Source organism: Leiobunum rupestre, chromosome 5, assembly GCF_980474605.1.
Source record: "Leiobunum rupestre chromosome 5, qqLeiRupe1.1.hap1, whole genome shotgun sequence".
Classification (NCBI taxonomy): domain Eukaryota; kingdom Metazoa; phylum Arthropoda; class Arachnida; order Opiliones; family Sclerosomatidae; genus Leiobunum; species Leiobunum rupestre.
This window is the reverse complement of record NC_143388.1, coordinates 32075435-32147523: the sequence shown is the minus strand read 5'-3', so window position 1 is coordinate 32147523 and position 72089 is coordinate 32075435. Positions and strand designations below refer to the sequence as shown.

Below are 72089 nucleotides of genomic sequence, written 5' to 3'. Positions count from 1 at the left end.
GATTCTGAAATATATTATCGCCAAATACATGTATAAAAGAGTGCGCGCTCTTGATATATTAGTAGATTGAGGCTCGCGCGATTTTAAAAATCATTCAATCTATTTATTTCAAATTGCAGTATTTAAGAAGGATAGAGACTAATAGACTTTAAACTAAATTAGTCAACAGAAAATGGTAACCGGAAAGGTAAAAGACAAGATGTTTACACACAATCTCAATGGAGATTGGTATGTATTAGTATTGCGTATTGCGTAGGCGATGCGGTCGCCGCCTCCGCCGTTCTTGGGGTTACTCTCAAACAGTTTGTGGTAAAATGGTAAATGTAATACCAATCGACAGACAGTATCAAACCCTCGGTTGTAAAATTGAATTTTTGTAAATCGGAGCCTAAGAAGTGGGGCATTTGTCTATTTTAGTGCTTTTTGGCGATTTTTCAACTAAAAGTCTACGTAAATTTCTTAAATTAAGTTCGGCTTGGATTAATACAATATTTTTACTTAACCCTCGTCATTTCCTCACTACAATTATGATTGCATCAAGCAATTGTAATTTTTAGCTATAATTTGTGGGACCCCACAACTCGTTTACGCATTATTATGATATTTGAATTTAGTAGCTTTTTTTTTTAGATACACACACATCGGTGTCGACCCGAGACCTTAGACACCAGCACACACACAATAACTGATTAATCAGGGCGAGATGTGTGTAACGGCCACGCCAACGGGGGGGTACGTGGGGACAGGGGTGGGGACACCCTTGGCGGAAGTATTCCGACCACCCGTTAGGGGATTGGTGGTCGTCCTCACACGGCCATCCACAAACTCTGCCTCCCGGACGCCTGGGATTACAGGAGTGAGCCACTAATCCCGGCTTGAATTTAGTAGCAATTGAAGATTAAAAAAACGCTCCATAAATCTCCAAATATTTGACCCCCGACTTTAAAGTCGTCAACGAAGACATCTACAATCAACGGCGAGGTTGCAGAAGAAGTAATTAGAAAAAAAAAACAGATACACCACTCAATAGGTTATACAGTGCTGTCGCTGTTGTGTTATCAATTGAGCGCTCGGTGGCTCAGAATAATTATTAAAATATAATTATATAATAATTGGCCCTCATACCGTTAGGGATAGGAAGAGAAATGAACATCAATCGAAAGGTGATAAAGTGCCTTAGCGGTCCCTGTCTTCTTTTTGGGCCCATGGACCCAGACATTGGACATTTCCTCTTCTTTATGCTCGTACAGTGTATGTTGGGAAGTTAATTAATTCCTAGATATCAGCATTGGTAGTTTGTGTATTTCCAAATGTCCTTGACATCTTGTTGAAACTCAAATCAAGTTCTTCTCCATCGTACGTTCCTTAAAATTTTCATATTTACAAGATACGTCGTGTGACTTTACGTTCCTAATTTTCATTTCTTAAAACATTTCTAGTAACTCAAAGTAATTTTTGAAAACGAAAAGACCTTAATATTCATATAATTTAACCTAACCTTAACCTAACCTAAACCTAAAAGAGGCTAAGTCTAACCTAAACCAAAGTCTAACCTAAACCTAAATCTATACCCAACCTAACCTAATCTTACCCTAAACCTTAACCTAAGCCTAATTTAAAAATAACCCAAAATTAATCTAAACCGAACCTTAGCCTAAACTTAAGCTAACTTAGCTCAAATGAATCAAAACAGAACGAAACTTTTTGTAAGTAGGCCTATAGTTTATACCAGTCCTAGATTTTCCTAGAGCCCCGGAAAAGAAATAAGATTACCTGACGTAATCTGTCGCAACGTTTAGTCGCATCTCATAAGTTTCGCTAATTTCTTTGCATTAATTACCAAATTAATTTATCCCTTCCTAAAACACCCGTGTCGATACACACTCTCGAACCATTAAATTATTTGAAATCAATTTATATTGATTGACACGTATCACCTGCAAATAATCTAAAAGGGCCATTCGAGTTCAAAATTTATTTTCCAAAATGACGAGACTTTGGTTTTGACAATGGGGCGTTCAAAATTAATTGGGGCTTAAAGGTCTTCGATTGGAGGGTCGCGAAGGCGATTTCTTCCAGATAAACGAGCGAAAGCGATAGCTTATCAAAGACCCCAAATCCGAGATGTGTTCGCGGGGATAAACCTGTGGAATAGTTGCCTCTAACGCTTCTGGTTAGCATCGTCTGGGGTTATAAAGGTCTTTCTACCATTAGATACAGCCATCACCGCCGCGCGGCGCTCGCTTTATTGATTTACTCTTTCGCATCAAAAGCCCTTAAAAGCCATCCTTTCTAACACTCGCCCCCAACCAATCCCTTAGTTCCCTAATTCCCTGAGGAATACATCGTCAAGTTTAAGCTCCCTTTCAGAGAGACTTGTATTAAAATATTAAGCTCTTAAAATAAATAAAGTCTGGTCTTAGAGATAATATTGTGCCTTAAAGCAAGTGTCGGCTCCTATTTTAAGGTTAGTATCATTGGCGAGCGAAAGATGTCACTAACGTAGAGTTTAGTGGAAATTGAAACAAGTTGAGCAAGCAAATTATTCCCTCAAAAGTAGGTGCCTCGACGTACCTCTTCCTTTAATTGGCTTTGGGTAATCACGTGCGCAGTTAACTTAGCTTGGATTGGCTTTTCCACAACCACGTGTTTCAATCACGTAATCTTCGACTTTCAAATAAATGACAAAAAGTTTTTGAAAGTCGATAATAGATGGAAGCACCTTCCCGGCGATCTAAGCAATCATAGCCATCTTCGTTACATAGACCCAATCAAAAATACAGAGGGCAACGATAGAGCCGACACTTGCTTTAAATAGGCGATACTATGAAGTAAATTTGGTCTAAGCCAACTTGTTAAAATGGGAAAACCAAATCACGTGACTACCTTTTCACAGCCAACTTCGATTCGGTAACTCGTGTAAATAGTTGGCCGTGTGTCGTTACTGAAAAAAAATTATTCCTTCCAGATACTACAGACCGCTAATTAACTTCCACTTTTCTATTACAATTTCAAAGTGTTTTAAATAATAATAATAAATAGATAATTTAGACGGATCGATCAAAATTTAAACCTCCATTAGCAAAATAAAATGAATAATAGTTCGTATTTCTTGCGATAGATGGCGCTGCGGTTCTCCAAAAAGTCACGTGACTACCATCTTTTCGGGCCCCCTGGACTTTATAGTTTCGCCTATTGTACAGGGTGTCCACTAAAAAACGAAAAATAATAAATAACTAAAAAACGTTTTTTTTTTAAATTTCAAATTTCAATGGAACATTCCTAGTGCAGGGGGACATTTACTAGTATAAAATTGAATGAACTTGAACCATGTCTTCAAGGTCATTCAAAAACTATCTCGAGAACCGTTGGGTTTACGGATTTGGTTATTAGTTATTGCTCGCCATATTATTAGTTCAAATAACTTTGATTTGACTAAATTTCACCAATCAGAAGCTGATAAATGGGAGGTCTTTGGGACACATGGTTCAAGGTCATTCAATGTCCCCCTGCACGAGGAATATTCCATAGAAATTTGAAAAAAAAAAAAGTTTTCAATTATTTATCATTTTTCGTTTTTTAGTGGACACTCTGTATATTATTACTAAAAACAAAGATTGAAATACCAGCTCAAAAGGGTATCTTCCCATTGCGCCGAATCCCATTTAACCGAATTCCCATTAGACCGAATTCCGCCAATGTTTTTGATGAAATTAGTCCAAAGGCGGGTTTTGAATTTTTCTATTCGACCGACGCAATATTCTTACTACTCCTTTTGATTTTTTATGGAAGCCTTTTAATATATTTTAAGTCTGTTAGGTGAGGTTAGGTTAGGTAACACTGCATGCTGTTCTGACAGATGCTGAAACGGATAAAACCGAATCCTAAACCCGGAGAAGTGCGGCTTTTTCGGTCGAATGGGACAATCCCATCCGACCGAATCCTAAATCCGCCAATGTGCGGCTTTTTCGGTCGAATAGGATTGGGTTCGGTCGAATGGGATTCGGCGCAATGGAACAAAATTCCTTAAAATAATCTGTAAACTAATAAATAAACATTATTATTATTATCTCTTTTTTCCTCCCCCCTTTCGTGGTGGGGTAAAATTTGATAATGATTATCCCCATAGAAGCGCATGAAACATTAATCCTAACGGGCCAACTTGTTTTCGAGGCGTGAATAAAGCGTCACCGCTAAAACAAAACCACGTAACTTGAGATACGTGGTTTTGTAAAAATTGACATATTCAGATTCTACACCCCAATTTACTCTCTTAAAAACATTAATAGGTTGCAATTGAATTTCTTTTTTTAAATCGAGAAAACATTTAAACGTATCTTTGATATTCACAAACTTATTTCGCGCAAAAGCACGTATGATGACGTATCTTGCTTATTGTCAGCTCCTATCTCACTACATGACGCAAGACCTTTAGCAAAATATTTTTAAATTAAAATCCTCATAAATTGAATATTGAAACGAAATTATTTAACTATAAAATTAACTCACATGTAAAAACCGAATACGTGATTTCACCAGTCCCTGCAAAATTAAAAATCCATTTTTCTCAAAAATGCCACCGAAAAGATACGTGGTTTTGTTTTAACGGCGACGAAATATAGTCCGAAGAGCGATGCTGTTGTTTTTACATTTATTAGAGTATAAACTAACGTTTTTATCAAGATATTGTATATTATCTTTAGTCCAACTTGTTTATTTCACGCCTCGAAAACAAGACGTACGAAAAGTGTTAACAAGTCTTCCACTCTATGTTAGTGGGTTACGCTATGATTATCCCTAAGTATAAACATAAGTGTATAATATTGTTACATAAGTGTGACACTTGCTATTCTTCACATGCAAAAGTTTTACTGAAAGCTATTCACGAGACAGACTGCATTACGGGCTTCGTCGCCGTTTTGCGTCCGCTCGCTACCGCGTCACACGTAGCCTTTCACAGCGCCTCGCTAGGGGGATATTTTCTTCTGGTGATGACGTCACTCCGTTACTAGCTCTCAGTAAAATATCGTCCACAGTGACAAACTTATGGAACAATATTATAGACTTATGGTATAAATAAATACATTTTTGTACTAGCAAAATTTATTTCAGGGTAAAATAGAAAACGAATTATCGAAAATAGGAACCTCAAAGGAACCGATGTAAGACCAAATATTATCTTTCTTTAAACTAAAGTATCTAAAAAATACTTAGTATATATTTATCCTTTTCCACCCGATTCTTAAGCCATTTTCTTCCTGAAATTTCTTGTTACAAAAACGCGTATCATATTTCCCATTGTGAAAAAGAAACTTGTAATATTTATGATAAGACTTTTGTTTTGGGAATTTTTGACATAAAATTCAAATTACAAATTCTTCTCCGAAATTTTAACTCTTTAACGGTAGATCCTTCTTTTCATCACTAAAGGGTTTAAATTTACCTCGATCAATAAAATAAAATCACACGATATTGCGTAAACTGGAATAAGACAATTTTCTTATATCCCAATCTTAATCAAATCAGTGATTTCAAAAAAAAAGTTGGTGCTTTTTTTTCCGTTTCGAAATTTCACATCAAAAGAACCTTTCAAAAGATGGAAGAGGGAGCAACCCGTCAATTAGTTTCCTTCGCAGTCGGGAGCCTTGACGCTCGGAGAGCCAAAAGGCATCTTCATTTATAAACGTTATCCTCTTCACCATCCCGGTATCCCTTTCCTTAGCTGCCGTCGTCACGGCAACGGTTATCAGCGGAAATAGATTGATATATAAAAAAGAGATTGAACCGGCCATGGATCAAGGTGACGCCCGAAGATTGACGCATTTCTTTCCTTTATTATATCACTCTCGGAAACCGAACAGAGTAGGAGGGAATTTTCCCCTCGCTGTCTCCATCTGTGGATAAAATATATCTCTATCCTTTCATCTCTCCGTCTCTGCTTCCGAAGAGAGATGTAACTCCGATTGGTCCTTGTCTCTGTCCGATTGAAATTATTGTATTCGACAAGGACGATAAGTTTTAGTCATTCTCTTTGAACGTAACTTAGTACTTTTTTATAATGATATTGAGTCCCAATTTGTTCTCAATGGAAAAATTTAACCCCATTTTGAACATTTAATCAAATATTTGGAATACTTGCTGTAGCTTTCAGATTTTAATTATTTATTTAATATCACGCGGGATGAGGCTTAGCCACAAAACAATGAAGTTAGTTAAATATTCATTTTGAAAGTAGGCCTTAAATTAAATTAAAATAAATACTGAGCATAAAGAATTTCAATAATCTTAAAGGGTATATTACAACAAATTTAATTACTGTTAAATACACTATTCATTTATTCGTGGGAACAAATACCTTTAAAAAGAGTAATCATTAATTTATTATTTATGATATTAATTTGTTATTATTATTTTTCACTGAAAATCGCTCTTATTATAGAGCGTTCTATAAAATCGGCCCAATACCTGCCAAACTTTTCATACAGACTATAGAGCTAGTTCAGCAGGACTAACATTTTTGTTATTCTTTGGTTTAAGAGAATTCGGCTTATGTCCTGTCTTTATATGAATACTTTAGAGATGTACCTTGTTTTAGACGTTGTAGGACAGAAGGAGGAACCCTAAGAATATTTTCAGGATCTAAGTTTCTTTTTAAACCGTGGATTTGGGACAAGTATTTTGCTTATTGGCCATCATACATTTATTACAAAAATAATTTAAAATAAGAAAAACGGCGCGGAAAGCCGGAAATGAGTGTAGCCTAGGCTAGCAACTACGCTACTCCTAAAAATCGACTGCTCTCAATTTCTTACGGGTTTGCCAGATAAATATTTAACTCTCACTCGAAAAACCGGCCAAACCATCACCTCCTCCGAGCACACCGATTTTATAGAACGCTCTATTGCTTATTTGACATTCGCTATATCAGCTAAATATAAAATTCCAATAATATTTTTTATAGTCCAAAATTTCTAGTGATTCTCTTAGGTTTAGTTTTACATAGTTGTCAATTTTACAAATTATTTTACATTGGTCAAACAGTATAGAATGGCTAGAGTTGTTTTTATATCATTTTTATCGAGGGGCTAACCACTCTTAGAAAGTCTGTACACCGGACTACGCTTAGATTACCATTGCCAAAGGCATAGACTTCAAAGATTACGCGTAGTCCCATTAGTACAGTCAAAGGTACAGCTCTGTACACCGATTACGCGGAGTGATCAGCCCCTCGATTTTTATGTTCATTTATGCGGAATTTAAAATTCGTTTTGTTTGGCCAATATAGATACCTTTACATGTACATGGAATTTTATATACACCATAGCTTTCAGATATGGGAATTTTGTCTTTTATAGAGGCTAAATTGCTAATTATTTTACTACAAGGTTTGAAATCAGGTTTGACATTGCAATTACGTAATATATTACCAGCTTTTATGACTGTATACATTTTTTTTTTTAATCGTATGGAATAATGGTATTACTGTTTATCAGAAGTAAATGAACTGAAGTTATCGAAATAGCACTCAGAATCGGAGGGCGTTTTCATCATGAAAATCGAGTCAAATAAAAGCTAATTTTCATCCCCGTCTTTTGACGCGATAAATTGCACTTGAGAATTGTATAAAAAACGGTTTCATAAAAACCAAAACGTTTTTTTTTCCGGCCTAGTAAGCGCGCAAAATTTCAAATTCGAGGTCAAAATGTAACTTCATAAGGAAAACGCCTCCAACATGGGGAGTATAGCAGTCTAATAACTTCGGTTCATTTACTTCTGTGTTTATTACATTTAGGATTGAAATTGTCGTCAAGTAATCTTTTCTACAATAACTACTACTTTGATGGGAACCTTAGTTCTTTTTCTATTTTTAAATTCTGAAGGTTTGATATCAGTTCAGGAGAGTTCTTGATGGTACATTGGTTGTTACTTGTGAGATGAGATAGTTTTTTGACGATATATTTTGAATTTATATTTTCAACTATAGGACGGAATTTAAGGGTATATTGATGTATTTTTAGAAGAATAATAGAATATACATTCTTGGAGTGGCATAGCTCATTTCGGGTGAGTTTTTTTTATTATTTCAGGTGTTAGGGTTACTAACCTCTGAACAACTTACAGGAAGTTATAATGTAGAGTTTGTAGACGCTCTCTCAAGTAGCAACGTTTACGATTCTCTAATGGATCTGCTCTCGGTGGCCCAAGTAATCAGGTGTACACACTGGACTACAAGGTCATCCAACCATGGGTCAGCCTATATTATTAAAATTTTAACCCGTAAACTATGAACAAATAATGTACAAATCTTCTAATTTTAGCGGTTTTGAAAGGAAAGCATTTTCATCATAGGTCACATTTTAAAGGGGCCAAGGGCTTATTTGCCTCTGGGCCGGAAAATATGAGTTCCGGGCCCCGAGAGAGTCGTTACTACTGGAAAATGCTATACTTTTTCGGAGAGAAACATCGGTAGAAAAGTTTCCTCCTCCACGGGCCCCTTGGTTGCACGGGCCCCTTGGCTGCACGGGCCCCTTGGCTACACGGGCCCCTTGGCTGAACGGACCCCTTGACTGCACGGACCGCTTGGCTGCAATAATTTTATAACCATTTCATTGTTAAAAACAATTATCTAGAAATTATTTTGTGGTCTCGTTTTGTGGCAAACTTAGATTTGCAAATTTAGGAAATTCCTGAATAGCTTTTAAGCTAGAAGGTTTAATTTGAAGTAGAACATAATCTTCCCAAAGTGATTTGAAGATTTATATTTACGTGAATTTTATTTAACCCAACAATTTCAAGAATAGTTTTCTTAAAAAACGAATGGTTCATTTAAAAATTTTAAATATTTTTTTTAATCTACGCCATGTATTAGCCCAAGAATTATACTTTTAACAATGTATTATATTTTCTGTAAAATGTTTATAATTTCTATACATAAAATTTGTTTAATAGCGTTAAAGCTAGGAGCAACACACACAGCACCTCCACACAAGGAGAACGCAACCCGTCAAAAGTCGTGCATTTTCTTGCGTACAATTTTCATTGGTTAGACGCCTTAGCGCCTGCTGCCGTCGGAAGGGGAAAATTCCGAAATTGTCTTCCCCCTTTCCGTAAAACGTTCAGCGTAAGGCTCGTCCAATGAAATTTGTTCACAACACTGCGTTAGCGTGTTTAAAGGCTAGCTGCATTCTCCTTGTGTTTGTTGCTCCTAGGTTAAAGTAATTTCAAAAATGAAGCGACTCATCATAATAGTAAATTATACATTTTCTCATTAATGAATTTTTCATTATTTCGCCGAAGTAATCTTTATTTTTAAAGGCATTATAAGTCGCTAGATGACTTGGGCCTAAGGTGGTGCCTTGGGTATTAGCCTAGCTGATTATTATAATAGGCCTAGACCTTGAGCGAAATTAAGCTGTCGAAGGAGATTTGTTACCATCCTTACCTTGATACAGCGCCAAATTCTTTCTCGACGTATGTGTGAACTGCATAATTAGGTTTAAGTTGGTTAACCGTTCTTAGAGACGTAAATACGTTCTTGATGATATACATGCCAAAACGTTTTGCTTTAAACTCGAATAAATCTATCAGTTTATGTGTTAATTAATTTATTCTCAGGCTTCCCTTTCCTCCGCTTTTCAAATCGAAGCTTCATCAATCTCTGGCAAAAGTGAACATAACGAATCTATTTTTAAGTTGTTGCATATTTCCGAAAGTAGATGGCGTCCCCTACCCGTGGGTGAACCATCGCTTCTTTAGCAAGTAAAATGTCTGTCTGCCAAGGCGAAAGCTTGAAAGGATGAAAGGTCTGGGGTGGTGAGCGCCTGGAGAGCCACGAATGTATCCCATCCATTTTTCAGGCTGTCAAAAGTGCAACAGATTCTCTTGCCGGCTCGACGAGTTGACAAAAATTAATTACTTTTCGCCATACTGCCTTCCCTCCTTAGACTGTCTTCCTGTTTTTCATATCGACGAATAATCAATCACTAAATACATTAAAATTTTCCACCCCCCCCCCCCCCCGACCTAAATTTAATTTTTTTTTTGAAAATTCGACTTTATTAGCGGAAGTGACCGATTACATGAAGATCCTGGGATTTGCAGCTTCTATGCTATGGTGTTAACATGAATTTATTCATTTTACCCATGAATATAGAACCGCTCTAGATATGTTTCTATCTAACTATAAGCTCCGCCCCTCTTACACGTGACGGATGTACTGTAGTTACAACCTCGTCCAGTGAGTTGCGACGTCATTTCCTCTAGCTTTTAATTGGCGAAACAATTTGACGTAGTAGCGGCATAGCCTTCGTAAGCCCTGCCTTCTACCGGATCGGGATAGCACCATACAGGTAAGGTTCAGTTCTATATTCATGGGTAAAATGAATAAATTCATGGTGTTAATTATAACGACGCACATCCCCATTTCAAGCTCCATCTTGATATTAGGTCTAGCGCGCCATCTCTTGAAAGGAACACGAAACATTTTTCATAAGTATTATTATATTAATTTATTAATTAATTAATTAATTAATAAATAAATAAATTATTTTCAAAATACGTTATATCTTGTAATATTACTATTTAGCATATTAATTACATTTCATTCATATTATTTTTAATTTTTATTCTTAATGTAATTTTAATAATTAATAATTAATGGTATAAATCAATTTCCTTTATTTTATTTTTTTTGAAGCTCGTTACGAGCGATTGTGACGGGTGGGACAATTCAGTGCGCTCGTCCATCTGATTAATCAGGTGCTACGGCCACGCCAACGGGGGCATACTTTTGGATAGGGACGGAACACCCGTGGCGGAAGTATGACAACCAACCGTTAAGGGATTAGTGGTCGTCCTCACACGGCCATCCACAAACTCTGCCTCCCAGACGCTTGGGCTTACAAAAGTACGCCCAGCAAAAGTTCAAATCTGCAAGGATCATCTTCAAAATGGTAGACCTAAGACCGTCGAATGAATAATAAAGCATTGAGCATCGTGACGTCATCAGTTGTTGAACGGGACGCTCCAGCTCCGACGCGAAATCTCTAAATCAGGCAAGAAATCCAGAAATCCGACGCGAAATCTTGAAATCCAGCGAGAAAACAATCAGTCTGACGAGAAATCGAGAAATCCGACGTGAAATCTTGAAATCCAGGATTATCCAGTGATAAATCGTGAAATCCCGTGAGAAATCGGACGAGAATTCGAGAAATCCGACGTGAAATAATGATCAATAAATAAACTTTTCCAAAAAGGGAAGAAAAAAAGAAGTAATTAATTGAAGTTATTTCTTTCACGCGAGGAATCATTTCACGTCTAAAGAATACTTGGAGTGTGTCTCGGGGCAGCCCTAGACGAGATCGGGCTCTCGCAAACAAATTGCTCTTTCAATAAAGTAACGTCGCCTTCTCTTTTAAAGGTGACTCTTACGTCACAGTCTCTTACCATTGAATTGGGAATAATATTGCTAGAATTACAATTACGATTTCGGTTGCCATATGGTTACGCGGGACCTATTCGGAGAAGACTGTACGAAATTCATCTTTATAATTAGGCGGTAGCGCCATCTATATTTTGTAAAGATATATGGCTAAAAATAAATAATTATTAGCTAACTCACCGTAACTTGTGTTAAATAGGATCGTGTTGACAGATTAAAATTATTTTTAAACATTTTCAAAGGTTTGTTTGTTACGAGAAGTCATACATTTCAATTTCGCGTCAGATTCGCTCAAAAATTCAATTGCCATATAGTGGCCACCACCAGAGACAGATGCCGCCACGGTAGAACGATAAAGTTGATAAAGTTTCCTTATTGAAAGAAATTGGTTCCGCGCCAGCCAGATTTAGTTGTACCTCTATTTATTCCCAACTCAATGTCTCTTACTTTTACCTAAGATAATATAAACCTCGTACCCTAAATTTGAAATAACAGCCTACCGGAACTCCGAAAACATTCGCTCCATACCTACTATGGTAACCAACGATAGATAAGACCACTGCCAACTTTGATAACGCGTTGGCAACCGCTCGTAATCAAAGTGGGCTGTGAATAATCAGTGACGGCGATCCCGTGGGGGCTCTGGGGCTCGAGCCCCCATAGGGAAAAACAGACGAGGGCAGAGCCACCACAGAAATAAAATTGAGGAAAAATAGCAATCAGAGAAACATTTCTAATCTCACTGCCTTTATTTGGGTCCGAATTCAGTCTTTTAACAGAAGTTATTTTGAGATTGCAGATGCGAGTAGCATTTAGATAATATAGCCGTAAAATTGATTTCGATAGATTCGTCCAAACAGAAAATCAACCCTTCGTGTACCCTATTTTACCTAAGATAACTTCGTTAAGTATGTGGCCAAGAAGCGCCTAATTATCTAGCCATGTACACAGATATTTTTCTAAAGATATCGACTTAACTTTTATTATCAATGTATTCATTGACGGATGAGATATAAGAAAGAACGCTTTTAAAAAAATATATCTAGTAATAAACATTTAGAGCTGTAGATTTTCTTGCTTAAGTTTTAAGTATATGAATTTTTGGATGAAAAAATAATGGTCCGTGCCCCCTCAGAAAAAGTTTCCGATCGCCGCCGATGGCTCAGTCAGAAAGCTCTCAGAATTCGAATCTAGGGTACGGAGTTCTATATTATCTTTGCTTCTACGAGTGCGCGCTATAGTCGCGAGGAATTACTTAATCGAAATTAAAATATGATAAGTAAGTCGTTTTTATTTCACGTGTTTTTTCAATCGTTGGTAAGTCTGTAAGTGTAAAAGTCAAAGACCAATGATACCTTAACCTTTTTTTAACGCTAATCCTACAGGTAAGAGTTTCATGAAGCATGGACTCCAGCTGATCGGAATCTCTTACCATTGAAACTGGATCGTTAACAGTTTCATGTTGCTCTACGACTGTTTAGAATGGATAAATTACTGTGTTAAAGAGCATTAAAAGTGGAGTTTGGTTGAAGGGAAAACCTTTGCAAAATATAGGTCAAAAGAAAATTAAGAAATCCATAGTAGCGAAGGCGTTGAGAAAGTCAAGCCAATTCCGGTGGCTCATGAGCTTCTCAAGTTGGCCGCTACGTGACTCAATGTAAAAGTTTAGGCTTTCAGAACTGAAAGCCTAATAGTGAACTTTTTTTTGTTGATACACACAAATCGGTGTCGACCTAAGGCCTTAGACACCAGCACGCAATAACTGATTAATCAGGGTGAGATAAGCGTAACGGCCACGCCAATGGGGGGATACGTGGTGACAGGGGTGGGGACACCCGTGGCGGAAGTATTCCGACCACCCGTTGGGGGATTGGTGGTCTTCCTCACACGGCCATCCACAAACTCCGCCTCCCAGACGCAACGGATTACAGGAGTACGCCACTACTCCCGGTACTAACCTCGGAACTAACACTTCGTAGCTTTGGCTCTGTACGCCATGTTGGGTACAATTTTTTTTCAATAGGAAAAAGCATGGGTGACGTCGTGTGACGTAGAACTGTTAGCTCCCTATGAGGTAAATCGACGTCAAAAGGCTACACTAGCTTATCTACCTCAAAATTCCTCAACATAGACCTAGATCGTATAGTGCTTTTACTGCTTATACGAACCTTGACCTAGAACAACTTTTTCTTTGCTCAGAATAAACAGCTCAAATTTACCACGCGTGTCACTACGCCTAATTACGTTAAATCAAAAAATCGTCTGCTAAAATGCGCTACGTCTTTTTTTTAACGTAATTAGCGCCAATTATCCCTACCTTCTGTTCAACCTGGTGTCAGAATGTGAAATATGTGATCCAGCATAAATATGGAAGTTCATACTACATAAAAATCAATAAAATATAAACCGGATATGATAAAAAAAAGCAATTAAATTTTTTTTGTAATCATCCTACGGTCATTGCCCCCTGGATTAAGAGAAGGCCTAGAAATGGGCAGGTGTTGAGTTTTTGAAACTGGCAAAATCAAAGTTTTAGTTTTATGCCTCTGTTGACCGAAAGATGGCCCTAGATCTTGCCATTTTGACGTCAGCAAGTCAGGCTGACAGCGAAAGATCGGCTGCTATTGCTTAAGGGCATTGGCTTCTGCTATAATATTTAAAATTCCCGCCTTGATCGTCTCGATCATAGACATAGGAAACGTATATAAAGGTCTAGATAAAATATTTCAAAGGGAGTGAATACGGAGGTGACAGCTAGCAGAAACGCGTAATTTCTGCAGGCTATCCTTATAAAGCGCTATCTATCGGTAAGAAAGCTCATGCTATCGTCGCGAGAGCCATTGTCTCCTGCTTAAAAATGATACTAAAGGTCACCAACAGATGGTGTCTAAAGACTACGGCCTGCGGAAAGGTCAAGCACTTAGTACTAAAATGCTAAGAGAGCTCGCGCTCTTGGTCACGTGCCTTCCTCGGTGTCTGCTAGGTGTTAACTCCGTATTTTATGTTAGGCTTAGACGCCCCGAAATTTATCTAGACCTTTATATACATTTCTTATATCTATGGTCTCGATATAAAGGTTGGAAATCGCGCCATCTACTGAGTGTTTCGCGAGCGTGTAAAAAATGTTTGCCGCCCCCTGTAGAAAAACGATTTCTAGGCCTTCTCTTAATCCAGGGGGCAATGCTACGGTGATAGAGGAATTTAAGTGAAAAATTACACTCAGCAGACAAATAAACCATACTTTTCCAATGAATAATAATAACGATTATCAGGAACCCATAACACTTTTTGGATTCTTGCAATTATCCACAATGCCATGTTATAGATTCCTGTAATTATCCACGCACTTATTTAACTAGTATTTAGAAAAATCAGCGCTAGTCTGCAAATGTACATGTTAGAAGTGAATAACATATTGGTGTAAAAAATGAATTGATGATTCTGCTGATGCTATAATTAAAATAGATATTTTGGTACCAAATTTGTCAAGATATTTATATACAAAAACAAAATATGCAACTATTTTCACAATAAAATAAACTTATATTTTTTAAATGAATGTGTAAAGTTAATACAAATTTTAAAAAGCTTTTAGATTAATTAATAATCGTCATCTGTATCTGGTCTAGTATCTGTCTGTCCGATGTTTTGTTGTAGTTGTTGTTCTTCTACTTGCTTCTGCATTTCAAGCCAATGTTGTTGTTCGAGTTCCGCTTGCTGTTGTTTGGCCTTAATAAATGTATCGCGGGTTAGCTTAATAATTAGGCCAATACGCTATTATGGTAAATACCTTGGCAAATAACTCTTGTTGCTGTCTTAAAAGTTCTTCCTCTGGGATTCCTAAGTTTTCTAGTCTTGTACTTTGCCTTCTACGTTTAGCAGCTACGGCTTTGCAGTCTTTCAATACAGCTTCAGCTTCTTGTTTATACGCTCCGAAACCAAGTGTATCTAATGCTATATTACGCAAATATAACCATATAACTCAACAACAGCCAATATTAAATGTTGCACTACAATCAATACCTCCTAATACATGCTCTGCGGATATAGTTTTTTTCTGTTGTTTATTGCATATGTCATTCGCCTCGGAAGATATATGATGAATAAATTCTGTACAACAATTTAGAATTAGTTCTCTAGCATCATTCGCAACTCTAATATGAGGTAAGATCTCTTTGATCATTTTATTCATCGCTGCGCGTGGAATTGTAAGATCTTCCTCGTCTGCCATATTAAGATACGCTAAAAATAAAAATTATTAATATAAAATACTTAAATTTAATTAAATAACAAATTAAACCTTGGTTCAGACTGGAAACACTATTAAGGGTAGCAGACGATAAATCAACGGACATTACACGATTCAGTTGCGCCATCTGTACGTATTTGTAGGAAATATAAATGTTGTTGGAGTACTACTGCCATCTACTTTGTTTGAAATTATGGCGGCAAATTTAAAAAATAAATTACCTTAGACGTGGGTTTCAGAAATAAAACAAGCGTTGGCCGCTACGTTTCTCTATGTAAACTGAAAAGGCTAATTATCCATCGATGGTCAGTAGCCTACTTCGTGCAAAGAGAATCGGGCATTAAATGCATATGGTCATCGATTGTTTCAAACGTTTTTCAAAAGTTACTACGCCCTAAAATAAATTACATTTAATTTTAAATATTTGTAAGGATGATAATGGTTAACGTATTCGAACACTATAAAAATATTGGTAGAAAATTCAAGATTTAAAATTAACAAGTTCCAGATTGGCGAGTACCATTTTTAAATCGTGTATGCCCGCCATCTAGGAGCACCAAACACAAGGAGAACGCAGCTATAGCCTTTAAACACGCTAACGCAGTGTTGTGTACAAATTTCATTGGACGAGCCTTTACGCTGAACGTTTTACGGAAAGGGGGAAGACAATTTGAAAAATTTTCCCTTCTAACCAATGAAAAATGTACACAAACAGACTTTTGACGGGTTGCGTTCTCCTTGCGTGGGTTGCTGCGTTTGTTGCTCGTAGCCGCCATCTACTATCGGAAAAGATAAATGCTTGGAATATAATTTTCTTTTCTCCCATTTCTACAAAACTGAAATAGTATCTGCTTTTAAAAAAACTACCATAGTACAGAAGTGTCGTATTAGACTTGATACAACGTGACCAAGATGAGCGTTGAAAATGGGAAAGGTATCTATGAAAACCTTAATCTGTACCTTCCTCGAACCATAAATACTTGCGAATCGTGGTAAAAGCAATTCTGATAATACAATATCAAAGGCTCAATTTCTAGAAAAAAAACCATAAATCAATATAACGCTCTAAATTGCCGTTCTCTATCTAATGGCTTATAAGAAAATCGGAAGAAAAAATCCATCTTTCCTATTTCTCGATGGAAGATTTCCAAGAATCTTTCATTTGAGTCTCAAACATTCAATCGCGAAACCCAACTCTTAAGTTTGAGGGCGAGCCAAACTTGGCCAGTGGCTAATTCGAAGTGAGGTGGCTGGTCAGTTAAGTCCAGCCGCGCCGAGAACCAGCGTCGTGTTCTTTGATCTTCCGCGAAAAAGAACTCCTAATCGATGGGGACTGTAAAAGTCTCCTCTTCCATCTTCGTCTCTCTTCTTGGAAGTAATTGGCTAATATATAGAACTCGGGAAAAACTGCGCTTATAAGGAAAGAACGCAATGGCTGATATTTTCGAGTTTTCTATCAAGTCATAGAAAAGACGCCAACATTACGCTTCCCTAGTGAAGAAATCAGGTATCTCAAATATTTTAGTTTTCTAAAATCTGGATAGATTTTGTGGGTAAAGGCGTAGACTAGAGGACACCGTACTTCTTTTATGGGAAACAAGCCCGTAACCAGCTGCCAAAACTCGGGGGCTCTCAAATTTTTTTGGGGGGTGCCAATGCCATGATACTAAAAATCGTAATTTTTAACTCCCACTCCTGAAATTAGTAAATATACCGAAATAGTTGATTTTATAAAATAAAAAGTGGTCTTGCCCAACTTGTTAAAATGTTGCTCTTACGTAACAAGACGCGGCTTTATTAGTGTATTCTTCGCACGAGCGATTTGCACGCGCTCTAGAAAAAGCTATATTCCTCGCGACTGTAGCGCGCGCTCGTAGGTTTGTCAAAGTAAGAGACTGTGACGTAAGAGCAACATTTCAACAAGAAGGCCACGTTAGTTTATAAAAAGAACTATTGGCTTTATTTTTTAAATTGAAATATTTAAACTCTTGGTGCAGTAAAACGCGCGAAACCAAATATTTTCAAAACTGTAGTAAAAACGTTTTCAATATTTACTGAAATTAAATTATGATGTAGCTCTCCTTTTTGATTAATATACAAATATTTTGGATAGGTGGTTGAGCAATCCATTATATTTTGGGTCGGTCGGGTTGAGGACGCTTTTCTAGGGGCGCCAAAACTCTGACAAAGCCCCACGGTCCATGTACTTGGCTTGCCCTACTCAAAATAACGCCGAAAAGGTTTGGGAAACTAAAATATATTTATTTATTTATTATAAACTGATACGCCCCTCCTTAGCTGACCAATGCCAAGGGGCGCCAAATTTTTATGTGCCCAAAGGCGCCGAAAGGATTAATCCGCCCCTGGTTGAGGATGCTCAAGTATTCTTTTGGGGCTCAGAGCACACCCCCCCCCCCCCCAAATACGGTCCTGAGATTGGGAAATGGCTTTCTACGGATTTATTTCAAATTTCAATATGTTTTTAAGCCTGATCAGAGGACCGAAATTGTCCCTTGCCAATTTTCCCTAGCTCCTATGGTTTGTACAATATCAATGGTCAAATTTGGACAAAACTTGTATAGTCTTTTTGTTAACGTCGCGGGTTCAGGTTGACTGAAATATTATTATCTTCTCCATATTTAAAATTCAAACTACGTTACTTATTTTTAATTCATTTCAACTAAAAGGGGAACGGTCAAGCTTTAACCAGTTAGATAGCCCTATAGCCCAATAAAAACTAAAATTTATGGCGAAAACCGCATAAAAAAATATTGAGTGGTTAATTTTTAATAAAATAAAGAAATTTCGGGAAATCGAAAAACGCGCGTCCGCCGCGACACCTGGTTAGAAGTCGGTGAGACAGGAAAACAACGTAAAAGCACGCGCTGCTGAAGACGCAAAAAAATATGTTTCGCACGCGCGGCGCGTTCCAGTTATAAGAGACCTAAGCCTAAATTGCGCGATTTTAAAAGTTAGGATAGTTCTCAAATCGGTCATACGGGGTTATGGGCGCTGGCGGCAGCTCCTAAGATGGCAGCGAAAATTCAAACCCAAACACATGGCGTTATTTTTCGTTTCAACTTTTTGGGCCAAAAGCATTTTTTTTTCAAGACAAAAAAAGGTACGTGTTCGTATATTGAACGTCTTCTTAATCTTTTGATACAGAAATAAGGCAATATTTGGAAAAGCTTGCCCGTTCCCCTTTAATATTCGATTAATTATTTGGAATTATTTGTAAATATTTTAAATGAGAAATGGTTTAGTAAAGCAAATAACCGGCAAATATAATAAGGAAGAAATGATAAATGAATCAAAATATGTGTGATAAATGGAAAACAGTCGGTTTCCGAAACGGTGTCCATTTATCGTAAACGATTTACACCTTTTGTTCCAGAACAAGCTAAAAGTATCGACCTAGTTAGGTGAGCGCTCGAAGACACCTATGTCGTCAGTTTAGGCTTCCGAGCAAATAGTTATTTTTCAAGCCGATAGATGGCGCTGAGGTTATTAAAACTCCCAAAGAAAAAAGGAACGTTATTTTGCAAACATATAATTACAAACTGGATATTTTTGGCATCTGGAAGAATAATTGAAGATTTTTATTATGCACAATGCGAAATTAAAATTAAAGCAATTTAGTTTATATATTAAATTGAAAATAAAACAGATCTATAAGTTTTCTGAACTTAACCACAATAAACCTCTATCTCAAATTTTACAAAAAACCAAGTTATAATATTATTGCACCGAGGTGGCTGGTAGCAATTTATTACCAAGAACTCTATAAAAAAGTCTTCAATCAATTCGTTTTGCGACTGAAAGTGTTTTTCTTTTCTTCTGGGGGAAAAAGTTTGAGCCCCTGGAAGTGGGCGCGTCTGTAATACACCGGAGTGAGACGTGTGGAACACTTTTACAGGCGTTTTGGTCTATAATTGGTCTACTGCAGAAATAAATTTTATTTTTCAATATTATTTACCACGAATTAACCTTTAGCATTTAGAAGAAGGTTAGAGCCATACTTTTAGCAAGTTAATATTAAATTAAGACTCATTTTAACTGAGATTAATACGGAATTAATTGAACAAAACCTAAGACGTAATTTCGAAGCAAATTCAAAAAGTCACGCGAATTATCAGACTTAAAATTGGGCGAAGCAACCTACGCCTATCCGGAACAAGTCCGTAATAATAATATAGTCTAACAATAGCAACGGTCGGACCAGAGCGATAAAAGATGATCTAGATAATAACGGTTATTAGCGGAGAAGGGGAGCGAATTCCAGGGAGATTTCACCAGTCTAGGGATCGAGTCAACCCTTTACCGGGTAGTTACGGTATAGGCGTGGAGACGGTACAGTCTAGATACACCGTCAACTTAAACGTCGACGGTTGACTGAAAAAGGGGATGTCGAGCCGCCTGTTAGACCAAAAGAATAGAGTTCGAATTAACACGAAAAATACCGCTTCGGTTGGCAGAGTTGGCGAGGCGTAAACGGACCCTTACACAGTATTGAAGACGCGAACGGGCAAATTTCGCGTCCCAGGAGCTCCAATGATGGAGGCTCGGATACACATAGAGGTAAATATGGCGCATGCGCGGACGGGTCCCCTTTCCCACCAAGTATTCGTAGTAGCCAGTTAGAATGGGAAACTCCGTTTTCATTACCGCAATTATCGTCACTTAATATCCGTATTTGCGCGCTTTCCAAAACACATTCTTAAAAATCACGGATATATAAACGATATTGATGATAATAATTTAGCCACGTACGACACGAAACGCGTAATTACGAAAAGGAAAATGTCAACGGAGAAGACCATTCTCAACAGCGTCTACATAAAGATAGTTGCGAATCCAGCTGGAGTGTGGAGAGGGAGCAGTTCGGGCTGGGGTGTTGCGGCTCTACATTGAACGCTCGCACGTTGAACGGGGATGCCACTGAGGTCCCGCACTCGAAGGAAACCCAAAATACATCCTTTTTAAATACCAAATAGAAACGATCATAAATCGGAACGGAATACATTCTTGGATGGCGGATTCGAACTTTGCGAGATTTGAAAACACGTTCGAGCAAGGAATGCAGAGATATTCGTCAATTCACGTCGCTTCCACAGTATCCATTTCAAATTACGTAAGTTTCATTTTTATTATTTAAATTTCAAATTAAATAATTAAATTATTACGGGGGGGGTTGATAATAATAGGTCTAGGTCGAAAAGATGGAGACGCGATATCTTCGGATGGCCGGGCTGCCGGGGGGGGGGGGGATAAGCAAAGGGGGTTGATGCTAAGGCGGCCATTTTTGATAGCTACAGATGAGAAGTTGATCGAAGCGCGGGGGGGGGGTGGATTGTTTATTTTTGATCCCCCCGTTCTCTCCTGGCGTGTGCGTTCTTTTTTGACCCAATTTCGTTACTTTCATCCGCGTTTGAAACTCGAGTGGCTTATCGAACCCCGCATCCTTCGCAATCAGTCGACAAAATGCAAACAGGGTGGCGCAGGGTTCGGGGGATTTAAAAGAAACCTTATTTATTCATGAATTCTACGAGAGAAAAATTTCCAGGGCTTCACTTAGATAACATCCGATTATTAATATTTATATTTTTAGTTTTCGGAAAAGTTCGAAGGGTTCGACTCCGTGACAAAACCTAATTAAGGTATTCTACAAATAGGTCAACCATCGTCATAACCAAATAAGTCCGTCGTTGACTAGACACAATGACACTTTGTTGAGATTGAATTATGTCTGAATTAACCAGCTAGCATTGCGTATAGTCTAAAGTATATAATATATATCTCTAGCTGGAGAAGTGACCATGACATTAAAAGTCGCTCGATGACTTGGGACAAGGGGTGGTTTAATCTAACAGATTATTATTATTATTTATTACCATCGTTCTAAACGGTTAATAACGTACGAAAATAACTTCATTCAAAGCCCAAATTTGGGTCCAATTGGAATCGAGTTTGACTCCAATTCGGTTTAAACCAAATAATTTGGATCAAATCGTCCAAATTTGGATCCCATTGGAATCGAGTATGACTCCAATTCTGTTTGAACCAAATAATTTTGATCAAATCGTCCAAATTTGGATCCAATTGGAATCGAGTTTGACTCCAATTCGGTTTAAACCAAATCATTTGGATCAAATCGTCCAAATTTGGATCCCATTGGAATCGAGTATGACTCCAATTCTGTTTGAACCAAATAATTTTGATCAAATCGTCCAAATTTGGATCCAATTGGAATCGAGTATGACTCCAATTCTGTTTGAACCAAATAATTTTGATCAAATCGTCCAAATTTGGATCCAATTGGAATCGAGTTTGACTCCAATTCTGTTTGAGCCAAATAATTTGGATCAAATCAAAATAAAGTTGAATGTTACATATTGAAAATCAATCAAATATAATAATTTGGATTGTAATTTTTTTTTTCAAATAACCTTGGACGACTCCCTTGGTGTGATTGTTTTACAGGGGCTAAAAACCAGGCTTTTTACCGATCCTCTAAAATCTACTATCCATGATTAAATTATTCCAAAAAAATTACTACATTTAAAAAAATTGGTTCCCAAAAACTAAGACTTTAGTACCATAAGTTTATAATTATTTATAATTAGAAGTAAGTAAGTTATCTACCTTCGGCATGTTAATGTTTTACTGAGAGCCATATTGCCTAGAATGACCACACATTTTTGTTTTTAAGTTGCTTCTAATTCTCACTAGAGGCGCTTATTTTTTGGATATGACGTCAATTCTACTTCACTCCACCAAAAGCTATCAGAAATTATTTGAACTAACTGACACAATATATAAAATAGTTATAGACTTATACTAGTACCACGCATGATATCGTATTTATTTTATTTATGTTGGTAATATTTTAGGATGATTAAGGGAACTTTGAAAAAATATTAAAGATTTGTAGGTATTCTAGGGACTAGATAAATTATCATAGTGACATTACAATTTTAACCCCGGGGAAAAAAATATAAATTATTACTCAGATTAATTTTTATATATTTAAATTTTGATGAAAAACGTTTCACCTTAAACAAATAAACTGCTGGACCTAAATTGTAAAAACAAATCCCAACTCTTCAAATTGCTGTCAATTGCCAGCGCTCCTACCGGGAGAATTGGGAAACTTTCCCACCCAAATACAAAATATGCGCGTAAAAACGTTACCTATTTGGAGCTAAAAATGTAAGCCTTATTTTACTCATCGGTTTAATATTTGGGCGGTAATCATTCCAATATCGGACACCACGGCGCTACAATCGTAGCTGCTTAAAATAACCAAGTGCGCAATCAAGATTCGGGTCCAATAATTTATTGGCCAACGTTTCACTTCAACGACTCAGATGGTGGACACTTTTTTCGTAAGATACGCATTCGCTTGACCATTTTCGTTAAAGCAAGTGGCGACCCTATCATTGGCACCTGCATTATGAAAAGGCCCCTGTTATTAGAGATGGCTATGAATCTAGCCGATTCCTCAAAAACGCGACTTTAGTGGAGAACTTGGCGCCATCTATTTATGGCAAAGGAAGCTAAAATTCAAAATAGCCAAATGATAACGTCATCAGAGAGCCATTGTAGAGTATTATATTTAAACAATTTATACTCAATTTAGTGGGCTTTAATCTAAATTATATATCACATGTAAAAATATTGTTTATAATTGTTGTAATTTAAGTTATTAACCAATTTACAAACGATCCAATCAACGTGAGGGGTACCTATAAGTACCGCCTTTTTGATTTCGACGCTAGCGACATCTATTGAAAAAAGAGCTACTTTATTCACGTCGAGCCGCCACTTGCTTTAAATTGCACGGTTCGTGAGTGAATCCCGTAAAGGATCCTAATCAAGGACGGCTAACGCGATTGAATAATTTTTCTAGAGTTAACGTTAAGGGCTAATTTGTCTAAATTATTGAATCGTGTATTGAATGGGCCACCCATCAAGAGTACTCTTACAGTAATGGCTATTCGAAAACGCATTAGATATTCTAATGGAGCTCGTATCCCGAGATAATAATCAGTACTTTCGTATCGAATTATTAACCCGGAAAGAAAAATCAGATGTAATTCGTTCGATTATTTTTGGTCGTTTATAAAATACCAAAACATTTATAGAAATTATATTTTCAGATAAATCGTTCTGTATCGATAAATTTTGGGCGTAACAAATTTAACATTTGCAAGGCAGTACTAGCGTACTGCGTAGATAAAAAATATAACCGTTCGTTTAGTGACATAAGTAACGTAATAAACCAAAAGTATGGCGGCTGTAGCTTTACCCGTACATTTATTCTTAAAACCATTTTCTTCGCAGTGAAAATATAATGAATCAATCCCACGTGACACGACGTCACTATAACGCTTTATTTCCAAAATGGCCGTCAGGGTCAAAGATACTCTATTCATAGACTTCGTTAATTGTGCGAATTTTAAGAAAATGATGAGTCAGTTTTAAGCCTTGTCTTGACTAGCTGAAAACTAGATCGGGATGCCCCCTCGGTCATCTCAACGTAATCATTCTCCCTAAGAGTAAATAAATATATTCCCACTGGTGTTTCCCGGATTTCCCACTGGTATTTACCTGATTTCCCACTAGTATTTAGCTAATTTCCCACTAGTATTTACCTGATTTCCCACTAGTATTTAGCTAATTTCCCACTAGTATTTACCTGATTTCCCACTAGTATTTACCTGATATTTCCGTGATTTCCCAATAGTATTTACCTGATATTTCCATGATTTCCAAATGGTATTTACCTGATTTCCCACTAGTATTTACCTGATATTTACATGATTTCCCAATAGTATTTACCTGATTTCCCAATAGTATTTACCTGATTTCCCAATAGTATTTACCTGATTTCCCAATAGTATTTACCTGATTTCCCAATAGTATTTACCTGATTTCCCAATAGTATTTACCTGATATTTACATGATTTTCCACTGGTATTTCCCTAGTTTTTTCAGGATTTTTATTAAAAAAAAGTAATTTCCCTGACGTTTCTGTCAACAATTTAATTCCCTGGAGTTTTCTGTCATCGATCTAATTCCCTGATATTTCGCCGAGTTTTCTGTCATCGATCTAATTCCCTGATATTTCCCCGAGTTTTCTGTCAACGATCTAATTCCCTGATATTTCCCCGAGTTTTCTGTCATCGATCTAATTCCCTCGACTGTTCTGTCAACGATCTAATTCCCTCGACTGTTCTGTCAACGATCTAATTCCCTCGAGTTTTCTGTCATCGATCTAATTCCCTGATATTTCCCCGAGTTTTCTGTCAACGATCTAATTCCCTCGACTGTTCTGTCAACGATCTAATTCCCTCGAGTTTTCTGTCATCGATCTAATTCCCTGATATTTCCCCGAGTTTTCTGTCAACGATCTAATTCCCTCGACTTTTCTGTCAACGATCTAATTCCCTCGACTTTTCTGTCAACGATCTAATTCCCTCGAGTTTTCTGTCATCGATCTAATTCCCTGATATTTCCCCGAGTTTTCTGTCAACGATCTAATTCCCTCGACTTTTCTGTCAACGATCTAATTCCCTCGAGTTTTCTGTCATCGATCTAATTCCCTGATATTTCCCTCGAGTTTTCTGTCATCGATCTAATTCCCTGATATTTCCCAGAGTTTTCTGTCAACGATCTAATTCTATCGACTTTTCTGTCAACGATCTAATTCCCTCGAGTTTTCTGTCATCGATCTAATTTCCTGATATTTCCCCGAGTTTTCTGTCAACGATCTAATTCCCTCGACTTTTCTGTCTACGATCTAATTCCCTCGAGTTTTCTGTCATCGATCTAATTCCCTGATATTTCCCCGAGTTTTCTGTCAACGATCTAATTCTATCGACTTTTCTGTCAACGATCTAATTCCCTCGAGTTTTCTGTCATCGATCTAATTCCCTGATATTTCCCCGAGTTTTCTGTCAACGATCTAATTCCCTCGACTTTTCTGTCTACGATCTAATTCCCTCGAGTTTTCTGTCATCGATCTAATTCCCTGATATTTCCCCGAGTTTTCTGTCAACGATCTAATTCCCTCGAGTTTTCTGTCATCGATCTAATTCCCTGATATTTCCCCGAGTTTTCTGTCAACGATCTAATTCCCTCGACTTTTCTGTCAACGATCTAATTCCCTCGAGTTTTCTGTCATCGATCTAATTCCCTGATATTTCCATCGAGTTTTCTGTCATCGATCTAATTCCCTGATATTTCCCCGAGTTTTCTGTCAACGATCTAATTCTATCGACTTTTCTGTCAACGATCTAATTCCCTCGAGTTTTCTGTCATCGATCTAATTTCCTGATATTTCCCCGAGTTTTCTGTCAACGATCTAATTCCCTCGACTTTTCTGTCTACGATCTAATTCCCTCGAGTTTTCTGTCATCGATCTAATTCCCTGATATTTCCCCGAGTTTTCTGTCATCGATCTAATTCCCTGATATTTCCCCGAGTTTTCTGTCAACAATCTAATTCCCTCGACTTTTCTGTCAACGATCTAATTCCCTCGAGTTTTCTGTCATCGATCTAATTCCCTTACATTTCCCCTAGTTTTCTGTCAACGATCTAATTCCCTGGACTTTTCTGTCAACAATCTAATTTCCTGACTATTCTGTCAACAATCTAATTTCCTGACTATTCTGTCAGCAACCTAACTCCCTGATTTTCCCGTCAACATTCAAACTCCCTGATAATTACCCCGACTTTTCCGTCAACAATCTAATTCCCGGATATTTCCAGGGTTTCCAGATATGTACGAACCCTGAAATAAAAATCACTGTCTGTCGGGGCGTTTTGAGCCCGTCAGAATGAAAATTTCCCCAAAATAGAGAAGGCCAAGTACAGGAGGGCGAGTGGAGCTTTTAATAATATCGACTGCAAGACACTCTCGGGGGAATTGAAGGCTCATTACATTTCGGAGCTCCAAAAAGGAAAGTCCGTTAGAAATAGAGAGATAAGTTCGACGCGAAGGGGAGGGGTTGCAGTCGATGTAGTTCTAATCTTCTTCGCTCGACGCTGGAGAGTAAGCCTCGGTTGAGCCTCGTACAACTAGGAAGCGAATCCGAGAGGCTTCGGGAGGAAACGGGGTCACGACCAGCGGGGCGTCGGTTGACCTGGATTCGAGACGCGCCCGGCCTTTCCCGAGTTTAGGGCGTTGACCATCGTCCAAAATATGCGGCTATTTGAGAGAGAGAGTCGAACTGGTCTGGCCGAAAGGTCACTTATTATTAGATTATCAATCAGGGTTCCTTTGGAGATCAGTTCCACGTGCAGACTGTGTGTCTAGCAGACATTATTATTAGCCTATATTAGGGTTGTTGGACTACAAACTTATCCCGGAGAACTTACTTGGCTTCTGGATTCTTTACCTCTTCCCGTCAGTGTTGCCAATGTTTGAAAGTTGAAATTCCCATTGCTGGGTAGTAAATTTCCCACAAATTTCCACCCCCCTATTTAGCCCCTCCCCCAACGAAAACTCAACGGAAAACATGCCATAATTTTCAAAACTTTTGAAAAATTTACTTTTTAAAATTAAATTTTATTGAAATTAAAATGTTTAAACATTTTGGTTGTTAGGCCTATGCATTGATTGATTGTAGTATTAGGAGGCACCTCCTTTATATTATTTATAAAAACCAAGATTCACGAAAATACACTGCTCTAGATAATTTCGGGCTTTTTTTTCTTTAGTTCTTTAGTTCTTTATTAGCTCAACAAAAGGTCAGAGACCCATCACGTCAAGACAGTGAGAAATGAGATAGCCAAATTAAAAAAAACATAGGATAAATACCCGCAGATATGAAAATTCCCACAAAATAAACGTTTTTGAAAAAAAAATTACCTTTTTCCCACAGAGCCAAAATGGACCACAAAAATTCCCACAATATGGGAAATTTCCCACGATATGGCAACTGCTTCCCGTTTAGGTTCGTACTTGACGCGGACAGCGCCTTATAGTTATAGGAAGCAGGCCGCATTACGTCTATGTTCAGGGTTGGGACTATTTCTCCGCAACAGCATTCCAAACGATTTTATGCACCACGAACGACTTTAGATTTTTACTATCGTAAAAGCCACTTTTTCGTTCAAGCTGAATGTTTATATTTTAACAATCACATAATTGAATTATATTTCTCTTATTTGGCTGAACCTTCCTCTAGTGCTTAAAATAATTTTGATAATTATAATATTAATAGTTAACGAGATATAAGGTTCTAACTAAAGGGTAGTTTGGGCGCTTGCCCAACTTGTTTAGCTCCGGGGGTCTGAATTAAAACGTAATAACTTAATTATTTTTAAATTTAAAATTGTACAAATTATTTTAGGCACTAAATAAGAGGCTGTTCTACATTTAAATATTAATTTTATAAGTTAAAATACAAAATTAAAAGAGTTCAGCTTGAAATAGCGCGAAAGTAGACAATGGCCACAGTAGTCTTCCCCCTTAATTGGTAAGAAAAATCAGCTTAGGTTGATTACAAAAATTATTTATTTGATTAAGATCGTTTTTATTTAAATCTCGCATTTAAATTTTTTATTTTATTGATTTTAGCGTTTAAAGGGAGAAGCAGACAATTTTTTGATTTAGTTTCATCAAGAATGTATTTATTTATACTCAGGGAGAATGAATATGTCGTGACTATCGACGGACACGTTGAGGCCCTAACCCCGTCACGCTAAAGGGGGGGGGGGGGAGGCGGTCTTATTTTTTGCGTCCTCGCAGCAGCGTTAATCGCGTCGAAAAACGTCATTTTTAAGAACCAATGAGATTGCAGTATTATTTGATTTTATTAAAGCGGAGGAGCATACCGGGGGCCCCAACGGCTGGAATTGGAGAAACGCTCAAAATAATCTCGACATATTCATTCTCCCCGAGTATAAATAAATACATTCTTAGTTTAATGCATCTTTTAATTCACTGAGATTTTCCTACTATCAGATATGTAAACGAAAATTTAAATTAATCGAAATTAAATTTATTGATTTTTTTAATTTTCCAGGGCAATAACATTACCGCCATCTATCGGTTTCAGAAATTTAGCACGGAATAAGGCAGCGCGTTCTTAAAATTAGTCTAGCGCAAAAGTACCATCTTGACCAATTGCGATAAAATAAAAGCGCGTGTCAAAACTGTTGAAGTTGAATGTACTTGTGGTATTGGAAAATACCTAAAGTTACATTATTGAAACTGGCTAATCTGAAAAGTAATCCTACAGATTAAGGTTAGGTTCACCCCGCACACCGGAGTGCTGCGAGGCAGTTAGCGTAAAGGGGCATATAGGCCAATTTTAGACCAACCAGAAAAGGTTATTTTCATTTAGAATTTCAGTTTTTCAGACACTATAAAAGCAACAAAAATACGCGGAAATAGACAGAACCGATTCGGTCCTTTCAAGTAGCTATCTAAATTCCATAAAATCGAAAAATAAATTTTGCAAAAATAAGAAATAAATTATCGAAGGTTGAAATTGAAATCCTCGAATCGAAAGATCGAATGTGGACGTTTTTCATAATTTGTAATACAGGGTGTTTCAAAAGGTTATGCAAAATTTGAAGGAGTTGTAGGGGGTGAGTTGAGAAGTATGCCGGTTTTCCCCATTTTCCTACGATGAGTTAAAAGAGCGCCAGAGAGCTTCACAGTGTGGCTAACTAGCCCCTGGAAGTAGGCTGCAACAAGCGCGAAACCAAGCAGCAGGGAAACGCGAACATTAAGGTTTAGGTTCGTGTAATTTAGGTAGAAAAGGACTTTGTAAACAAATCGAGGTAACTAGCGTAAAAAAGTAAGCTTAAACAGTATTTAAAGCAAGGGGCAGGTCACTTCCTTGATTAACGACGCACCCCTCGAAAGATTAAATCCAATTTAACCGTGATTACCTTGATTAAATTCGATTTAATCACGATTATGTTGATTACATCACTTTAAATCATGTTTAGAATGTTTAAATCTGATTTAATAATATTTAAATGATTAAATCGTATTAAACTGATTAAATCCTGATTAAAAAGATTAGATCACGATTAAAAAGATTATATCATAATTAAAAAGATTAGATCAAGATTAGAATGCTTAAATCACGTTTAATCATGGTTAGAATGTTTACATCTGATCTAATCATGATTGAATGATTAAATATGATTGAAATGAATAAATCTGATTAAAACGATTAAATCCTGATTAAAAAGATTAGATCATGATTAGAATAATTAAATCACGTTTAAATTGTGATTAGATTGATTAAATCGTGATTAGATTTTATAATCTCGATTACCCTGATTTAATCACGATTACCCTGATTTAATCACGATTACCCTGATTTAATCACGATTATCCTGATTTAATCACGATTACCCTGATTTAATCACGATTACCCTGATTTAATCACGATTACCCTGATTTAATCACGATTGCCCTGATTTAATCACGATTACCCTGATTTAATCACGATTACCCTGATTTAATCACGATTACCCTGATTTAATCACGATTACCCTGATTTAATCACGATTACCCCGATTTAATCACGATTACCCTGATTTAATCACGATTACCCTGATTTAATCACGATTACCCTGATTTAATCACGATTACCCTGATTTAATCACGATTACCCTGATTTAATCACGATTACCCTGATTTAATCATTTTACTTTGATTAATACGCACCCAAAATGGAAGTGACTTGCCCCTCGATTTAAAGTCCCTGCTGCTTGGTTTTGCGCGTGTTGCAGCCAACTTCCAGGGGCTAGTAGGCCACACGTTGAAGCTCTCTGGCGCTCTTTTAACTCATCGTAGGAAAATGGGGAAAAAACAGGCATACTTCTCAACTCACCCCTACAACCTCTTAAAATTTTTGCATAACTGATGGAAACACCCTGTATACGCGTCTCAAAACGCGGTTAAGACTTCCGAGGAATCGAAAGAGGGTCAAGAGGGGTTTCTCCAAAAACGGAGCTAGCGGAGTACGTTAAAAGAAAATGGACGGAAAAAGACGTTTATCTAAAAATAGACTGCTCTGGTCGATTTTTAGCAAGGTGAGAGAGAAGGCATCGTTCGGGATAGGAATAAATTGTCAGCGGAAAAGTCCCAGCCCGCATTTTCGCCCTCAATTTAGTCGCGAGGATATTTCCTCGATGGCGCTTTGTCCCCACTTCCATCTCGCTTTAATAGACAGGCTTTGAATTTGCAAGTCTAAAGACTTTTGTTTGTCCATCCCACTCTCGCAAATAGAAGGGAACGCCAATAAAATAATGACAGCCCCGAAGAAGACTGATGCCTACCGCGACGTCCACTTAAGAGTCATCCAAGTATTGACATCGAGGTAGACCGTACTTAAAGATAAGATACAATGTAGTATCAGGAAATTATATAGGTATACACTTGGAATGTCTAATGAAGATTTTTACGGCCGTGATGAAGCTCGTAGAAACGGGCGTGTCTTAAAGCGGGAAAACTCACGAGAAAAACACTGGCGCCTCGCTACCCTCATTCGACATTAAGCCTAGTCATGGTATTATTATTATTAGCTTACCCGATTATCTCTTTTATAACCATAAAAATAGAGTGCTTTCGTCTGATACCATTTTGAAAACTTGTAACGTCACAGCTATAGTGTTAATAGTGGCCGCCATGACAGTTACCGTTTTTTATCAATAGGCGAATTACATTGGTGACGTCGCGAGTTTCGAATTGAAAGCACTCTATACCAGCAAATAGAGATAACTACACTTCTTTCGCGAAGAACGTTATAATTACTTCCAAATATTAAGTACGATAACAAATTGAGGTTTTTAAATCCGTTGTTTTGTAAGCCTTTTTTTGTGCGGGAAGATCGTCTATTTGTTACCATGACGACGCATTCTTTTCGCGTCCAGCCTCTAGCCAATGAATTTGAAATGTCGTGTTACGTCTTACACTTGACGTAGTTAAACCCCGCCTTTTTCTCGACGCGCTTTCGTATCACCGTCCCAATGGAACCTTAGACATTCCAAGTGTATACCTCTATAGTTTCCTGGTAGTATTCATGAGATATATAAATGTATAATTACTATTTACACGTTTTCCTCGTTACATTTTAGAACAATAGAAAAATACAAGACACCGGTGTATATTTTAATAAGAATAAAAATAGCTACTTTATTTACACAGTAAAAATTTAAAAGTACAACATTTAGAACACGGCGACTAGTTTCGCGCTCTGTTCAGAGGCATCATCAGATCTGGTTTCGACATATTAAAAATATACAAATTATGGTTCGGGAATATATCAACTCGGTAGACTCTCACAAACAATTTACGTTAGAGATCGAGAATAATAATAGCTCCCTCCCTTTCTTAGATGTTCAAATTACAAAAAACAACAATCAAATTGAAACTAAAGTTTTTCGAAAACTGTTTTCCGTATCTATGCCCCCATACTGGAAATCTAATCACCCGCTTGCCCAAAAATTGACGGCGTTCTATACACTCTTTTATATGCTTATTTGTGAGAGCTGCCATTTTATTACATGTCTGATTTAAAATAGTGCATGCGAGGCCGCTTCACGCGGTCAAGAGCACGTGCAGGCGCCTTGCCTGTACTATTTTAAATTAGGCCTGTAATGAAATGGCCGACTTCGTAAAAGCGTGTATACTTTTATGACCAGAGCCATTAATATTTGTTCAGACCCTACCAGCTTAAATAACGAAATCAATATGATCAAAGCCATAGCGGAGGATAGGGGGTTTCCGGTTCCTATATTGAACGGGAGCTTCGACAAAATCCGAAATAGGGCGAAAATAATATTTAACAAAAAATGCCCGTCTGGAAGCTGTCATAAATAAATATTACTTCTGGGCGATTTCCTGAGAGGATGATTTATTTAGGCGCCTTTTCGGCACTCCGTTCTCACCAAATGCTTTCTTTAGGCATCGTTGTAAAAAGGACGCACGTTTTTAAGTTAATGTTTTATCATAGGCTAAAGGCTGGTTTTCATTAGGGCGCTAAAACGCCACGACGGTGAATTTCGACGCAAAAAATTCCCGTTAGGCCTAGTGCAATATTTTTGCGTCGACTATCACCGTTGAGGAGTTTTTGCCCTAGTGAAAACCAGCCTTTACGGTATTACTTACAATTTACAAGCTACCCCTTGGCACTATGAAGCTAACTATATTCGTAACATGTTAGGCTAAAATCTAAATAAACGCGGATGGTTATTAGTGATTGGTTTAAGCAGTGGTGTTAAAGGTTTGCTTTCTTTGTCAGGGCGGCGTTCTGGCTCGGCTGGAACGATCATGATCGGATCGGCGCGAGGTTTGAGCGTGGCCCTCTCCGCCGTTGACACTCTGGCGTCACCAATCTCGGACGGAGGCGCGGCCACCGACCACATCATCGAGGCGGTCATCATTTTGCTCATCTCAGTCGCTGTGGTCGCCTCTAACGTCGTCGTCATCGCCACCATCGTGACCAACCCGGCGCCCAAGGAAGCCATCGACTTCTACGTCCTGTCAGTGGCGGTGGCCGATCTGCTCGGAGCGTCGCTGGTTCTGCCCCTGTCCGTCTATCCGGCGGTGGCGCAAGCCTGGGTCTACGGGGATTTCCTGTGCCGTTTGAGCGGATACGTCACCATCACTCTGTGGAGCGTCAACGTCTACACCTTCATGTGGATCGCCGTCGACCGCTACTTGGCCGTGCGCAAGCCCCTGCGCTACGACACGCTGCAAACGAGAACGAGATGCCAATGCTGGATGGTCTTCACTTGGATCACCGCCATGTTCCTCTGCTGTCCGCCGCTGCTGGGATTTTCCCGAGGACAGTTCTACCAGGACGGCTACGTCTGCCTGCTTGACCTGGGCAGCACGTTGCCCTACAGCCTGACGCTGGCCATCCTGATCCTGGCCCCCAGTTTCATCACCATCGGCTATACCTACAGCTACATCTTCGCGACCATCAGGCGCCTCAAGCATTGCACCAGCAAGGAGGACCGAGAATACGCCGCAGCCGTCCACGAGAATCTAGCCAATCCGGATCATCTGATGGCCTTCGTGCTCATCCTGGTCTTCTGGATCTCCTGGATCCCGTGGTTCACGCTGAGTCTCTACGAGAAACTTTCCGGAGAGAATGTCGAATCGCACAGCCTCCACTTCTGCCTCTTGTGGCTGGGTATTACCGATTGTTTGTGGAAACCGGTCATTTACGTCACCATGAGCCCCAAATTCAGGATCGGCCTCAAAATGTTCTGCCTCTCCCTCTGCTGCAAATCCAAGGCCCGACGACACCTCATCATTTGACAAATGAGGGAGTTGGGCGAACACGTCTAAGAAACAACCACCCACGTGCCCGAAGACTGTTGACTAATACTAGGACAATGGTGCGTGGCCAAAACTACGCTGACCCCCAAATTACGCGGCGATATATGGTTCGTGTTGACCGTAGTTGGTCAAGAACCGATTATCTCTGGTCTTTACGTACCAAAGGTCGAGATAAGTAAATCATACCGTAAGTCTATAACAACGTTTCATATAAGAGTGTCAGTTCAGATGGAAGATTAAGAAATTCCCCACTAGGCTCGTCAGCGAGTTAGCGTTCCTCTAAGCGGACGACGCGTGTTTTTCTATTCGGAAATAATCTGTCGTCTGCTTACATCCCCATTACACGTCACTCCCAGAGAAATTTCGACTAACTGACACACTTAATCGAAATTATAGACTTATGATTATACCCACTGGAGTTCAAGTTAAAACTCTTGATAAAGTATATAATTAGGCGCGTATAAAAGGTCTAAAATAAGGGTTCATCAGCGTAGTTTTTGTTATGGGTTTAGTGGCGCTTTATGCAAATGTCAAACCAAATTGCATATAGTGGCGTAAAGTGCTAGATTCAAAAATAAACGTGTTAACGAGTCTAATGACGTGGTTGCCCAACTCTCTGTTCTTCGCAAATACCAAAACAAAAACTAAAATTAAAAGTGATATTTTTAGTTTAGTTTCATAAATATCAAAAGACCAGTTAAAAATAAAAATCAGAACATTTTCCAAAAATATACCAAAATTTTTATGGTTTATATATCTATACATATTACTTCGTAAAAATACTAAATTTCTTTTCCTAAAATAAATACTCGTCCAAAAATTGAATGTGATTTCCCTGATTCTATTCAGTGGTTTCGAGAAACAAAAAAAATATATATTTAAATGTTTTAGGATTTAAGATAGTTAAAATTTAGAAGATTTAGAAAAAGCAAATTATCAAAAAGAATTTGCTTATCAATGTTAAATAATACTGCCAATTGTAATAGTTATATATAAACTATATCGTGTCCATATAAATATTGTGATGCTCTCGTCTACGTAAAAAAAAAGCTCTAAAGATCATAAAATACCAAAAAAAAAACATTTCAAAGCTGTGGTAAAAGAAAATGATATACTATATAAGTGGTATATTATATCATAGATGTTCGTCGTCATTACGAGGAATTTGTGAAAGTTTCAAAAATACATTTTGAAGTTTAATTTTATATTTAAAAAACTAATTAAACGTTAGCGTTGTTGCCTATAATTTCAAATGTTATAAACTTTTACAAACTTCTCGAATATAGAAATATTTTTTTCAAAACTTATACGAAATCATTCCAGTACAAATATAAAGCTCAGTGAGATATATATCTAGTCATCAGTAATCATTCTCAATTCCAACAAAAACATTACGTGTTAACTGTCTCTCCAATGTTACTGTTAAGACAAATTAATATTATAAAAATCGTCTAAATGTATCGAATGTTATTTGGTATGCTATAGCTTTTGTAAACCTAAAATTAGTTACGTTTCATCCCTGACTATAACTAATTTCAACTTTTAATTTAGAATTAGAATTAATCAGGGTTAAAAATTAAAATTAATAGACACGTGATTGTTCAATAATCATTAAAATATCATATCAAAGGTATTACAAAAACAATGTTGATAAAAAATTATAAAATTGGTAGGAAATTTATAAATATTGTTTTAAATATTTAAACGAAGAGCTTCTATAAACAAGGGCACAAAATAGCCTCTATTAAAAAGAAACGCAAGATTATCTTGAGAATAATATAACTCAACATTAGCACATTGTCAATCACAAATAGGGAGCAAAGTTAGCAAAAATAATCATAAAATAATAGCTAAACAAATAGTATAAAAAGTATAGTATGCCTTATTTTTGCAAAATTGTTCGACATACTGGTAGTTTTAGAAATAGTGATTTTATTAAACAATTGCTCAAAAAGAAACTGACATAGTAGAAGCTATCCTTTCTATATTTAACCAGATTATAACTATTTTATACAGTTTACAATTTAAAAAAATAAAATAAAATTCGCGTTTTGTTGCTAAGATAATATTACTAATATCATATCATAAAATATAGCTAATTAGGGAAAATTATGTTTATAGAAATATAAATATAGATAAAATTAAGGGGATGGATATTAAAAAACTGTTCTGGTAAAAAGTTGCGTAATGAGAATATTAACTCGCGCAAGGAAAATTACCAGGAAAATGAGTCATAAGAAATTGGCAAAAGAAAATACTTGTAAAGTTATTAAAGTATATATACGTGTATATTAAAACTTCTTTCGGTTATTTTATTGTCATTTTATTATATATAAAACTTTTTAGATACAAATCTTATCCGTGTTTTCAAATGTGATGCGAAATATACATGTTTGTATGTACAACATACCGTGAACATACTGTGACAAAAGAATCATGAGCTTGCTGACTTGTTAATAAAACTAATTAGTGCTGAACAAACGAGTGTTTATTTCTAATATATAGTTTCTTTATACATCATTAGGAATGGGAAAATGCCACTGAGTTTGTGCAAAAATACAATCATAATTTGTAATTCCTTTCCTTAATTTTATATCTACTATGTTATCTGAACGTCATTAAAAAATAAGAGCCTGGGTATATTGCTATATAAATTTTGTCACATTTCTTTTATAAAAAACGATCATTTTAAACGTTGTTATATCATTGGTAAAAGAAAAATTAAAAACATTAAAGAACTTAGAAATGAAATTTTGACCTACACGATTCCTTGTAACTTTAAAGGAAATAGGACATTAATTTATGATACAAAAATAAGTGGCAATGATTAAATGAAATTTATAGATCTGGACTCTGAAAGAGACTACTTTGAAATAAATCATCAATGCAAGAGTTTCTAGTCATTTGATGTTTGATCGACATGCTTCCAGTTGCATTTGCGAGTTCAAGTAGCCTCCTGTTACGTTCTTCATCCGTTTCAGTATCTTGGGAAATGGCTTCAAGATTGATTGATTTTGAATTCATTTCAATTCTTTTTAGCTTACTTTCTCTCCTGACGACGCTCTTTACAATTCCCATTCGATGTTTTTGATTATTTTCCACGCCAGATGGTATGAAGCTTGGTTTCAAAATTGGATCGTAACGCCGAGATACGAGAGGGGGACGGCCCCTACCTCGTCCCCGGGGCCTCATGATCCGCCTCGGAGCCATGGGTGTGCTGATTTCTTCTAAAAGCAATCTGTGTCTTAACTCCTGTATGGTGGGTCGGTTACTACATTCTTTGCTTACAGAAGTTGGTTTGTCTCCATTATCCAAAATTCCATTTTCTAGTAGTTCATAGGGCAATTCACCATTGACAAAAGAGCTAATTTTGGCATTATTCTTCGCACGTTCAACAACAGGTACAGATTCATCAGGTTCGACTTTGATTTTGACAGAGGGCATCTTAATACGATCCTTAATTTTGTCAATTTTATTCTCTCTTCTTCGATGGTGTTTATAAAGTTTAGTTTTATAAGCCAGTCTTTTATTCTTTTGTTTCGCAGTTACTATATTCGAATCTTCACCCGAAATGAATTGTTTCATTTTTCTCGTTAACTCAGCTGGATTAAAAACGCCCAGGTCAAAATCATCATCTTTATCAACCCCAACTTGTTTATCCAAGAAATTTGCTTGATTGGCATTGACAATGGGTGCTGAATTATCACTAGATTTTTCTTTAATAACATTAGCCGGGACATCATTTTTTATAGATTTTGCAGTTTCATTTGACTCTGGAGAAGCTGTCTTTTTCATAGAGGGTCTATTAATCGGCACTCTGAGAGATCCAAGACCTGTAAAATTGAATAATGCCCCTATAAATTTAATACCAGCTTCCAAGGCTTCCAGCTTGGTCTTCCTAACTAGTTGATTCTGAGCTTCTTTCTCCTGAAATTGCGTTTCCAGGTTTAAAAGTTGCTCAGCCAATCTAGAGTCCTCATCCTCACTACTGGAACTAGAACAGTTTGATTGAGGATAGTTATAACCAATATTGGCGTACACATCAGCAGTTTCCGGTTCTAAAAACGACTGGTCCATATCAGCGGAAGGTTCTAACTCGTCGTAGCCACTTTCATCCACGTCTAACTTTTCCAAAGCTTCCTGATTATCATCCTGAACATCAACAGAATCCAAGGCAGTCGTTTCAAATTCTAAATGATGGCCTTCTGACGGAACAGTTTTAACAACAAAACCTGGTACAGAATTTGTAGTTTGATAATTGCTAGTACTAGGTTTTGAAACATCAACTGCAGGATCTGGGGGTTCAGTTTTAATTTTCTTAATCATTGTCACAAGTTTACTGCTGGCCTCTGTATTTGCGAAACCAACATCGTCCGATACTGTTCGTGGACCAGAACCTGGTGCAAGTCTGACAGGCTTCCACGCATACTGAACCTTATTTTTAATTTCTGATTCCTTTAACACGACACGAAATGAGCTTGGCTTTTGTTGTTCCTTTGTAGCACTCATTGTAATTCTATCCTAACTAATTAACCGACCTAGAAGTATTCTTAAATTTATCAATTTACACAGGCCATTATGAAGTCTTAAATCATTTCATACAAAACTATGGCTTAGAATTTGCAATTTTCTATTAATTGTGTAAATTATGAAAAATTTCTTAATAATTTAATGATACGGTTAGTATCTATCAGTATCTTTGGTTTGTTTACCTTTCTAAATCTAAATGCACAGTGTTGTCACACAAAACGTCTATTTGAATATTCAAAATCAATGGCTGCCGCCATGGCAACGCAAAATTTTAGGGTGCTCAAAGAACGACGATTTCAACAAGATGACCACAGCAGAAAAGGATCTTTCGATGCTCCCATCCAAAATATGATCACCAAAATCAACGAACATGATAATTACTTCACAACAAGTTCCTGTTCAGGAAGAATAGTTGTTTTTAGCAACAAAAAAGAGGTATTATTCTTTAGCCTTGGTTACGGATAATTTCTGCTCTATTTTATACTTACTCAAGTTATTCTTCAATTAGTTGCATATTTTTACTTGCATATAACTCGTTACTTAATTTAAATACTTTATTAATATACTTTCGTAAAAAAATAGCTTTTTGCATTTCAGAACTTAGAAAAAAACATTAAAAAAGGATTCAACTGGCTGCTAGTTTCCCACGAAGCAATCGACTGGGAAAAAGTTGTAAGCAGCTGTAGTGTCGACCTCTAGTGGCCGATAATGTAACAATTTTTAAAAATTAATTAATTATTTTATAATTAAAGGTTGAATGTGTTAATCAGTCTACCGATTCTACGGTGTTAAAATTCGAACCATTTATTTTACATGTCCGTTGCATGGACATTCCAACCGCCCAAAATCTTGTAAGCAATTAAATTTAATTTTAATTATCTTTCATTTACCTTATCTTTCAATTATTAGATGTCAGTATGTGTCGCTTCAGGGTTTAGAAATTCTGGTTTGACCATTGGAAAGAAAGGAAATATAACACTAGTAATTAAAACTATACTTTATATTAATTATTAATTTTCTTAGATAATTAATTAACTGATTCGTTATAGGCCGTTCGTAGTTCTACTTCGTTTGAAGTCCCTTTGTCTGATAATGGAGAATGTTTAGTGACAAATAAGGTTAATTAAAATGTATAAGTAATTAAAAACTTAGTTTATTTTTTTATTTTTTTTAGTATTTTCAGTATATTGCGAATATTGCTAACAAAAAAATGAATGATAATATGGAAAGGATAAAAAGGTAACTATATAACTATTCATTAATTAGTTTATTGATTAATAGTTTTAAATTTTAATATGTTTTAGGTTGGAAGAAAACGTATTTAAATACTTAGACGATAACACCAAAACACAGGTTGAAACAGAAGACGAAGAAGTTATTTGTAATTAATGTCTGGGGGAAATAATCATCATATTTTTTGTACACAAAAAATGTTTTTATTTATTTATCTCTTACATGTTTGGCGGTATATTTAAAAGTCCGGAAACTAGAAAAATATAAATTTCATTTTTGTAAAACGTTTTTGAGCAAATGATGAGTTTGTTTTTTTAAAGTTGTAGTAGATGAGAACTCATAAGGGCGAAAATGTCCCATTTCAGAGACTAATCGCGTCAATAATAACGCAATCTAGAAACTTAAGAACTGGCTCTTAATCGAACAACCAATCACACAGTGTCAATGATTCAATTAGCCAATCGGTAACAATTTACGTTTTTCCCCATTTCAAACCATTTGTTTTCTTCCTTCCACATTGGCAATGCCATCTAGCGGTTAGAATCGGTACTAAAACGAGCAGAATGCTGCTTTATAAAATGATGAAAATATCAACAGTTTTAACCTTGGATGTCAAAATACACATCATGATTAATTGATTATGATCGTAAATGAATCGCGCGTTATCTCGCAAAACAGTCCAACAAAAATATTGAAGATAATTAATAACAAACACAACCCGAAGAAGGAGAGCGCAGGACGATAAAAGACACGCAAATATTGCGATATATTTATCATTGGTAAGAGCCCTTGTCGTCCGCACAACTTTCGGGCGACCAATGAAATTGGTATTACAAGAGTTTTTTAGTGAGTAAAATGGCTAACTGCGCTAGTTTTCATGACGTCAAAACTTTAACAGATTTGGAACGGGACGATGTCAGTTGTAAGTCGTCAATGTTGGCGACGTACTGTTGGCTAGGAGTTGGCGTTACCATACCAGTGGTACCTACTGCCGCGCGGTACAATTTGACCAAAGGCGCGGTTAAAATTAGGTAAGCTAGACCCGAAAACACAAATGTCCCGACGCAAAATCCTAACGAATGAACTGTCTGAAATAAGAAACGGAAAGATGGTGTGTCAGCTTTAGAGAAACATAGTAATGCCCGTTCGGTGAGCTTGTTTGCTAAAGTACTTACAATTTCGGGGTATCCCAAGAAAAATATCACTCTGGATTGACCGTGGTAATAAAATAGTAGTAGTGGATGTATGACGTAGGCCAAATACGTCAAACGGTCCATTACAGCCCACACTTTCCAAGAGCACAAATCTCGCAAAAATCCTTTTCGTTTCGTAAATTATATTATAATTAGCTTCCAAATCAATTGATGGACATTGGCAAAAACGTACCTGACCCTCCTTTGGCGCATAATAGTACGAAAGCCCCCAAGTTAATGCCCCAGACTGTCCGGTAGGAGGCGGCGTAGAGGGCAGAGAGAGCCCGGTAAGTTTCACCCCAATAGGGGAAATAAAAAGGAACGCAAAAAACCATGAGAAACGAAGCGGCGAAACAGCACCAAGCAACTGATTTCGTCATCTGCGTTATTTCGAAAATATAGTATGACGTTCCTCCCACATATGGTAGGTTGCTACTAGTATGACTAGTTCACTTACTACGTTCCACGTAAAATCCTGCAATAGAAGGTATCCAACTAACATACCGACGAAATACGTTGCCACGTGGTTGTAGGGTTTAATTAGATCGTGGCTGAACATCTCAAACATGGTACTACAATAAGAAATGTTTTAATAGTTTTAAAGCTGTGTTTAGTTTTCTAACACTTGTAGAAGGGTTAATTTACAGTGTTTAATCAAGAATGTATTTATGACATTAGGGAGAATGACTAACAAGTAAGTTGAGACGATTCACGGGCATCTTGGTCGAACTCCCCTCGGCATGAGGGGTTAGTTACATTTGCTCGAATTTCAATCGTCCGAACGGTGGAACAAATGTTCGAATTTCATTCGTCCGTACCGCCGAAATAAAAAATGTTTCAATTGTTCGAATTGGAGAACTTGTTTGTTTCATTCGTCCGAATTCTGTCGCTAAATGAGTATTTCTTATTGCTGGTTTTTTTTGGTCCGGATTGTTTTTAGTGCAAGAATTAAAAATAAAAAACTACATTGTAAATATCGTTGTTTGTTCAAGTTGTTTTTTCTTAATTACTAGGAATTGCGTTGAATGTTGTGGATATTTTAGGTTAGGTTAGGTTAGGTTCACGTTAATGTTACTATTTTCTTATATTAACAATATTTAAAAAAACAACCAATTCCTAATGTTCGAAAAAACGGACAAACGATTATTCGAACAAATGAAATTCGTCAGTAAAGTTAACATAAATTGAACGACTAAATCACCAACAAAAGTTGTGATAAATTTTTCGGGCAAATGAAATACGTTTTCGGACATACGATCCTGTTTCCGGCATTCGGACAAATGATCATTCGGACATTTGTACCACCGTTCGGACGAGAGGGGGTGGAGGAAATACGTCACCGGCGTGTTCTTCAATCGCGTCGAAACACGTCAGTTTTTATGGAACCAATGAAATCTCGAGCTGATTTGATTTGGAAACCGTCCGGACTTAACATAGTTCCTCTCCGCAAGTTAAAATATATACATTCTTGGTTTGGTCTACTAGCTCAATACTGTAAAATTGCAAGTGCTTACTCGGCATTGATGACGGGAATGGCCAGGGCTGGAGGGTATCTCTTGATGGCGTTCAAGGTGCCGGAGGCCATAGCCGACAGCAATATGAAGAGCATATGGAGACCAATTCCAAACTTGGCGTGCCTGTAAGTTATCCACAAGACTAAAACAGCTAAGATGCTACACTGAACGATGACGGATAGTACGTATGTTTGGTACATGCACTGAAAATCAAGTTTGAAAAATTAGAACGTCTAACAGTTAAAAATGGTACTTAACGATTACGGGCTGTCGTTGAAACTTTCTGGTATCTTTGAATTCAATGATTTTGTAAGTCAAATTATTTACCAATAATTTGGAAGATTGACTGATCGAATGTTTGAAATGCCAGAAATCCGGTGGTGGTGAAATCTAGGAGCAACAAATACAGCACCCGACACAAAGAGAACGCAGCTAGCCTTTAAACACGCTAACGCAGTGTTGTGTACAAATTTCATTGGACGAGCCTTTACGCTGCAAGTTTTACGGAAAGGGGGAAGACAATTTTCTACTTCCGACGGCAGCAGGCGCTAAAGTGTCTAACCAATGAAAATTGTACACAAGAAAATGCACGACTTTTGACTGGTTGAGTCCTCCTTCTGCGGGGTTCTGTGTTTGTTGCTCCTAGGTGAAATTGACCCTCTCGATCAGCTCAGACTAAAATTCAACTGTTTATGAGCTTCTGGCGTTGGCCGCTTCGTGGCCTTATGTAAACCGAAAAGGCTAATTTAAAGTTTTTAACGCACCAAAAAGTTAAATGGGATAGCTAGGTTAGTTGCCCTTCCCAGTAGTGCCATCTAGGGGTAAAAAACACACCCCACACAAGGAGTACGCACCGATTTGCAGGGGCGTCGGAACGTTCTAGAAGTTGGAGGGTGCAAAGAGAAACGAAAAGGGGTCTGGAGAATGGTTTTGAATGTAGCTTCTCTGAATGCATGTGTACTTTTTACTACTATGTAAATTGTCGGGAAAAGACTGAAATTTAAACACAGTTGAGGGTCTGTAAGCTTTGTATGCTTTTAAAATGATAATTTGAGCCTTTTGAAGATTTCACGTGACCAAAAAGTTTTAGGGGGCAATAAAATTAGTTGCCCCTCCCAGCAAATTCTAGGGAGGGGCATTGCCCCCCCCCCCGGTTCCTACGCCCCTGACGATTTGTATACATTTCTCAATGGCTAGACGCTTTAGCACCTGCCACCGTCACCCCCCCCCCCCACCCGTAAAATGCTTTGCCAAAAATCGCGTCCAATGTACATTGTACGCAAGAAAGGGCTAGATCGTGTAAAGGCTGCGTTCAGTAACCATTGACAAAATATCTGAAAAATGATTTTCGTTGAGACCGTTGCTAAACGTGACGTAGGCTCTTGTTGAAACCTTTTTACGATTTTTGTTAGTTTTGTAAAATATCGTCTGTCGCGGCGTCTGCATATAACCTTCCTCCGTGCTGCGACGTCACTTGGCCATTGAGCAACGAAAAAACCTGCTCTTACAGCTGATGACTTCGTTGCTCAACGGACGGGCACGTGACATCAAAACCGGAAACACGAAAAAACGTACAGTGCGAATCGGGACTCAACGTCTACTCAAGGGTTAGTCCGTTGAGCGTTACCATAAGTTAATGATACCTCTAAGTAGACAAATGGCTATGCTGCCTATGGCGGATATGCTTGTCCAAATTGACCTATGTCTCTCCGTACTGCGTATCAAAGTAGCCTTAACATAGACTTGGAACTGCCGAAGCTGACGTTTCTTTAATCCCGTTTGGTGCAAGGCTAGCTTGAACTTCCCCAAAAGAGATAAATTTCGGTATTCCCTTAGAAAATTCGTTCCCCCCGCAGAGGACAAAGAACGTTTTTTTGCTACACTCTTTTTAGAAACGTTTACTGGGCGCCGCCATTATCGTACAGACAACCATCGAGCAAGCCCTCTACCACAGAAATTTCTTCCCCCCAAAACCGGTTTTTTCATCACCCTCCCCGTAGACTGTAAGGTAATGGCGGTCGATTGCGGAGGTGCGTTTAAGAGTATAGTTTCATTCTCGACCGCACAGCGGCGCTGGGTCCGAGATATTTTTCAAAACTTTCATTTTCGCGGGAATCGGAGAGACAAGATTTGACATCACATTTTCTGGACAAAGATTCCACCTTGAAAGGGCTTATTTGTCTACTTAGAGGTATCATTAACTTATGGCGTTACTTAACGCAGCCAAGGCTAGCTTCCTTCTCCTTGTGTGTTTGTTACTCCTAGGTCTCATTGACCACCGGCACCACCTCCGGATTCTCACACTCCTGGCTTACATTGTCGTTGAAGTCCCAGAAGTTTTGAATGAAGAGCAGGTTTCTCCACCAATTCCACCGACAAACGTCGACGTTTTTGTTGACCAACTCGTTCCATTCGGGGCCATCCCCGATCAACGGGAGCATCAAGAAAGCCCCGATGCACAAGATCATCCCGCCGAAACTCCTGCATTTTGAGGAAGATATCATTTTAGTTTGACCTAGTATTCCGATAATGCAAGCACACACTGACCTTAAAACGGTCAAGGCTAAGAAGGTCAAACTCTTTTCGCCGTGACAAGCCTTCGGAGAACGAATACCGTACTGATAAGCCGCTAATAAGCCGCTGGAAACAAAAATTAAGTCACTCTCAATGGGCACTTCAATAAAACAAAATCGCAAAGAAGTAATATTTCCGAGAACCAAGACCTGCAAGTTACTGTTTATATAGTACTTGTTAACCTTTCAACTGTAAACAGAACGTCGTGTTTTTGCTAAGAATTAATATGTCAAAAAAAAACTACCTAGTTAAAAGGTCTTGTTGCATACCGTACAGGTGAAAATTTTCCATTATTTCAACAAGCACCAGTAACTTGTAGGTCCTGGCTCTCGGAAATATTACTTCTTGGCGATTTCCTTGAAGATTTTTTATTGAAGCACCTATTAAACAAAATCAACAAGCACTGATACTGAAACGCAAGATCTTTTTGTTTAGAGGTCAGCACACTGTCCAATCCGGAAGGGAGTACGTAGATGGGAAAATATAACTGTGACTCGTCGTACCGACTAACGACCACTAGTGGAACAAATAAGGTTTTAGCTCCAAAATTATAGTAGACTTAATAAAGACTATAATGCGCCATCTACTAAATCTTAGGATTTTATTATATTAAATAAATTATGTTTAAATATTAGGATATTATTATAAATATTTTATTATTATTTATTTATTTATTATTATATCGGTAACGTAAAATAATTTGTTTCGTATAATTTCTTTCTTTGGGCTAACCGGATAGATGGCGCAAAACAGCATATTGAAATTTTTCACGACTGAAATTGACGAACGAGTTGCACGAAAAAAAAATGTTGAGTGCGCTGACCTCTCCATAAATATTATTTATGACAAAGTTTGGGAAGTTTAGAAAGTTTTTCGAGTTATTTTTATAGTTAAAAATATTAAGAATGTTAATGTTACTTATTTTTCAAGTCTATAATTTAGAAAAATAGTATTTACAGTTCTATGTGACTATTTATAAGACATTAAAGGGACTTTCAAGAAAGATCTAGTCGATTTGAAATACGTCATTCGGTCGTAACTTTGGCTTCACAACGAACGGCGACCGAATGACGTATTTTAAATTGACTAGAGGGTCTCTTAAAAGTCCCTTTAAGAACTAAACTTCGTCAGACCTCCAGTTAAACCAAGTATTTAATAAAATTTAAAATATGTTCAAATATAAAGAAAACAAATTACCCTTTAATTAAAAAAATATTAAAAAATAGAAAAACATTATAAATTTATCTGATTCTCTATAGACAAAACGTTTTTAAAAAATACGCAACTAACCATAGCAAGATAGTATTTACTTATGGTAGCCACTATCATAAATACGGTTTGTTTAGCCCATAATGTAAATAATAAAACTGAATCGTTGATCAAGTTGGGTCAAGAAAGGTAAAAAGAAACGCAAAACCAGGTTAAAGAAGCCGGAAACTAATTTTAAAACCGCAACGAAAGGTCACTTGTAACTTGGTCAAAATAAATAATATCGTTCGCTAACCGTACATATCCGTCTAGAGTTTAAAGACGCAAACGTAACCCTATTCTTCAGTTTTCGCTAAACTACGAGGTAAATGTTGCTTAAACCCGCAATTTGCCACCTAGGTGTTTATGATTACCTGGTAAATATGAGGGTCTCAGTTGGAACTGTGCCGTTACCAAATAATCCATGCATGAAATTTTCCCGCATTTTCACGTGGTTCACCTTACGTCCTATCAAACGAGAAAAAAATACATACACAATTTGACAAAAGTTCATATTTAAATAACAAAAAACTTTCCGGAAATAGCTACATTAGTACCGGAAGTGGATAAGATACTAGAAGCCTATATTTATTTATCCATTCAACTAACAAGGAGACGCGATGTTTCGATTTTGTTTAAACTCAAAGAATTAGTAGACCTTAACGTAGTTTGAAAAGTTTCAATGGGTTATATCTTCATTATGGCAACCGAAAATGTTTTTGACATAATATGAAATTTTCTTGTATCACAGACTTTAAGTTTCCCTGTTAAAAAAAACTAAAAACAAAACTAAAATGTCTGAAAAATATAAAGAATGGGAACATTTTAGTCTTTTTCGGTAAGCTAGATAATTTTTGTTTGAATTCGCTTAATTTTGGGTTAACGACAGTTAATTAAATTCAAGTAAATATCTATTAATATGTAATTAAAATTGGCTAATTCCAAGTGAATTTATTGAGGTAAATTCGACTAAGTTGGACAAATATAATTAAATTGGGTAAAATTGAGTAATTTAGGGTAAATACGAATAATTTAAGATAAATGTGAGTAAAATACGATAAGGTAAGTGAAGTTGTATAAATGCAACTGTGACCCATGTTAAATCACACAGAGAACATTTAATATGGTGTTGTCAAAAAAATTTTTGTTACCATGGAAAAACTATAGCGTATTGAAACAACGAAATAAAAGTCGCAATCAAGTTTACAAAAAGATGTTTCATTGGTTTGTTAGTAAAATTTAAAGATTACTTTTTAAATGTAGGGTGGCGGAGATGTTAGCACTTTCACCTCGCAGCAACAATAATAATTTTAATTTACTGACACGCAGTTATAGCTGCAATACATATGTGACTTTTAACCGCACGTTAAACTTTATTTATTTAGCAGCACCTTTATATTGGGAAACACTGTTCGTGTTTTTATAATTTAATTTATTAAACAATTTTGCTCCTTTGCAAAAGATACTAGTTCTCGCAAATAGGAGTCGGGTTCAGGGTGAAAACTCTAAAAGTTTTAAAGTTATCTCCCCACTGGTTAAAGCGTTTTCCCCAGCGCTGTTCCGTTTCCTCTTTCCATAAAAACTGTTCAAGGTTAACGGTAATAGTGAGTGTAGGGAGCTGTTGGTTCGCGTGGCGTGAAGCAGTTGCGACCACCATTCAACGCATTGTAAGCCGACCACCTGATTTAAAGGCATTGAATATCGCTATGGAGGTGGTGCCTTTGGTATTAAACTAGCAGCCAATTTAATAAATCATTGCTAATGCGAGTAGAATATCGAGTTGCTCCTTGGAAATATGTCCGCAACGTGTTGGCCACAGAAACGCTTTTGTTGGCCAAGTTTGGAAGAACGACCGGTTTTGCTTCAAAAGTTCAAATATTAAAATCTGACAATTTAGGTACATGTTTTTTGATTATAGGGTACAAAAATTATGCTAATAATAATTTTAAATAGCTCTATTAGTATAAATTGATATATTTTGCAGTAGAGGTGCCTGAAATTTCGACATCGTTTCGTGTTGTTTTGCGTCAAAAACTGCTCAACAAAAACGTTGCGCAAAAATGTTGGATCGTTTGTATCATCGCACTTGTACGATAGGTACACCGTAAACGGTGGATTTTTAATTAAATTTTATCTTAACAGTATTTGCAACAGATTTTGTTAACACTACAAATTACATGACGTACTGCATTACGTTATCTACCACGAAACTGCGATTCAGTAGTCCTAGCTTAACAGTCGCTTAAATAAAACATCTTCAAGGAAATCGCCAAGAAGTAATATTTACAAAAGCCAGGACCTGCAAGTTAATTACTTTTCACTTGTAAACAGAACGTTGTGTTTTTGCTAAGTGTTAACCTGATTGAAAGGAACCACTTGTTGCATACCGTACAGGTTAAAAATTTCCACTATTTCAACAAGCACAAGGACTTGCAGGTCCTGGTTATCGGAAAAATGACTTCTTGGCAATTTCCTTGAAGGATGTTTTATTGAAGCATCTGTTAACTCCTGGTTTTTTTTGTAGGAGCATTTTTTGTACATCGACGTTGTAAACTTGATAGACACATTTATTCGATTAGTAATCATTCTGATGCTGCAGTGATTGATACGCTCTGACATTCATCGTAAAATTATTGATGCTATTTTCAAGAAATTTCACATAAACAAACTAAACATGAATAAATTCTACATGAACTACGTGTTCCCTCTACACGTTTCATTGTCCTGCTTAATCACTCTATTAAATATTTCCAATGGTGGAACAATCATTAACAGTGGTTTTTACCTTTAGGTTACTCATAACGAGAATCTGAATAGAAATAAATCCGAGCTGAATGGCCAACTTAGCGTGTAACAATTGGACGTACCTAATTTGTGTAAGAAAGGGACGTAAGGCAGGCTGAAAGTATATCCCGTAATGATGACCAGCACGCTAACCACTCTCATGCCGCAGATGAATGGAAGAGTTTTCAAGGAACTAGGCTTCGAAGACAACAAATCGTGGAGGTTCTTTCGGAAGGAGAAGGCCTCGACGCACGATTGGAACAGACCAGCACCCTCTGCAAAAGACATACCATACAAGCCAATGTCAATTGTTATAGTGTCCTTAACCTTCTTTCGTATAAACACAATTGTAGATCGATTGTCAGTAGCAAACGTTTATAATAAAGTTCATTTGAAAAGACCATAAAATAATGTAAGTTATTAATATAATTCTATATACAAGCAAGGGAACTTTTCAGGGTCAACCGGGCTATTGCACCTTATTGGTCAGTCCATTCTTATGGAGTTATTTCTTTAGTCATTGTAATATATAGGATGTTTTTAACATACCATATTACCAAGTTATATTCCCCCCATAAGTAACATAATAACAGCAAGTATGACAATTCCTATTGTTTTAATGCTAACCTCCTGACCGAACCTTTTTTCGACAATGGAATTTTCGCCAGCTCCGACTTGGACTCGCACTTGAATTGAGTAGTGTATTATCATCCTTAGGCATAATTTGAAGTTAGGGGGATCTGTGCTGTAAACTAAACCCAAATTGTGCAATGCTTTGAAAATCAGTTTAGTGATAAGTTTTCCGAATTGACATATTACCTTACTTATGCCCACCCCAAATGCGTTTATTATAAACTTTTATCATTACCTAAAGCTACTTTCTTGAAAATGCAAGTGGCCATCGATGACCATTAGAGGCACAGAGTGGGCCAAATCCGTAGGGCCCAGAAGCATGCTTTTAATTGGTCCGGTACTTAAATATAACTTAGAAGGGTCCATGATGACATAATTTGCCCTGGGGCCCGAAATATCTCTGGACGGCCCTGACTATAATTTTGTAGTATGTGTGTAGAAATAATCCTATATCAAATTTTACACATGGATAAAATTCCTATAGGCGTTTAAATAAAACATCTTCAAGTAAATCGCCAAGAAGTAATATTTCCCAGTGCCAGGACCTGTAAACTTACTGTTTATATAGTGTTTGTTGAAATAATTTAAACTTTCCACAGGTCTGTAAAAAGAACGTCGTGTGTAAAAAAAAGCTACCTGGTTAAAAGGAAACACTTGTTGCATTATTGCATACCGTGAAGGTGAAAAGTTTCCATTATTTCAACAAGTACTATGTAAACAGTAAGTTGCCGGTCCTGTCTCTCGGTAATATTACTTCTTGGCGATTTCCTTGAAGATGTTTTATTGAAGCGTCTCTTACAACCATTATTTTTAAAGACCATCTAAATAACAAATTTATTTCTCTGGGCGTAATTTTCCTTGAACTTATATTTTATTTCCTCCTTCCACAAGCCCCGCCCTTTTAATTAACTTTTGGGCGCGCCACTGTAACCAAGGCTAAACTGAACGTCAATCAAAAATCTAACAAGTTGGTAAGCCAAAATATACCTCTCCTCGAAAGAGTTTCTAATTTTCAGTGAAGCGTAACACGTATCTGCGGTAGAACGCTCACATGTTGTGCAGTAGGGCACTCTAGGGCTCGGGTTCGAATCCCGCCCGATACTAAGGCACATTGGAAAAAAATTATACTCCACCCAATGACAAAAAGAGGGCTCTTTTGGAAAAAGCTTTTCCCTAATTCCAAGAAACTGCGAACGCAGTGATTACACTTTGCCCCGAAAATGCGTACGCGTTCGCAGCCCAGACAGACAGACCCACCGACAGACAGACAGACACCGTGATTTTAAAATCCCTTCGAGGGGACTATGTCCCCTCGAAGAAGTAAAAAGTGTAATAACTAGATGGATATAATCATGTAGAGGCATACCTCTCCTGGAGACGGAATCTTCGGGCCTGCTAGCCCACATCTGTTGGCTGAGATAGTACTCTGCGCACGATCCGGCGACGACCAGGGCCAGCATGAACACGATGACGGCCCTTCGAGGAAATTGGGAAAACAACTCAATTATATTATTTCTTCCTACTTAATTGAAAATTTGAAATACGATTGTACTTCAATTCGATATTAGAAAAATAGTAGCGAATTAGCGCCCATTTTAAACAATAGAATAAAAGTCATTAGTCAGGTTAAGCCCCCCTCCTGAAAACATGTAAGGGAAACTTGTAGGAGTGTAGACGTAGCTTTATTCTTTACAATCTACACGTAACTACAAGATCCCCCTACATGTTTTCAATGGATGGCTAAACCTGTCTATTGTTAAATTGTTGTATATTCGCGAACGGGTACTATCGCTACGCCCCCTTTGATTCGAAATCGAAACCTAGATAGGTAGTGGCTAAAGCAGACGCTATTAGTTTTTCCTCGTCGTTATTCGTAAATTTGACTTTATAAATAATGAAACTTGAATTTTAATATAATTTTTTCATCATTTGCTTATATTTTGATAAGTTTATTTAAGAAAAACCTTTTTTTAATTTGTATGTAGCAGACGCTAAATCATAGACGCTACCTCGGAGAAGCTAGCGCCGTTACGTCATCTAGACTCGTTCCGGTCGCGAATAGGAAATATAGAGGAGAAATAGCTACCCTAGCTTCGATCTGGGGGTTCTAAACTCAGGGGTTTATTTATTTTTAAATAAACAAAGATTAAGCAAATTATAATTTTAAAAGATCGACACTTTCAAGGTCAAAATCCTCTTGTTTATAGTACTTATTTTTGTAATAAGATTTTAGTATATTTCTAGATAAACATTTTGAAGGTCGAAATCTTCTTGTTTATAGTAGTTATTTCTTGTTATAAGCTTTTAGTAAATTTTCTTGATAAACATTTTGAAGGTCGAGGTGGAAATTTTTAAGGTCAAGATGGTCTTTTACTAAAGCTCGCCTATTGTGCCCCCTGATAATATTGCTATTCCTATTCTATATTTTCCATGTCAACCACCATCTAGCAATGTCGCTCGAGCAATGTACACTGATGGGGTAATAGTAGTTCATTATTTTACATGAAAAATTGAACGTAGAATGCAGTTTAGCAATCCGGTATTTCAGTGGTTCTCAACCTTGTGGAACCCGGTGGAACCCCATCTTAATTTCAAAATTATCGTGAAACCCTCACTTGAAAAAAACTTCGCTACTTAATTTTTTTCTGCCGAAACTAATTCTATCATAGCACCTTATTAGCTCAAATTCTTGACGAGCCCCTAGAATTTTAATGGAGCCCTGGGCCCGGGGTTCCATGGGCCCCCATCTGAGAATCACTGCTGTATTTAGACAATAAGTAAACCCCATTTACCCCAAAATTGCACCATGGTCCATTTTTCAATTTAAATTAACACGAATTAATTAAGCTATCAAAATCAAGTGGAAGAAGTTGGATGTTCTCACAGAATGATGATTTGTTCTCCTCTCCACATTAGCTTGTCCTTTTTGACCTCGCAACCCACCACGGTGATATTGGCGTGAATGTTTTTCGTTGCTGCCAACAGAAAACATATTTAGTGAAAGGAATTTGGCAAATAGTTCTGAGGGAATGAAAGTAGAGTGTACCTGTTTGTAGTAAAGCGTGCAAATCGACCTCAGAGCAAGATGATGGAAGGCACAAGCCCATTCGCAGAGCAGAGAATTTGAAACCATAGTGTAATTTGAGAATTCTGGTGAACACCTGTAACACAACGATTAGGACGGTCATTAGTCATGGTTTGTCAGAAATTATAGGGGCAAGAAAGACCCTTTAATAAACTATGGATAATATATATATAGCTATAAGTAACAATATAACAATAAGTACCAAAATTAGCAAATATTTTCCAAGAAACTGATTTTCACAGTTATTGCGCAATCATGGTTTCGATCAGCACAGAGCCCCGTGTCTAAATATATTACTAAAAAGGGGCGATAATATACTACTCAGTGTGGTTGAAAATTCCAGTCGGAACTGGGCGAGAGTGTCAGTGTCCAAAAAAGTTCGGAAATAAATTTGCATTAAAACAGTAGAAATGTCAGACTTATTGTAATTAGGTTTCGTCGATAGCTTTTTTGGGGGTGGGATATGTAAGAATTTTGTTTGAAAATGTGACCTTGGTTCTAGTGGATGGATTAGTAGTGAAAGTAGGCGTATGGTTCTCAAGTGCCACTTAGGGCGGTTTCCAAGAACCAATTCTGAACAGTGGTAAGGTGAATAGCGTATTAAAAATTTCCGATAAATGATCAGAGATTTAGCGAATATATTTTGCCTAAATTATGGGTCTTGGATTCTAATTTAGCAATTGCAATCACAACGGAAGAAAATCTCATTTCAGTTGTTCAACTGTCAAATAGCGTGTTTCCACTAATAGGCAGTATTGATTACCTTTAACTAGTAATTGAAAATAATGGACAAGACTGGATTTATTTGGGGAAGCCTATTGTAATTTTTAACTTTTTGATAGCCGGATTTAATAAAGCTAGCAAAATATAGTGATTCATCCTCAAAATTTAAATTGCTACGTAATAAACTTCAGAATATTGGAATTCAAAATTTTTCAATATTGACTGTTTTAAAGGTCAAGTTCCGTCAGGGTCAAGCTTGAAATGACACCGATAGTTACAATACGGTACAGCAACATTAAAGGCATTCGGATTAGTCAAGATGACGTGCTTGTGTTTTTATAATAAAATAGGACTCACGACGCAAAGTGCTAAGAATGAACTACAATCCAATGATCTTATGCTATTCTTGTAGTATCGTCCAATAAATTTTACATCCTTCGTGTACTTTGTTTTACCCAAAAATACCAAGAAAATGGTTTTTATACTACCCTTGCTGCTAACTAAACAAGGTTGTACATTCATTTCCCCTTTAAATAACATTTATAGATTTTATTTTTTTACTTTTTGCAAACTAGCATTGATATTGTTTTAAATAGTTGAACGTTCGATACAAATTGCCGAATAAAACCATACAGTCTTTTCAAACAGTGGTTGGTTTTTTTTTCACCTGTTTTGCAGTGCCGTATTTCCGCCTAGGCCAACCTAGGCCGTGGCCTAGGGGCTTATCCAGTGACCGTAATTACTGTATTCGAAGGCATAAATCTATGATGTCAATCGTAATTTATATTGGAGAAATTCTTAGGTATAAGATTTTGTTTTAAAATTAGCAAAATTTCTGCCTGACAGTTTACGGACGCAGCCTTAAATCGAAATGTTGCATAATTATCGCATATTTAGTCGACGATTGTTAAGAGCTTTTATTTAGTAACATAACCGTAGAGCTCAGACGTCTACGCTGAATCAGGGAAATTCAGGCACAGCCTAGTTCCAGGGATAAGAGTAAATGCAGCGCGTGAAAAGGGGCCCAGACTCCTTATCTGCCTATGGGCCCAGGATCACCGGCCCTGCTGTTTTGGGCCTAAAAGTGTACTCTTTTTTTTGCCCTAAAACCTTTGAAGTGTATACTTTTCGTTTGTTTAGGGATTTCGGAGTAGGGTAAGAACAGCAAACCTATGACGTAATTTTACTCGGATTCTGTGCAGTGGCGAATAGTTGAGTCGGGGCCCGGGGGTATAAATGTTTAAAGAGAGTTAATCGTTTGCTTATCCAGAATTTATCTGATAAAATGGCCTCAGGCAACTAATTTGGAAAACAATTTTATCCCGACTTCTGAACTATTCGTCACCACAGAATCGAAGTAAAATGACGTCATAGGGTTTTTGTTCTGAACATTCGAAAAGAAACCACCTAATGGGTTTTCACTCTGTCACTCTCCAACTTTCGACAACAACATTTTAATTCGCGAAGGAAATACCCAAAAACTGATTCTTGTTAGTCTGAAATATTTTTATTTATTATGTTTTATTTAAATATTTATAATATCTATTATTATGTACGAAAATTCACCTACGTCGAAAATTCTTCGAATAATGAGTTAGTCAGTTAAATAAATAATTAATTCCGAAAAGTTAAATTTTTATATTTTTATTTTATAATTTTTATGGCGTCAGTTATTGGCTGTTTAATCTTACTTCACGAATTTAATTAATTTGGTTTCTCGGGAATCAACCGGCCGGACTGTCGACGCCCGAGGCGGGATTTCTTTTAACAAATAGACTATACTAAACTTTGTCCCACATTTCACCACTAATACTATAGTCAAACTACGAGACGGGGGGGGGGGGAATTCCAATGAACTATTTTGCTTCTTTGATCATGCTTAACTATATTTTTCATTTAAAATAACTGTCGAAAGCCATACGTAACTAATTCAACGTGTATCTCTCGTTTCGTGATTTGAATAAAGTTAACGTCGATTTATCACGTGACATTTCTATTTACTACACACTTATTACGTTTCGAAGCGTCGTTGGAAAGTATTAAATCAATTTCCAAGGACGCCACTTTGGCAGCTGTCACCCATTTACTGATAAATTCAATCCCTACAGCGCTTCATAAAGTGAAAAAAATAATGAAAATAATTCGAGGTTGGAGATTAATTTTTGAAAAGAAAATTCGTTTAAAAGAGAATGATATTTCTTAAATATAATACCATAAGTAATGTAAGAAAATAAGCCCGACTCCGAATGAGAGTTTATAAAAGTAAAAGTTACGTTTCAAATCAATAATGTGTTATGCTATTTCTAAAGAAAAGGTTCTTTTTACTATTGAAAACGTTTTAATTTTCAATTGGCCTTGGCCGCTCTGCGGAGAGTTATCAGTCCATAGCTACGTTATTATTTATGGTTTATGATTAACGGTAATAGATAGTGTAGGGAGCTGTTGGCTCGCGTGGTTTGCCACCACCCTACTACGCGTTGTAACCCGGTCATCTGAATTAATGGCTTTAAACGTCGCTTGATAACTTAGGCCTAAGGTGTTGCCTTGGTATTAGCCTAGCTAATTATTATTAATATTATTATTATTGATTATTATCAGACTATCATTAAAAACATTAAGCCAAAGAATATAAAGCCCCAGGAATGGAAGGATTGATATTATTGGCCGCGTGTTTTAGTTAAGCTAGAAACTTCCGGCAGAGCACATCAGAGTAACCGGAAACGGTTAACGCAACCCGGTCTCTCTTTAAAAACGAGAGGCGCAAAAGTTCTCTAGACGGAGCTACACCTTCCATTCCTGGGGCTTTATATTCTTTGATTAAGCGTTGAGAAAATAGGAAATGTCCTACTTATGTTTATTATGTTACTTCTGTTACTACGAGAATGAAAGAAATGATTGACGTTGTTACCGTGCCGGCAGCCTTGAGTTCTGGGATGATGGAGTTCTCGTGCAGTTCTCTTCGGTGCTCTGGTGGGATGTCGAACAATATTTGGGGCGGGGCTACCTGGACCGTGCAATACTGACCCCTGAAGACCTCCTCGTCGTGGCCATTGCGTTCCCGCGTCTTCACCACTCTCAGACATTCGTCGTATTCGCCGTGGTGCAAACTGGTGCCATCCAGAATACCCACCGGGAACTTGTTCGTTGCGTCCAGTACTGTAAAAATCGTATTCTGAATTCAAAATCTCGTACAGATAATTCAGATGTTAAATTAATAAGTACTGATACTTCAGAGGTTAAATTAATAAGTACTGATACTTCAGAGGTTAAATTAATAAGTACTGATACTTCAGAGGTTAAATTAATAAGTACTGATACTTCATATGTTAAATTCATTAGTACTGATACTTCATATGTTAAATGAATAAGTACACATACTTCATATGTTAAATTCCTTAGTACTGATACTTCAGAGGGTAATTTATTTAGTACTGATATTTCCGAAGTTAAATTAATAAGTACAGGTACTTCAGATGTTAAATTAATATGTACCGATACTTCAGATGTTAAATTAATAAGTACACATACTTCAGATGTTAAATTAATAAGTACGCATACTTCAGATGTTAAATTAATTAGTACTGACACTTCAGATGTTAAATTAATAAGTACTGATACTTCAGATGTTAAATTAATTAGTACTGATACTTCAGATTTTAAATTAATAAGTACACATACTTCAGATGTTAAATTAATAAGTACATATACTTCAGATGTTAAATTAATTAGTACTGATATTTCAGATGTTAAATTAATTAGTACTGATACTTCAGATGTTAAATTAATAAGTACTGATACTTCAGATGTTAAATTAATAAGTACTGATACTTCAGATGTTAAGTTTATAAGTACTGATACTTCAGATGTTAAATTAATAAGTACTGATACTTCAGATGTTAAATTAATTATTACTGATACTTCAGATGTTAAATTTATAAGTACTGATACTTCAGATGTTAAATTTATAAGTACTGATACTTCAGATGTTAAATTAATAAGTACTGAAACTTCATATGTTAAATTAATAAGTATTGATACTTCAGATGTTAAATTAATAAGTACTGATACTTCAGATGTTAAATTAAATGCCAAAAATTAACAGCGATCTTCATATATGTTTTGCGTCAACTCGCTCTAGCTTAAAAGCATAAGTTTACAATTATACAATTGACGGCTTTTAAAATTCATTTTGCGCGTGAAAATACCCCTACATGTTATGGTCAAAAAAGCACGCAAAGAAGGCTGTGTGCCCAAGACATGTATCTGTAGTGTCACGCGCTAAAACGTCATTTCAAAATCCGTCAATTGTGTGTCACGTAAGTGTGTCAGTTCTCTATTTTAAATTGATACTGAAAAACTATTTGTAGAATGACCACATACTTCCGATGTTAAATTAATAAGTACTGATACTTCAGATGTTAAATTAATAAGTACTGATACTTCAGATGTTAAATTAATAAGTACTGATACTTCATATGTTAAATTAATAAGTACTGATACTTCAGATGTTAAATTAAATACCAAAAATTGACAGCGATTTTCATATATGTTTTGCGTCAACTCGCTCTAGCTTAAAAGCATATGTTTACAGTCATACAATTGTGTGTCACGTAAGCGTGTCAGTTCTCTATTTTAAATTGATACTGAAAAACTATTTGTAGAATGACCACATATTTTCGGTAGACTTCATAATAAGTCAGTAGACCTAATACGCACGGTTTACCTCGTCGTCATAATGAGTCACAACTGGTTTTTAAGTTGTCTATTAATAATAATAATAATAATAATAATAATAATAATAATAATCAGCTAGGCTAATACCCAAGGCACCACCCTAGGCCTAAGTCATCGAGCGACTTTGAAAGCCTTTAATTCAGGTATGTCGTAAATTCTGCGTCACACCATCACGTCTGTGATTATTTCGAATAAATTACAGCTTAATGGATAATAATTACAGATTAATGAACGGCGCGTTTTTCGGTTTGTCGTTAATTTTTCCTCCACTATTTTTAGCTGAGTTTCTGTTTTTTTTTTCAGCACTGCCATTGTTTGTGTTTTTAGAGTGTCTAAACATTCCGTCTACCAAGTACTGTTTGTCTTTAATAATTTCGCGCGTTTAAATTATTAATTAACGTTTTTTGAGTTTTCGAATTATCGCGCCGTGAACGGGCCTTGGCGCCATTTTCGCGTCCCATGTCTAGCGGGAATTTCGTACGCGACGGCTTGCAGCCGGGTAACGCTACGCTTTCGCCGTCTGGATTTTTTGCGTCCGCCGGCCGCCACACGCAGTATTTTACCAACCTTGGGCCGCCACCTCGCTGTTACGGCGGGCCTCCACTTCCCGGAGTTTTCTCTTTGAGACTGACACGAGTGAGACGTGACGTAGGCAGTTGATTAAAAAAAAAGTAGGAGGAGCTTAGTAGTGCCGAGTGCCCCAAAATGTGAAATTTTCGGCGGCTTATTTAAAAATGTATACGTAATAAGTTATAGAAAAAAAATATTTTGGGAATCTTTGGAACCAGAACTATAAGAAAAGTCGCGCGATTTTACAATTTTCAACCGATGAAATATCGCGTCGGTAACGCTTTAAGGGATTTGTGTGTACTATTTTTCCTTCGTACGTAGCATAACTTTTGACAGGTTTGTTACAGTAGTAAAATGGTAAATGATGCGTCAATCGATAGCCAAAATCAAACACTCAGTAGACCAATTCTTTTTTTTAAATCGGAATCATTTGCGTATTTTAGTGCTTTTTGTCGATTTTCGTTTTGAAATTTGAATTTCGTACAAATTCAAGATTCAGAATTCAAGTGCCATCTATCTGTAAATATTTTATTGGATACTTTCGGCGTGCTTTTTATGAATTGATCAAATTGATTTTTTACTTGTTGAATGTCAAGGTTCTGCTTTTTGGTAAAAATTCCTTTTACGATATTATAGTGCTCTTATCAGGGTGATTGAAATATTATTCCTAATGAACAGGGTGATTAATATAGTGGTGGTTGAGAAACTTTTCGTTTTCAACCAAATTCCTCTTGGGTTATTATAGTACGTTTATTAAGTTAATGTACAAGGTGATTGAAAATTGGTTCAAATTTAAATTTAATATTCAAAGTATTTTTAATACGTCGGAGGGATTGTGTGTACTTAAATGTCCGGGACATCTTGTTCTCTTCACACGAGAGCTACATGTATACTTATGGCTAAAAATCTTATAAAATTAAATAAGTATAATCAAGCTCTGGTGGGGGTGATTAATTTGTCACATTTTGTGCCACGATAAGTGTGAAAAGTTGACGCAAACAAAGCTGAAAGTGGACACAATTTGAATTTTGTTAATTTGATAAGAATTACACACATTATCAAGGGGAGATTTTCCTGCTGTCAGTCAAGCGTGTCAAACACGTTAGAAAAGCCTTGTAAACGTTTCAACGGGAAAGTCAGAATCATATGATGGTACTTTCAAGTTATCTGGACACATCGTAACATTGTATTCTTAACCCCAATATTCACAAAATCCCAACTCGGCATTGACATTATTATACAACAGTAAACGTGTTCTTAAGCAACCACGAGTCATCATAAATGGAATACAATTACAAGAGCGTCGTATTAAGGTCGTGAATATTTATGGCTGATTACCGCCTCGAAGACACTACTCAAACATAAAGTACTTTCGACTTCTTTAGATAGGATGGCAGATTGGCTATCACTTTCACCTCGCAGCAAGAGGAACCGGGTTTGATCCCAGCTTGTGGCACTGGGTGGAAACTCGAATTAATTTCTTCCGCGTTGAGTTTGCAAGTTCTCTCCACACTGGTTAGAGGGGTTTCTCCAGAGTTCTTTGGCTTCCTTTTACCATAAGAACTTGTAGAGGTTAACGGTAATGGTGAGTGTAGGGAGCTGTTGGCTATAGTCCAGAGTTCTTTGGCTTCCTCTTTCCATAAGAACTTGTAGAGGTTAACGGTGTAGGGAACTGTTGGCTCGCGTGGCATGAAGGGCTTTCCACCACCCTCCTACGCGTTGTAGCCCGGTCACTTGAATTCATGACATTCAAAGTCGTTAGATGACTTGGGTATTTGCCTAGCTGATTATTCTTATTATTAGGTAAATTTCGGTTCCGAAAATCTTGAATGGAGACACCCACATGTTCAACTAAATAATGAACGTTTTTTTAAATATCGATGGAACGTAAAATGAAATGAGCCCGCCAAAGGGGCTTACCCATAAACTCTTAGTTCTGATAATTAACCGGATTTCAAGAAACTGGTTTAACCTAGAATTTTTTCGAAACATTTTAAGCTTTTTTTTTAAGTAGAAATTGGAATATGTAAAAACGTTTAGTATCGACTTGAAATATAGGCGATTGGGTAATTATTTCTAACTGTGAAAGACTGAATTCACTTTAAGTGGTTCTATAGAGGTATCGGTTCAAAGCATAAGTAACATAATAGCAGTAAGTGTGACACTTAATTTTGTTTTAATTCTAATTTTTTTCTACATTGACACTTTCCCAGCTCCGACTTAAATTTGAGACCGAAGTTACGGAACTAAATGGTATATTGTTGAAGTCTATTTTGCATATTGAGACACTATGTGTTCTGTTCTGTACGTGATTTTTCAATAACTTTAAACTAAGTTATTACTAAGTGTCATACTTATCGGTATTATTTTATTTATAATCAAATGAATTACGAGAAAAATTAGTAATGACCCAATGTTTAAGCTATAGAAATGCTTACGCCACGTGAAAGCTACAAAAAAATTAGCTAGTTTGCAATAACGGACCAGTTTATGTTGGCGTTGATTATTGAAACAGGATTATTAAAAATATAACGCAATATTTTAAGAAATTATTAAAATTAACTTTTGAAATTAAAAATTTTTGTATATTTGTCGAATAGAATTTTACATTATATATGTTTAGTGATTAAAATTTTCAAGTAAATACGTGATTAAATTTTAATTTTATGAAAATAATTTTAGGCTTAGTAATAAAGTCTTTCATTATTTTAAATCTAGTTGCTATTAACTCTTACGGAGGTTTTGAAAATATAATAAAGCTATATTTGTGATTTATAAATCTCCAATTTTATTATTATTTTATTAAAGGGATTTTGGCTCTATATCCAATCTTGCTCAGCCCAATAGTTGATTCAACTAAATAGTATTTTACATTTTAATTGATATTATTTCGCTACTTGAGCAGTGGCGGCCTAAGGGGGGGCGGGGGGGCGGTCCTCCCCGGGTACCAGGGCAGCAGGGGGTGCCATCGGAGAAGCTCGAGGGGGGGAGGGGGTGCAAATCAGAACGATTAAACTTGAAGAAGACGGACCCGTGAACACTTCTGCACGGTCTTGTGGGGTGTCACAAAACACTGCCGCCGCCCCGGGGACCCAGCCTTCTTAAGCCGCCACTGTACTTGAGTCAAGTAAGAAAATACATTTTGAAAAAATTAATATTTTAGGTTTATTTCGATAATAATTGCCATTATAGTCTAATAATTGAAATATATTAAAAATTAAGTTAAAGCAATATTAAAAATTAATTAATTCAAAATATATTTTAAAAGGCTTGACTTTTGCTCTCCAGTAGCGATTTATTATTTAAATTCAGTTTCTCATAAGCTATTAAAAATTAATAAATGAGTAAGTCCAATGTAAAAATACTGGAGGATTCTTTTTCAAAATATATTTTAAAAGGCTCGACTTTTGCTCTCCAGTAGCGATTTAAAATTTAAATTAAGTTTCTTATAAGCTATTGAAATGATAAATAAAAAAATTTAAACTCACAGCTAATGGCCCAATCATCCAAATTCCTGACACCTTTGGTGATTTCGAACATACTGGTCAAACACTGCGGACTTAGGTTGGACTCCAAGACGATGGGCAAGGCCCTCTCCATCATCATCTTCAACATGCCATCCAACATGTCTTTATAGGTACGCACCAATTGCTTCAATGTCAAGGGAGTAGAAACCACGTCGTCTTGACCAGTGGTCAACCATGGCGTAGACCTAGTCACGTTATCCCTGGAAGCAGCAACCACAATGGACGCGAACAGTAAGAACCCCAACACGCACGTGGTGGTCAGGAAACCCATCTCAAACTACGTTATAGCTTTCCGAGACAGAGCTTAGAAATAGCGCATCACTCCTACATTCAAGGTTGAACGTCTAAGGAACACTGATTCTAAAAGTCAAAAGACGTTCTCCAGAAACGCTCCAGCCGGCGGACGGAGGGGGTTGCAAATCTCGGTTCCTCCCCCTCGTCGCTACAGCACGGCTTAAGTTAGCTTGCCATTTTCATAAATTAAATAATTGGAAAGTTTAATCCGCGGAAAACGTGTTTGTCGTATTATCGTCGGCGAAAATTTAAGACTATATTTCTCTTTAAACGGCATTGAAGTCATTCGGAATGGATTATCATTTAAAAAATTTCCAATAATTGCATTCCTCTTTCCAATATTTCCTGCATTTCGAAATTTATTCCATTGTTTTCTATCTGAAATTAATTTAAATTTTATTTTTATAACAAAATGGAAACAAAACAATTTATGGAGAATCTCCTAAAATTTCCCCTTCAATTCATTCAGATATTTAAGCTTCTAAAAGGAAGCTAATATTTTGTTTTTAAATTTGAAGTTTCTTTCTAAGTGGTAATCAACAAATAAAATCATTCATTTAATTTATTTCTTACGCGTTTTTAAGTTTAAAGATCTAATTTTACGTTAAATGACATTAATAGGCATTATAAATTAGGTTAAAACTTAAAATGATTGATTTGTATTTCAAAATAATTAATTAACGGTTATTGTAGAAATGGTTAGAGCCTGAATTCGGTATTACCAAACGTATTGTAACCTTCAAAAGTGTGCCACTACCCTCAATTTCTTAAATGTGTTACAGTGTCAACTTTCAAAGATTTAGCGATCCCGAGTGAGAGTAATCCAAACTAATTTGGACTAGACTGTCTTAGTATAATAAATGATTTATGCCTTAAGACCTTAAAAGGATTATATTCTAAGTTGAAAAATCGTCTGCTTACACTTACCGACTTATTTTTGACGTCACTAACACAAATTACCAAAACAACTGTTAATTCCGGTAACAGAAATGTTAAATCGTCTGCTAACACTTTTATCCACTTTTCTTTAACGTAACTAGCGCCAATTACCAAAGCGACTGTTAAGTCTGGTGGCAGAAATTTTAAATGGTCTTCTAACACTTTTAATCTTTTATCCACTTATTTTTAACGTAACTAGCGCTAATTACCAAAGTGACTGTTAATTCCGATGACAGAAATGTGAAATTTTGTGATAGATATGTAGCTTTAAATTTAGTAAAGGATGATAAAATTGGCGAATAAGTAGATAAGTCCAAAATGAAAAGGGATAATAAAGCTAAACCCTAATCAAATTTGAAGAAATTTAAAAACTTACTAATAGCTCGTACCGATAGGTCTTCAAGCGGACAAAAACGCGAAACCCGGACCAAATAGATCTTCGAGTGAATAATTAAATTAAATTAAATAAAATAAAATTGCTTATTTAAATTTATCAGCATTGTACTATTAAAAAGTGACATACTTTCGTGTGTTACGTTACATTTGGAATTATCAGTTGTAGGGTATTAATTAACCTTAAGGAGAATGACTATTGACTATGCCCGGAAGGTCATACGTCACCGGCGGCGGCTTCAACCACGTCCGAAGACGTTAGTTTTAGATAACGGGCTGATTTAATTTTTACAGCGAATGAGGTGGATTAGGAGTAACACTAAAAATTGTTTCAACATAGGCATTAATTACAACTTAAACTAAAGCTCCCCATAGCTACGCCACTGGATAATTTTAATTGTGAATTTCCACTTGCGTCATATATACTCGATATATCCGAAAGAACAAATTTAAATGACGCAAAAGGGCAAATTGTACGTTATAATATCTTTCACAATATGATTTTGGCAAAATAGGTAGAAATTACTTATGCAAAAAGAGTCGTCGACTCGGCCGCGAAGAAACCCGTTTTTATGGCGGAGTTACCTCTTTTTGTAGCGAAGATAAGAGTTCGAAGCTTAAAACCGAGTTTTATACGGAAACGTATAAAAAAGAAATCTGTCTGAACTTGGTTGTCCCAAAGCTCCAATTCTGATGCCGGGTTAATGTTATCCCACCCTCGAAGAGATGAAGAATTCTTAAGAAATGGAATTTATAAACATTGCTTTTTTTGGTTCTGGGTTCAAGGTAAACTTACTTTCTAATACTACTCAGAATATACGAGTAGTTATTTAAAAAAAATTGTTTAGTGAGTAAAGTTGTTAGAATTATTTTAAATATATTAGCGGTATTGGTAGATAAAGCTCTTTTTGGAATACTTATATGATATTATAAAGTGAACAATTTAATATTGAATTATATTGATCTGTTGTTATAAAGCACTTAATTAATAAATCAAATTTAATTCACTATAAGGGCGGTTTGTTTTTAATAAATAAAACAAAATCGAAATTAATTCAAGTTAAGGGTGCTTTGATTTTCATAAATAAAACAAAATCGAAATTAATTCAAGTTAAGGGTGCCTTGATTTTAATAAATAAAACAAAATCGAAATTAATTCAAGTTAAGGGTGCTTTGATTTTAATAAATAAAACAAAATCGAAATTAATTCAAGTTAAGGGTGCTTTGATTTTAATAAATAAAAAAAATCGAAATTAATTCAAGTTAAGGGTACTTTGATTTTAATAAATAAAAAAAATCGAAATTAATTCAAGTTAAGGGTGCTTTGGTTTAATAAATAAAAAATGGAAATTAATTCACGTTAAGGGTGCTTTGATTTTAATAAATTAAATATATCAGATATTTAAATGAACACGTAAAATTGAAAACAGGGTTATTTGATTGTTATAAATATAATAAATCAGGTTAAAATCAACACTTAAATCACGATAAGGGTTATTTGATTTTAATAAATTAAATAAATCAAACCTAAAATCACGATAAGGGTTATTTGATAGTAATAAAATTAGTAAATCACATATTTAAATCAAGACATAAATTACGATAAGCGTTGATTTTAATATACTAAATAAATCAAATATTAAAATGAACATTTAAAATTATAAAAATTAAAAGTAATAAATAAGATATTAAAATCAAGACTTAAATTTTGATTAGCGTTGTTTGATTTAATATATTAAATAAATCAGACTGAGATATTTAAATCAAGTCTCCAGCCATTTTATTTTAAAAAAATTATTAAAATATTTAATTTAGAAAATGTTCAAAATAGGAATATATCAGTGCATAGAATTAATTAAACGTTATTTAATTAAATATATTTAATTAAAAATAATTGACGTTCGAATACAAGCAAATAACGACTACTTTAAATTATCCGTAAATTTTAACATTAAATGTTTTCATTATATTTCATGATACAAATGTATTCTAATTGAAACGAAAATGAATTCATTAGGGTTAATTGACGAGTCATCTATTCAAACGAACTTGACAAACCTCGAATTGTCGAAGCGTTACTTTCCCTTGACATTAAACATTTCTACTTGACAAATATTTCGTCGTTTAAGAAGCTTCTGTAAATGTATCCGGAGTTTTGTATATAGAGACCATTTCCCAGCTAACAGATGTCGAAGAAAGTTCGTGGGAAAACAACTAGTGCCTTCTCGTTTTACAAGTACCCACGAGTGTCCGCGACTTCAAATGTTTCTGGATAAATGGGCGGGGGGTTGTTGGGCATTTCTTTTTCATTTAAGAATGGTCATAGGGTTCAATTATTTAAAACATTACGTTCATAAAATTGATCCCCTAGTTTAATTCATTTAAAAATATATATCCAATTTGAACCACCTTATTCAGAATGAAATTTTAAAGTGTTAGTGACTGCGGAAGGGATTTATTTTATGCTAAATCGAGGATTTGTATTCCACTCAAACTTTAACTGTCTGTATTACCAAGATCATATTAAAGAAACTGAGATCCTGCAAACAGCGTTGGAGTGTGGTGGTATGATCTACCCGGCCACCTGTTTAAAGGCATTAAAAGTCGCTAGATGACTTGGGCCTAGGGTGGTGTCTTGCTAAGTATTACTTACCTTTTTTAAATCTTAAAATGTTTAATTTCATATATTATTAGTAATTATATGTTAAATATAAAGATGCTTACATTACGTAATAAAATACTAAATATTAAAAATAATTTCAATTATAATAGTGTCATAATTTATAAACATAATAAAAGTAATTATGAAAACATTATAAAATTATTTCAATTTACAATGTTATTCTTATGTGAATATTATTTAAAAGAAATAAAATTTTCACAACGACGGATACTTCATGGTACTATTTTTATTAAAATATTTAAAACTACGCAAGCTTTCGAGCCGTAGCCCCTTTTCAAGCGTCTTGTCGATAAATATGTTAATATTTTAATAAAAATAGTACCATGAAGTTGTGAAAATTTTATTAATTTTAAATTATATATTTACCATGGTAAAAACTTTTAACCTATATGATTATGTAAATATTATTGACTAACAAAATGCTCAGTTAAAATCCACCCACAAAATTCTAAAAAGAGTACATCATGGAACTTGTTTGTTCTCAGTTGGTACGATCCGTTCTTGGTACTACTAAATTGAAATATATAAAATGTAAAAATATAACGCGTAAATTCTAAAAAGAGTACACCATGGAACTTGTTTGTTCTCAGTTGGTACGATCCGTTCTTGGTACTACTCAATTCAAATATATAAAATGTAAAAATAAAACGCGTAAATTCTAAAAAGAGTACACCGTGGAACTTGTTTGTTCTCAGTTGGTACGATCCGTTCTTGGTACTACTCAATTCAAATATATAAAACGTAAAAATATAACGCGTAAATTCTAAAAAGAGTACACCATGGAACTTGTTTGTTCTCAGTTGGTACGATCCGTTCTTGGTACTACTCAATTCAAATATATAAAATGTAAAAATATAACGCGTAAATTCTAAAAAGAGTACATCATGGAACTTGTTTGTTCTCAGTTGGTACGATCCGTTCTTGGTACTACTCAATTCAAATATATAAAATGTAAAAATATAACGCGTAAATTCTAAAAAGAGTACATCATGGAACTTGTTTGTTCTCAGTTGGTACGATCCGTTCTTGGTACTACTCAATTCAAATATATAAAATGTAAAAATATAACGCGTAAATTCTAAAAAGAGTACACCATGGAACTTGTTTGTTCTCAGTTGGTACGATCCGTTCTTGGTACTACTCAATTCAAATATATAAAATGTAAAAATATAACGCGTAAATTCTAAAAAGAGTACACCATGGAACTTGTTTGTTCTCAGTTGGTACGATCCGTTCTTGGTACTACTAAATTGAAATATATAAAATGTAAAAATATAACGCGTAAATTCTAAAAAGAGTACACCATGGAACTTGTTTGTTCTCAGTTGGTACGATCCGTTCTTGGTACTACTCAATTCAAATATATAAAATGTAAAAATATAACGCGTAAATTCTAAAAAGAGTACACCATGGAACTTGTTTGTTCTCAGTTGGTACGATCCGTTCTTGGTACTACTCAATTCAAATATATACAAGTTGGCAAGCCAAAATATACCTCTCCTCGGAAGAATTGTCCCTAGTGGTATTAATTTCTCGAGATAACCCTTAAAGATATATCTCCGCAATTTAGAGTTATTTGTTAAAAATATTAACCCATTTCTATCCCGCCCGGTATAAAATTTTAATTATAATTAAAATAATTGAGACGAAACGACCAATTTTAATTTATTCAGAATATCATAAGTTAAGTAGTTACAACAGTAAGTTAGACGTACTATAACAATGCACAATTGAATTAAACCCTTTTACAGAACAGGTTTATCAGTTAAATATAATACGAAGCAAATTTTAATGAAATATCTACAGAGGCTTTTTGGAATTACTCGCTTACGAAATACTTGCCGCATCTTTAACGCTCATTTTATTTCAACACTCGCCCTTGATGAAGATACCGTAGATATCTGGTAGTGGACGACTCGTTCACTTCCTGTTGACGTTGTGACGCATACCACATGAAAAAGACCAATGCCGTCCAATTTCCAATATCATATAATGACTCGCACACCCAAGAAATCATTGACTGCGTTAGAAATCGTAGATATCCAAATATCCACACCAAATGTATTTACAAGAAGCAAAAACCTTACCATCAACAAAGCACAGAGAGCCACTTGACTAACCGCCAGCTTTTAAAGCAATTAACGTTAAATTATCTCCTTTGAATTAACAGAACTATATATAGGTCGTTAAGAAAGTGGACCACCCACAGGGTCTACCCTTTAACCCTCTAATCTCGGCTGACTGCGCTAAAACAAGATTTAACCTTTAAAAAATACCAGATTAGGCCTTCATAAATTCATTAATAAAAAAAAGACTTTATTACCTATTATGCTTACGATGCCTGTCTTAATTTCAGTGAATCTAAGCAGCTATCGGTGGTTCTGTGGTAGAGCGCTCGACTGCCAAGCCGAATGGTCTGGGTTCGAAACCTGGGTGGCGCATTTGTTTTTAATCAATAGAGAAACGCTAAATTAGAATTTCTTCGATGCAATAATTTCAATTTCAATTCTATTTCAATTAAACCAAAATTTCGTACTCTATTAAATACGCTTCCGATAAAGCTGAAGGTCTAATTTTCAATAAGGCGTAACAAGTGTCGGTGGTTCTGTGGTAGAACGTCCGCCTGTCAATCAGGAGGTCTCGGGTTCAAATCCCGCCCGATGCGATCGCAAATTGATACTAAGACGAATACCGTGTACAACTGGTGGAAACCCTGCCATTGGACGTTGAGAGGTAGCATTACACTCAGCACTCGGTCCGTCCCAAAGTCATTAAGAAGAAGTTGGAGAGAAAACGCCCATATAAACACAACAGACTCAACATGCACATCCATCAGAACACAAACACAACAAATTCAACACTCACAACCTACGCATAAACATTACAAAAACCGTAATACACCAAACCGTCACGACGGTGAGCGAAAAAACACCATCCAAACCAAACCGCAAATGCATCCGTTAACGCTCACCGTCACACGGTGGTTTTGCCAACCCTTTGAGAAACTGCGTACGCAGTGATTACACTTTGCACCGAAAATGCGAACGCGTTCGCAGTCCTGACAGACAGACACACCCACAGACCCACCCACAGACCCACCCACAGACCCACCCACAGACCCACAGACAGACACGGTCGTTGTATAACCCCTCCTAGGGGACTTTGTCCCCTCGGAGAGGTAAAAATGTAAAAATATAACGCGTAAATTCTAAAAAGGGTACATCATGGAACTTGTTTGTTCTCAGTTGGTACGATCCGTTCTTGGTACTACTCAATTCAAATATATAAAATGTAAAAATATAACGCGTAAATTCTAAAAAGAGTACATCATGGAACTTGTTTGTTCTCAGTTGGTACGATCCGTTCTTGGTACTACTCAATTCAAATATATAAAACGTAAAAATATAACGCGTAAATTCTAAAAAGAGTACACCATGGAATTTGTTTGTTCTCAGTTGGTACGATCCGTTCTTGGTACTACTCAATTCAAATTTATAAAATGTAAAAATAAAACGCGTAAATTCTAAAAAGAGTACACCATGGAACTTGTTTGTTCTCAGTTGGTACGATCCGTTCTTGGTACTACTCAATTCAAATATATACAAGTTGGCAAGCCAAAATATACCTCTCCTCGGTAGAATTGTCCCTAGTGGTATTAATTTCTCGAGATAACCCTTAAAGATATATCTCCGCAATTTAGAGTTATTTGTTAAAAATATTAACCCATTTCTATCCCGCCCGGTATAAAATTTTAATTATAATTAAAATAATTGAGACGAACGACCAATTTTAATTTATTCAGAATATCATAAGTTAAGTAGTTACAACAGTAAGTTAGACGTACTATAACAATGCACAATTGAATTAAACCCTTTTACAGAACAAGTTTATCAGTTAAATATAATACGAAGCAAATTTTAATGAAAGAAATATCTACAGAGGCTTTTTGGAATTACTCGCTTACGAAATACTTGCCGCATCTTTAACGCTCATTTTATTTCAACACTCGCCCTTGATGAAGATACCGTAGATATCTGGTAGTGGACGACTCGTTCACTTCCTGTTGACGTTGTGACGCATACCACATGAAAAAGACCAATGCCGTCCAATTTCCAATATCATATAATGACTCGCACACCCAGGAAATCATTGACTGCGTTAGAAATCGTAGATATCCAAATATCCACACCAAATGTATTTACAAGAAGCAAAAACCTTACCATCAACAAAGCACAGAGAGCCACTTGACTAACCGCCACCTCTTAAAGCAATTAACGTTAAATTATCTCCTTTGAATTAACAGAACTATATATAGGTCGTTAAGAAAGTGGACCACCCACAGGGTCTACCCTTTAACCCTCTAATCTCGGCTGACTGCGCTAAAACAAGATTTAACCTTTAAAAAATACCAGATTAGGCCTTCATAAATTCATTAATAAAAAAAGACTTTATTACCTATTATGCTTACGATGCCTGTCTTAATTTCAGTGAATCTAAGCCGCTATCGGTGGTTCTGTGGTAGAGCGCTCGACTGCCAAGCCGAATGGTCTGGGTTCGAAACCTGGGTGGCGCATTTGTTTTTAATCAATAGAGAAACGCTAAATTAGAATTTCTTCGATGCAATAATTTCAATTTCAATTCTATTTCAATGAAACCAAAATTTCGTACTCTATTAAATACGCTTCCGATAAAGCTGAAGGTCTAATTTTCAATAAGGCGTAACAAGTGTCGGTGGTTCTGTGGTAGAACGTCCGCCTGTCAATCAGGAGGTCTCGGGTTCAAATCCCGCCCGATGCGATCGCAAATTGATACTAAGACGAATACCGTGTACAACTGGTGGAAACCCTGCCATTGGACGTTGAGAGGTAGCATTACACTCAGCACTCGGTCCGTCCCAAAGTCATTAAGAAGAAGTTGGAGAGAAAACGCCCATATAAACACAACAGACTCAACATGCACAACCATCAGAACACAAACACAGCAAATTCAACACTCACAACCTACGCATACACATTACAAAAACGTAATACACCAAACCGTCACGACGGTGAGCGAAAAAACACCATCCAAACCAAACCGCAAATGCATCCGTTAACGCTCACCGTCACACGGTGGTTTTGCCAACCCTTTGAGAAACTGCGTACGCAGTGATTACACTTTGCACCGAAAATGCGAACGCGTTCGCAGTCCTGACAGACAGACACACCCACAGACACACCCACAGACCCACCCACAGACCCACCCACAGACCCACAGACAGACACGGTCGTTGTATAACCCCTCCTAGGGGACTTTGTCCCCTCGGAGAGGTAAAAATGTAAAAATATAACGCGTAAATTCTAAAAAGAGTACATCATGGAACTTGTTTGTTCTCAGTTGGTACGATCCGTTCTTGGTACTACTCAATTCAAATATATAAAA

General features: G+C 36.4%; 5 protein-coding genes across 5 annotated transcripts; 2 read left to right on the top strand and 3 right to left on the bottom strand.

The window, feature by feature from the left end:
- Positions 1–14962: 14962 nt before the first annotated feature.
- Positions 14963–15998, bottom strand: NC2beta (negative cofactor 2beta). Its single transcript, XM_090175137.1, has 5 exons — positions 15911–15998; positions 15741–15816; positions 15464–15682; positions 15231–15394; positions 14963–15169 (listed from the first exon to the last, which is right to left on the bottom strand). The coding sequence occupies exons 2-5, from the start codon at positions 15814–15816 to the stop codon at positions 15041–15043; spliced, it is 588 nt and encodes a 195-aa protein (XP_090031263.1). The 5' UTR covers positions 15911–15998; the 3' UTR covers positions 14963–15040.
- Positions 15999–20596: 4598 nt separating this feature from the next.
- On the top strand, positions 20597–34812 carry DopEcR (G-protein coupled receptor DopEcR). The gene is made up of 2 exons (XM_090175101.1): positions 20597–20820; positions 32966–34812. The coding sequence occupies exon 2, from the start codon at positions 32995–32997 to the stop codon at positions 33988–33990; it is 996 nt and encodes a 331-aa protein (XP_090031227.1). The 5' UTR covers positions 20597–20820; positions 32966–32994; the 3' UTR covers positions 33991–34812.
- A 1546-nt stretch (positions 34813–36358) lies between these two features.
- LOC149944177 (uncharacterized) lies at positions 36359–38861 on the bottom strand. The gene is made up of 2 exons (XM_090174700.1): positions 38724–38861; positions 36359–38549 (listed from the first exon to the last, which is right to left on the bottom strand). The coding sequence occupies exon 2, from the start codon at positions 38518–38520 to the stop codon at positions 36850–36852; it is 1671 nt and encodes a 556-aa protein (XP_090030826.1). The 5' UTR covers positions 38521–38549; positions 38724–38861; the 3' UTR covers positions 36359–36849.
- LOC149944176 (tRNA wybutosine-synthesizing protein 3 homolog) lies at positions 38786–40002 on the top strand. The gene is made up of 7 exons (XM_090174701.1): positions 38786–38976; positions 39139–39213; positions 39294–39392; positions 39451–39522; positions 39591–39659; positions 39716–39780; positions 39846–40002. Exons 1-7 carry the CDS (start codon positions 38797–38799, stop codon positions 39928–39930), a joined length of 645 nt encoding a protein of 214 aa, XP_090030827.1. The 5' UTR covers positions 38786–38796; the 3' UTR covers positions 39931–40002.
- On the bottom strand, positions 39995–62875 carry LOC149944175 (O-acyltransferase like protein-like). Its single transcript, XM_090174699.1, has 14 exons — positions 62321–62875; positions 56437–56684; positions 52767–52881; positions 52605–52695; positions 51087–51196; positions 49171–49362; positions 46678–46771; positions 45029–45121; positions 44797–44962; positions 42482–42684; positions 41425–41539; positions 41161–41347; positions 40950–41092; positions 39995–40862 (listed from the first exon to the last, which is right to left on the bottom strand). Exons 1-14 carry the CDS (start codon positions 62628–62630, stop codon positions 40650–40652), a joined length of 2280 nt encoding a protein of 759 aa, XP_090030825.1. The 5' UTR covers positions 62631–62875; the 3' UTR covers positions 39995–40649.
- Between the last annotated feature and the right edge of the window lie 9214 nt (positions 62876–72089).

What these genes read in the sequence shown, in the direction of transcription:
- LOC149944175 (XM_090174699.1), bottom strand. Translation starts at nt 62,630, where the DNA reads ATGGGTTTCCTGACCACCACGTGCGTGTTGGGGTTCTTACTGTTCGCG. An exon ending in GCACGCTTTACTACAAACAG is followed by an intron (nt 52,696 to 52,766) that starts GTACACTCTACT and finishes TTCTGTTGGCAG; the next exon opens with CAACGAAAAACATTCACGCC. An exon ending in ATTCCCGTCATCAATGCCGA is followed by an intron (nt 41,540 to 42,481) that starts GTAAGCACTTGC and finishes TTCTTATTGTAG; the next exon opens with TACCATGTTTGAGATGTTCA.
- DopEcR (XM_090175101.1), top strand. Translation starts at nt 32,995, where the DNA reads ATGATCGGATCGGCGCGAGGTTTGAGCGTGGCCCTCTCCGCCGTTGAC.
- LOC149944176 (XM_090174701.1), top strand. Translation starts at nt 38,797, where the DNA reads ATGGCAACGCAAAATTTTAGGGTGCTCAAAGAACGACGATTTCAACAA. An exon ending in CAATCGACTGGGAAAAAGTT is followed by an intron (nt 39,214 to 39,293) that starts GTAAGCAGCTGT and finishes TTATAATTAAAG; the next exon opens with GTTGAATGTGTTAATCAGTC. An exon ending in TTCCAACCGCCCAAAATCTT is followed by an intron (nt 39,393 to 39,450) that starts GTAAGCAATTAA and finishes TTCAATTATTAG; the next exon opens with ATGTCAGTATGTGTCGCTTC.
- LOC149944177 (XM_090174700.1), bottom strand. Translation starts at nt 38,520, where the DNA reads ATGAGTGCTACAAAGGAACAACAAAAGCCAAGCTCATTTCGTGTCGTG.
- NC2beta (XM_090175137.1), bottom strand. Translation starts at nt 15,816, where the DNA reads ATGGCGCAACTGAATCGTGTAATGTCCGTTGATTTATCGTCTGCTACC. An exon ending in CGCAGAGCATGTATTAGGAG is followed by an intron (nt 15,395 to 15,463) that starts GTATTGATTGTA and finishes TGCGTAATATAG; the next exon opens with CATTAGATACACTTGGTTTC. An exon ending in AACAAGAGTTATTTGCCAAG is followed by an intron (nt 15,170 to 15,230) that starts GTATTTACCATA and finishes ACATTTATTAAG; the next exon opens with GCCAAACAACAGCAAGCGGA.